Source organism: Peromyscus maniculatus, chromosome 16 (genome assembly GCF_049852395.1).
Source record: "Peromyscus maniculatus bairdii isolate BWxNUB_F1_BW_parent chromosome 16, HU_Pman_BW_mat_3.1, whole genome shotgun sequence".
Taxonomy (NCBI): domain Eukaryota; kingdom Metazoa; phylum Chordata; class Mammalia; order Rodentia; family Cricetidae; genus Peromyscus; species Peromyscus maniculatus.
The window spans coordinates 51,120,823-51,173,638 of NC_134867.1; the positions used below are offsets into that span (position 1 = coordinate 51,120,823).

The 52,816-nt window shown below is 42.9% G+C and overlaps 2 protein-coding genes across 4 annotated transcripts; one reads left to right on the forward strand and one right to left on the reverse strand.

Annotated features, from left to right (window-relative positions):
* Window positions 1-1,771: 1,771 nt before the first annotated feature.
* Nup43 (nucleoporin 43) lies at window positions 1,772-15,896 on the reverse strand. Its single transcript, XM_006984452.4, has 8 exons — window positions 12,427-15,896; window positions 11,970-12,092; window positions 10,739-10,816; window positions 8,967-9,147; window positions 7,622-7,757; window positions 6,291-6,442; window positions 4,685-4,807; window positions 1,772-2,499 (listed from the first exon to the last, which is right to left on the reverse strand). The coding sequence occupies exons 1-8, from the start codon at window positions 12,544-12,546 to the stop codon at window positions 2,270-2,272; spliced, it is 1,143 nt and encodes a 380-aa protein (XP_006984514.1). The 5' UTR covers window positions 12,547-15,896; the 3' UTR covers window positions 1,772-2,269.
* A 232-nt stretch (window positions 15,897-16,128) lies between these two features.
* Window positions 16,129-47,328, forward strand: Pcmt1 (protein-L-isoaspartate (D-aspartate) O-methyltransferase). 3 transcript variants are annotated; one of them, XM_006984453.4, is made up of 8 exons: window positions 16,129-16,448; window positions 28,760-28,864; window positions 30,269-30,300; window positions 35,529-35,633; window positions 38,674-38,794; window positions 39,426-39,511; window positions 41,329-41,545; window positions 46,239-47,328. In XM_006984453.4, the coding sequence occupies exons 1-7, from the start codon at window positions 16,214-16,216 to the stop codon at window positions 41,506-41,508; spliced, it is 864 nt and encodes a 287-aa protein (XP_006984515.1). In that variant the 5' UTR covers window positions 16,129-16,213; the 3' UTR covers window positions 41,509-41,545; window positions 46,239-47,328. The 3 variants fall into 3 exon arrangements, with proteins under 3 accessions (XP_006984515.1, XP_015858440.1, XP_042118248.1); XM_016002954.3 differs by having other exon boundaries at window positions 41,329-41,498; XM_042262314.2 differs by lacking the exon at window positions 41,329-41,545 and having other exon boundaries at window positions 16,199-16,448.
* Window positions 47,329-52,816: the final 5,488 nt, after the last annotated feature.

The window sequence follows — 52,816 nt, forward strand, 5'->3', positions numbered from 1 at the left end:
GACACGGCTCCGGCGCGACGCGGCGAGCGTGGGTTCCACCAGCAAAGGGCGGTGAGCGGCGCTCCGAGACCACGGACGTCTGGAGGCAACAAGTGCAGGGCTTGAATCAAACCGGAGTCTTCGCGACCTTGGAGCGTTATGTGGTTTTGGAATCAGCCCGATGGAGTTTTCTTGAAACTGGACGGATGGATTAGCAGAGCTCGGTCACTCGGATCCGCGGGAGAGGTCGTTGTAGCCATAAATGGAGTAACGGGGCCGTGTCAGAAGTTCCCTTATGAAATTGAATCTGCCGTCTGGGATGCATTGACTTTGGTCTTAGAATGCACTCTTCTCTTTTGCGGGGATATGGTCCAGATAGGGGCTCTCTGGGCAATCTGGGATGGGCTGGACCTCGCGATTCTCCTGCCTCACTTCCTTCCCGAGCATTGAGATTCCAAATGGTGCCAGCCAACACTGACCCTTCTACCCCCTGTAAATACAAACACCTTCCCTAGTTTTGCCGCTAGGAAATACATGCAATTAGTATTTTTCAGATCTTTTGTGTGTTAAACTAAGAAGTAAAAACATTGCCGTCCCTGCGTTGCCAGGAATCGAACCATGCTATCGATACAAGTGCCCTACCACTGAGCTGTGTCTTCAGAACATTAGTTTTCATTTTGAGACTGGGCCGCACTGAGTTATCCGGGATAGCTTTGAACTCATGTTGTAGCCCAGACAAACCTTTGAACTGTGATTCCCTCAGCTACCCCCAGGGTAGCTGAGATAACAGGCCTGCTCTACAAAGCTCAGCTCTGCCTTTTTTCTGAGGTTAATTACTAGGTACTGTTCAACTGTGAAACACCTCAGATGATTAAATTTTGGAGGCCAGGGAAATGTTTAGTGTGGTTGCTGCCATTGCTTTAGATCTGTTGGCATAGTAAAATCCTTAGTGTGGCTTCAACTCCTGCAAATCGAGGTCCCATCTTGTGCTTTGGTAGGTAGTTAAAACTTTAAGAGGCATGTAAATTCAGTGGACCATGTCTGTTGATTTGAACGATTAAAAAAAAAAAACAAAAAACGGGCTGGGCGGTGGTGGCGCACGCCTTTAATCCCAGCACTCAGGAGGCAGAGGCAGGCGGATCTCTGTGAGTTCGAGGCCAGCCTGGGCTACCAAGTGAGTCCCAGGAAAGGTGCAAAGCTACACAGAGAAACCCTGTCTCGAAAAATCCAAAAAAAAAAAAAAAAAAAGAGGCTAAGTCACTGCTTTAAAGCGGGGTAGAGAGGCCCATGAAAAACCCTTGGGAAAGAAGTAGGGAAATGAGTAGATGCCTGACCAAAGGCTGCAAAACACAGACCACAGACCTCCAAGCTGGAGTTGGAGCACACCATTACCAATTTTTTTTTTTTTTTTTTTTTTTTTTGCAATTTGATTATATGAAATTACTTTGTAAGTATTTTCAACCTTCAATTAATCAGAATAATTACCTTTGGTACACTTTCTATATTAGCACATTTTTTTTTAAAGATGTTAGAAAACTACTACTAAGCTTAAGAGAAATTGTAATTCTAGAATGTCTATTGTTCACAATGTATGATGTGAAAACATTTTATTTTGGGCAGTAAATTTGGCTCATGTAAGCATGCATTGATAAGCTGGGGAAATCTTGGTATGTGATGTAGCTAGTTTTCAAGGGGAGAGGTTAACAGTTGGCATCCTTTGAAATAGCTGAACCCCAAGCTGCCCTGTGTGCATAGCAATCCACCTTATCTGTTGCCTAGATAGTTGTTGTTGTTTCTTTCTAAGATATAAATTTTTTTGAGTGTTTTCCTTGATTGTATATGTGGACCCTATGTACCTGACTCCTTCAGAAGTCAAAAGAGGATGACATCCCCTGGAACTGCAGTTACAGATGGCTGAGTCACCATGTGGGTGCTGGGAATTGAACCTAGGTCCTCTGCAAGAGTATCAAGTACCATCTCCACTGAGCCATCTCTAGCCCTTGGCTACATAGTTAATTCACATACTTCTGCTTGGATTCTACATTGTTGTTTTTGTAGAACTGTTAAGTTAAATGAAGGCATGTGTTGAACCACAATGGTACCCTCTGATGTTCTACTTTCTGAAGGTCAATCACTGATCAGATTCTAACAGGGTTGGGGGAGGAGCCAGCCAATAAGCCAAAACTGGGCACTGCCCCATTAACAACAATTTACTATTTCCTTGCAAATACCACATTTGCTTAGGATAGAATTTGCACACGATGGAACTGATAACTGGGTTTTTTCACTTTCATGAAAATAGTTGTCTGGTAACATAAATGGCTTCTGCATCAGTCCCACAAACAAGACAGGGACCTAAAACATCCAAACTGTTTACAGACAGAGTCCTGCTAGGAAGCAAGCTTGTGATTTCAATTCGGTCTTTGGCAGGATCTGTGCTGAGCCAGGAACTTATTAGAGACTGGTGAACATTGGCTTGGTTACTTATGCTATGAGATAGGAAAGTACTGCTTCTTCCTCCTGTGAGAAGAAAAGAGAAGGAGAAAAACCATTAAGACTGCCTTATGAGACACCATGTCCAAGGCAACTTGTAATACAGAAATGTTTATCGGGGCTCAGGATTCCACTGGGTTAGAATCAATGACTATCATGGAGGCATGGCAGCAGGCAGGCAGAAATAGCCCTGAAGCAGTAGCTGACTTTACATCCTGATCCACAGACAGAGACACTTGGGAATGGCCTTTGCTTTTGATATCTCTGAGCCCATTCCCAGTGACATATTCTGTCCAACCAGGCCACACCTCCTAATCTTTCCCAAACAGTTCTACCAACTGGGGACCAATCATTCAAATATATGAGCCTACAGTGGCCATTCTCATTCAACCCACAAAGACTAACTTCATATCACTAAACATAAAGCTTCTATTGATACTACAAAAAGGTAGTAATTCCAATGTATTTAACTCCCTTAAATCAGGGTTATGTGGGGACTGAATAAGCACAAGATGATAAAAAAAAATTCTTTTAATTCATCTTTTTTTATTTTGTTTTTTGTTCTTTGAGACGGGGTCTCTCTATGTAGTCCTGGCTGTCCTGAACTACTTATGTAGAATAGGCTGGCCTCAGACGTTCAGAGATCTGCCTCCGGGTGCTGGGAGTGCACCACCACACCCAGTTTCTGCCAAGTCATTTTAAAATTTTTTATTACATTTATTATGTGTGCGTGCATGATGCACAACCAAAGGAGAAAGCAAAAGGAAATTTTGTTTTAATTATGTGTATGTGTATATAGATCACAGAGATCAGAAGGTATCTTGTAGGAATCCGTTCTCTCCTCCATCACGTGGGTCCTGGGAATCAAACTCGGGTGGCAGCCTTGGTGGCAGCACCTTTACCCACTAAGCCATCGCACTAGCCACATGTCATCTTTTTGACTAAATGCTTACTCAGTGTTAGTAAATACTAACATTGGAAGGAAAAATACGGATACCAAAGTTGTAGTCTTAAGGAAAAACAGAAATTTAGTTGTTCCCCATTTTTCTGTTTATTGTCTTAATGAAAAATCGCAGAGAGGTGCCATAAACAACCCAAAAATAAGGAAAAAAGAACCCAAACTGTACACAAAAATCTAAGTTCCTCACTTGGGAGGCGAAGGATCTCTGTGAGTTCAATGCCAGCCTGGACTACATAGAGAGAACCGGTCTCAAAACCAACCAAAACAAATAAAAGAAAGGTAAAGTTCCTAGTTCAAATGAATGAATTTATAGGGGCCCAAGAGATGGCTCAGCTGTTAAGAACACATACTGTTCTTGATCTGGGTTCAGTTCCCAGCACCTAAGACAGATGGCTCACAACCGCCTATAACTCCAGCTTCAGGGGATCTGAATCCCTCTTCTGGTCTCTGCTGCCAACTACACATATATACACATACATGAATGTAAACACACACAATACACAAGACGAATCTATCTTTTTGCTTTAGCCTTTGGTTATTTTATGTGTCTGGGTGTTTTGCCTGCATATATGTTGGTACACCATGTATGTGCCTGGTACATGGAGACCAGAAGAAGCCATTGGATCCCCTGGAATTACAGGGTCCTCTGGAAGAGCAGCCAGCGCTCTTAACTGCTGAACCCTCTCTTCAGTCCACCCTCTTTGTTTTTTGTTGTTCGTTTTGTTTTGAAACAAGGTCCCATGTAGCCCAGGCTGGCCTCAAACTCAAGTCTGTAGGTTAGGATGGACCTAAACTGATCACCCTGCCTCCACCTTTCAACTGCTGGGAGGTTCCACGAAGGCCTGTCTTGCCCTTTTCCTTGATCCTCCTGGTCTGCCTACCCCTCTACACAGAAATTTTGTGTATTTTTCACAGTTGTTTTCATTCCACTGTGGTCAGTGCTTTTAACCAGCAAGAATATGCAAGTGAGAGAGATGGCCTCTGTGGGCACTGCCACACTGGTTCCCTGAAACTGGAATTACAGATATACATGCAGGCAAAAGACTCATACACGTCAAAAACAGTGACTAAAACAAAAAATAAACAACAAGAGAATGTGAGCCAGTTTGGTGGCACATACCTTTAATCCCAGGACTCAGGAGGCAGAGGCAGGCAGATCTTTGTGAGTTTGAGGCCAGCCTGGTCTACACAGCAAGATCCTGACTCAAGTTGAGATTTAAAAAATACTGAAGCAGCACCCAGGAACTTTACCTTGGTGAAAGAGAGAAGACTTTTCGGGTCCATTTGTGGAGGCATCCCAATGCCAGAGGGATCCATCTTCAGAACAAGTAAACAGATGATCCGGGTTGGATGGGTGGAAATGGACCTCCCACACTAAGGGACAGAGGGAATCAATTTTAATAGTCCATAAACGACTTAACAGTTACTCATTTTCTGGCTCACTTCTATATAAGTACTGGCTTTTTTCCATCTGCACGTCATAGTCACCAAAAGATTCATTCTATCACTTTTTTACCTTTGAAGCCGTTGATTTTCAACTGACTTAAAAGTTTATAGAGCTGGTTCCCCAGCTCATTTGCACAGGAATAAGCTGCTCGATTTTTATCTATTAGTGTGATCCCAGCAGCTGGGAGACAGAGGTTTGCCTTGAACTCCTTAATCCTGCTGCCTCTGCCTCCCAGCTTCTGGGATCACACATGCCTGGCTGACCTTTCTTAAACAGGGTCAAGCTGCAGTACTGGTTTGTTTCCTTTCTTGTATCTCTATTTAAGAAAGGCCAGAAGAGGGCGTCAGAACCTCTGGGACTAGAGTAATTATTAGAAGTTGTAGAAGGCGGCAGTGGCGTATGTCTTTAGTCCCAGCACTCGGAAGGCAGAGCCAGAGGGATCTCTGTGAGTTTGAGACCAGCCTGGTCTACAGAGCAAGATCCAGGACAGGCACCAAAACTACACAGAGAAACCCTGTCTCAAAAAAACAAAAAAGAAGTTATAAGTCAGCATGTGGGTGTTGGGAATAGAACATGGGCTCTCTGGAAGAGCCATCTTTCCAACCCCTTGATTTTTTTTTTTTTGAATAATGAAATGATAAACAAAGAGTCCCCTTCTCAAAAAGCAAGTATGAAACAAAAGAATCAGTTGGAGCTTGGGGTATAGCTCAGGGGCAGAGCAGAGCACTTTATGAGGTCCTGACCCAGTCCCCAGTAATGAGGAGTGGGAATCTATTTTATCAGAGTGGTGGCTCATGCCTGTAATCTCAGCACTTAGGAAGTCGAGGCAGGAGGACTTGGTAAGGTGGAGTCCAGTCTGGGCTACACAGTAAGCACCAGGCTAACCTAACCTGGGTTACCCATCTCAAAACTCCACAAAACTAATTAATTAATGAGCAAATTAGCAAATGTGAAGTGATAATTTTATACAGAACAATCAGTAATTTGATAATATGCAATAGGACAGTTTGGCCCATTGATTCTATTTCTAAAAAAAACACTAAGAAAATCAGCTCAGTAAGATGGGTAGTAATAGTGCATGTGCCTTTAATCCCAGTGCTCGGGAGGCAGAGGCAGGTGGATCTCTGTGAGTTCAAGGCCAGTCTGGTTTACAGAGTGAGTTCTAGGACAGCCAGGGTTACACAGAGAAACCCTGTCTCAAAAAAACCAAAGGAGGGAAAAAAAGAGCATGCAGTAATACTGCAGTTCTCAATATGATAAAACATTAAAGAGCATAAACACAGAAAAGGAATACCCAGCTTTTACATGTAGATAGTAAAAGCTTTGATGTGAAATGATCCCTATGTATCATGATATGCTTATGTGAGTGACTCATCCAACAGAAACCTTCTGCATCTCCACAATACTTACTTTCAGCCTCGTGAGCCTTAAGTAAAGAGACGGGCATGGTGCCTTGTCTAACATCCCAAATACTCAACATCCCGTCCTGGCCACCAGTGGCTACAACATGCTGCTGGTTGGGATGTCTGTCAACACAGTGGAGCGGCACTCGGTCACCAGTCCTTTTAAAGAAGATAGGACAATATCAAAGATGTGCGAAAGGACAATTTATCTTTGCATAACAAGAAACTTACTTCATGTGGCTGGAGAGACTAAATCTTAGTGATGCCAAAAATTTTTAACTCAATTAAATATACTTATAAATAATAAAGTTTTAGAATTAAAGGCTACAATTACTCATTGTTCAATTTGGAAACACGGGAAGCAAAATAACAGGATGGTAAGATGTGTAAGAAAGATTTCCACTGAAGAGTATGTGTCAAGCTGAAGAGCTGGCTCAGCAGGTATTCACAGGTGCTATCCAGGGACCTGAGTTCAATTCACTGCACCTGTATCACTGGCTCACAGTTACCTGTAACCCCAGCTCCAGCCATAAACCTGTTCTTCGGGTACCTGCAATCATGTGTACATGGCCACACAGACACATATGGTTTAGCTAAAATAAATTTAAAAATACAAATATGTATAAATTACACCAACTGTTTCATGCCTATGCTCTGAATTCATTTACATTTTTTAAAAAGTCTGACACTGCACTCTAGTTTCTTGAGAGAGCAGCAAAGGTTACACATCTAGAAAGGGTAATTTCAGCTCTGAAAAAATTATCTTGAATTATATTTTCTTCTGAAATCACATCTACAGTGTATTTTACTCATTACCAATACAATCATTTGATAAACAGCAACAAGTTCTCTGTTCAACAGTATACACTTGAAACACATAGGGCTCTGATCAATACAACAAACACTTGCTGAATTTAGGATGGCAGAATCAACTGCATCACGTTATCCTTGCTTTATCAATTGAATCATGCACCAGTGTCTCTGAAATGCATTGAAATGCAAAGCAGGCGGGGGTGGGGGAGTGGGGTGGGGGTGGGGAAATGACAACGACGACACACAAAAAATGGCTCAGCAGTTAGGAGCACAAGCTGTTCTTCAGAGGACCTGGGTTCAATTCCAGCACCACAGTGCAGCACACAACCGTCTATCACTCCAGTCCCAAGGATTCCAGTGCCCTCTTCTGGCCTCTGAGGCACGACATGCATGTGGTGTGCTCATACACAGGCAGACAAAACACACATACACGTAAAAATAAATTTAAAAAAGGCAAAGTTGACTGCAGCAACCAACCCAACCTAACTTTGTGTCACACGACTGAAGTGACAGGCCAAAACTTACAGTGATAGTATCTGACAGGGCTCACTTCCCTGCTGTCTGAAATCCCATATTTTTAGCTGTCCGATTGAGTTGACTGTAACAATCTCAGGAGTCCGAAGGAAGGTCACAGCATGGAGTGTGCTGCTGTCCGCGTTATCTGCACGTTTTAGAAATGGGAGCAGGTGTTAACAGGCCCCTTTTAGAACACTGGTTGAAACATTACAGTTTCTAATGACTCAGCATACTCTTCTAATGGAGAAATGCGGAGTAAAATACATGCCTAGATGTTCTCTTCCTCTCTCTGGGTAGACCGCATCACTCACAGGGCCGCTGTTTTCTAAATACAGGGCTGATTTCCCATTTTGTTTTTCTATTTCTTTTTAGGATTGCTATACTGAATTCTATCTTTTTTTAAAATTTTTATTTATTTTTTGGTTTTTCAAGACAGGGTTTCATTGTGTAACCTGGCTGTCCTGGAACTCAATCTGTAGACCAGGCTGGCCTTGAACTCACAGCCTCTGCCTCCTGGGTGCTGGGATTAAAAGCGTGAGCCACCACTGCTTGGCTTTTTACAATGTTTTTTTTTCTTGGATTTCCTGGAGTGTTTAGACCTGAGGCACACGATACATCCTTCCAAACTTAACTTGTACCACTTCTGTACACTGCCAGCAGGAAGCAGCCCTTAGCAATTAAGCAACTGTTATAACTCAGAAATTAAACAATTGGAACAAAGAACACAAGAAACTGATACCTGGGTGCAGTCCTTGGAGATTCTCATCTAAGAGGTCTAGAGTGGGGGACCAAGACTCTCCTCAGGCAAGTCTGAGGGAAGCAGTTAAGAACCATCTCACTAGCACAGGTCTGAACAGCACCGGAGTCTACCATTCCCTGCTGCTAAGGATACCTAACTTCTGTTGCTACGCATTCAACACTCTTTGCAATCTGATCCCAATTTACCTTTCTAGCTTCACCTTTCACCTCCCCAATAACAAATATCTAATGTCAGCTCACCATATACTTTGTCATTTGCTATCTGGTTTACTCTGACTATTACCCTGACTATTACCATGCTATTCCCCCTTTTCTGGCGTATCATATTTTAGTATTGTTTACGGTACAGAATCAAGAATATATTAATTGCCACTTGCTCCACAATTATGTGATAATTCCTTCTGGCTAAAAACAAAACACCACCACCTAATAATATCTCTCTGCTCTTTTATCAATTATTTACACTGGCCTTGTCCACACACTGTCTTATAAAGGGACCCTGCCATGTGTATTTTCACACTCTTCAAACACTTAAAACCATGTCTACTTAGTTCAATTACTGTGCAGTGGATAGAAGAACTAGGATTGTTCTCACCTATCGTTCTTACGGCCTCCTTGTGATCGACTCTGAAGAGATTTATTCGCCCATCCTCTCCGACAGTGACAATCTCTGGGTTGTCACACACGATCCCTGTACACGGTGCACTGCCGTAGGAAGGACTGCCAGGACCTGTGTGGTGGTGAGCTGCCGGCCACTGCTGACTGACTGACAGGGTCTAGGCAGCAGAGATGAGCACACTATTAACCAGAGCAAAGGTCTAAGGAATGAGCCCCTTTCCCCAGGAGTTTCTGGGTTTTTTGAGACAGGACTTCCAAGTGTTTGGGGCTGTAAGTGAGCCACCATGCCTGCCTAATAACTATTTTTTGATTGTGTCTCATGTCCTTGTAGAAGAAAAAACAATTCTCCCTATTTCTTTGTATTTGAGCATACTGATGTTTAGAAACTACTTCCATCAAATTTCTGTACATTCTAATTAGACTCACCACTTTATCTCAAACTAATGATTTTTGTTACCAGAAAGCTGAATGTTCAAATATTTTTTAAAAATTTATGGGAATAAAATAATATATGAGACTAACCGCTACATCTTTTTCTACATGTTTCCATTAAGAAATGGTGGCGCACACCTTTAATCCCAACACTCGGGAGGCAGAGGCAGATGAATCTCTGTGAGTTCAAGGCCAGCCTGGTCTACAGAGTGAGTTCCATGACAGGCTTCAAATGCTACACAAAGTAACCCTATCTCGAAAAACCAAGAAGAAAAAAAAAAGGAAATGAATTAAAGCTGGGCATGATGGCACACACCTTTGATCCCAACACGCAGGAAGCAGAGGCAGGTGGATCTCTTACTTTAATGCCAGCCTGGTCTACATAGTGAGTTCTAGACCAGCCAGATGTACATAGTGAGGTCCTGTCTCAAAAAACAAAATAGGTGTGTGTGTGTGTGTGTGTGTGTGTGTGTGTGTGTGTGTGTGTGCGCACGCGCGCGCGCCTGAGTTAATGTGCACCACATATATTCAGATGCCTGCTCAGACCAGAAGGGTACATTTCATCCTCTAGAGTTGGAGTTTTAAGCTATTGTAAGGCACCTGGTGTGGGTGCTGGGAATGGAACCAGAGTTCTCTCCAAGAGGAGTACTGAGTCTTAACTGCTGAACTGCCTCCCCAGCAGCCACAAGAGAGAGGCCTTTAGGTAGTGGGTCCTCTCAAGACCTGGTTCTACCCATAAAAACAGCCGTCCCCACCCCCGTTTGTGGTATTTAAGCTAGAAGCCGAGCATGCACACACGCTTGCTTGCTCACTTTCCCCTCCAACCCTGTAAAAGACCATCAGAGGCGCTGACGAAACACTAAGGAAAACTGCCACCAGCAGATGTTAGAGTCATGAACACAGTTTATTTAAATGATGTCCAGTCTCCATAGAAGCAAATGTAAGCATGATGAAGTAATATGGGGCTGAGGGTAAAGCTCAGTGCAAGAATGCATGCTTTGACCCTTACCAACCCCTAAAAAGTGGACAGTATCCTCTCCTATTGTGACTCTTTTTGAGGTAAGGTTGTGCTGTGTTGTCCAGGCTTCTCTCGAGCTACTATGATCAAAGAATTCTTTTCTCTCAACCTTTGGAAACGTGGGAGCTCCAGGACTGTGCCCATGACCGACTCCCTTCATGTTTAAACACTGTAAAACACTTTGAACTCATTACACACAATCTTCTGTAAGCCTCCTCAGGAATAATTAAAATACAAGTAAGTAAATAAAACACAAAAAGTAAACAAAAAAGTTTACTTTCCCAACGAAAGTTCTTTACCTGGTTATTTGGATGGTGAAGGAACACTGTTACACATCCTGTTGACGAAGCAGCTACAATTCTTTCCTGGTCAAAAAACTAAACAGAAAATGTCTGCATATTACTATAGATTTGGAAATATTGAGAAAAAAGTCCCTTAATTCAACTAAACAAATAGCAAATCCTGTAAGAATTTTAAGAAGCAAACAGCCTATAAACACTAAGCAAATGAGATGTGTTAACATCTGAAAGTAAAAAAAAAAAAAAAAATTTATATAAATTAGGAGTATTTTCATGAAGGATGAATAGTTAAGTTTACTCCATATTTTTAATTTTGGGCTGCAATGATAAAAGTTTAGAAATGTCTTATTCCAAAGCATAGGCAGCTTTTTACTGAGTAAAATGCATGGCATCTGAATTCATATAGAATTTCGTTTTGATGAGGGGGGAGGAGCTCTCTGTTGCCCACACTCATCTTGAGCTCCTATTACTTCAGCTTCCTAAGGAGCTGGGACTACAAGCATCTGTCACCAGTCCAGCTTTGAAAATCTATTACTGGTCCTGAGATCTTTTTAAATAACCTAAGTTCTCTGAGTCTTAATAAACCTTGAACATGGAAACACTGATTTTTTACTAAGTTGCTAAAGGAACCACAGAAGAACAATCCTGCACCGTATTTTTTATATATGTTCAAAAGATACCATTCTCATCTATCTGATTAGTGAGGTAGTGAACAGTACTTGAGGGCTGGGATGCATACACTCACAGGTAGAGAGAGCACTTCCCTAGGACATGTGAGGTCCTGAGATCATCCTCATCACACACAACTCATGATAAAACGTGACTCACAGACATGCAGTGCAAATTAACATACCTGTATAAAACTCACCAAACAGCGTTTGGCACGTAGATGGGCAAATGCTATTGTCATTTTCTCTGAGATAAGGTCTCACTACGTAGCCCAGGCTGGCCTTGTGAGTCCCTCCTGCCTCTGCCTCCCATGGACTGGAATTAGAGGCTTGCACCCCCAAGCCAGGCTTGAGCAATTAATTTTAAAACTGAGTGACCTGAATTCACTTTCTTAGCCACATTTCTCTCACTAAGAGCCTGAACAATGATGTGGCAAATTACAATTCAGAGATTAGTGTCCTGTAAACCGGGGGTGAGAGCAGACAAACTAGAAGGCGCTACATTATCTCTAAATGTATTCTCAAATTTCCAAAGTTAGCTTTGGGGGATAACTCAGATTTACCTGCAAATCCATGACATCACCATGATGTCTGATATCGCACAGCAATTGATGGTCTCCTTCAAACCCTCCATCAGAATCCAAATTTCCGAAATCTCCAATAGACCACAGTGAGACGCAATTTTCCTGCAAAGCAGAAAGTTTTACCTTGAGGGTGACGAAAATGTCAACTCTAGGCAAGCAAAATTCAGATTGCCTTTCGCGCTACCCTGCTTCTTCAAAAGCATCTCAAGACAAACGATATGGTTAAGAGCTGAAAAGATCAGAGGTGTGCCCTGGTTCGGACGGTATGACTACACACTTGGTGAGGGTTTAAAACCAAATCCGAGGCTCAGGTACAGCACCGGGGCTCTCAGGTAAGCGGGCAGCCAAGCAGGAGATTGGCAAGCCAGAGGCTGCATTCGCGCGCCAGCGCGGGGGGCGTGGAGCAGAGCAGCCGGGGCCGCCCGGGACCGGGTACCTCATTGTCCCAAGAGCCCGTAGCGAAGGTCTCTGCGGTCTGCAGGCTCCCGGAAGGCACTGGCCGCCAGCGGGTTTTGCTAATTTTCTGAGACACGAACTTAGCATAAATTTCCTCCATGCTGAAATCAACTAGAAGGTTCAGCAGAAAGCACACTGCGCGCTCCTCCGGCCCGCCCCTTCCTGCGCAGTTCTGATTGGATGAGAACTCACGAGGGAGACGGTGGCTGCCGGGAGCCAATTCTCGTCAGCAGTAGGACGCGCCAGCCCCTGGACTAAAGGTGTCTGATGCTCAGTCTTTGCATCTGAACAAAGACCGGGCACCTAAAACCTTCAGCGATGACACACTTCTAAGGCGAAATCAGTCTAGGAACACTGACGATATACTATTTGTGCAATAATGCTAGAAGTTTGTTTTATTTATTTTCTTCTTTATAAAAAACTTTACTATAAAAATGTTGCAAATAAAAAAATCATCACACACCAAAATTAACTTGACCCAAAGACTACAATCCAATGAACTTCTATACATTTAGCGCAGCCATTCAGAAGCTGGGGAGCTTCATACTGGATTTTATACTTCCACTACCTAATTATATTTATTTTATTTTATTATCGAATATATTTTTATGCCCTTATCCACCACCAACCCCCTCAAAAAATCCATGACAGATTCAGAGATTGGAAAACGATTAGATTTATTATTTTTTGATAAATCTTTTTAAATATTTTTTAATTTTTTTTTTTTTCCGAGACAGGGTTTCTCTGTGTAGCTTTGCGCCTTTCCTGGAACTCACTCTGTAGCCCCAGCTGGCCTCGAACTCACAGAGATCCACCTGGCTCTTCCTCCTGAATCCCGGCTTAATTTTTTAAAGTGACTTTCAAATTTTATGTGTGTGAATGTTTTGTTTCCATGTATGTTTGTGCCTATTGTGTATATTCACGCTTGGTGGTGAGGCCAGAAGAGAGGGTCAGAGTCCCCGGAACTGAAGTTACAGAAGGTTGTGAACTGCCATGTGGGAGCTAGGAAATGAACTCAGGTCCTCTGGAAGAACGACGTGTATTTTTAACTGCTGGCCTATCTTTCCAGCCCCTAAAAATAACTTCATTTTTACTTTACTTTAAGTTATTCATATGTACGTGTCTGCATGTGTATATGTGCATGTAAGGGCAGGTGAGGGCAGGTGCCTGAAGAGGCTCTGGATATCCTAAAGCTGGAGTTATTGGCAGGTATGAGCCATACCTATGTGGGAACTGAGAAGCCAATTCTAGCCCTCTGGGAGAACAGCAAATACTTTTAACTGCTGAGTCATCTCTCTAGTCTTGTCAGAGAAAAATCTAAAAGTAAAAATTTAAAAAAAAAAAATTGCAGGAGGAAACGTACCAGCCACAAGCACTTAGGTGAACTTCATTGCACAGAGAAAATGTTTTTAAAACCTTAGGGCTGGAGAGCTTGCTCAACAACTTTAGCAGCACTTGCTGTTCTTCCAGATGGCCTGGGTTCAGTTCCCAGCACCTACATCGCTGCTCACAACTATCCGTTGGTACACACGTGGTGTACATCCCCACATGTGGACAAAACCATGCCCGGCAGATCTCTGTCCCTTTGAGGCCAGTCTGGTCTCCATAATGAGTTCCAAACTGCCAGAGCGATATACTGAGACCCTATCAAAAACAAAAACAAACCACTCATCATACACATAAAATAAACCTTAAAAAAAATGTTTAACCCCCTAAGCTAGAACTGAGTGTGCAGCTCCTCAGGGTTAGGATTCCAGTCAGCCACCTTGTTAAGTGCTGGGAATTGAAGCCAGGTCCTCTGGAAGAGCAACCTGTGCTCTTAACTGCTGAGCCATCTCTCCGGGCCCTCTGGTTTTAGTTTTGATACCTTTTTCTTGCTCTGCAAACCTGGTCAGTTTACTTCTACATGAAATTAGTGTGTTTGCTGGGAACTGTGTCACCAGGCCCTGAATCCTAGTTCCATGCTGCCTCTGAGCTGCTGGTAACACCTAATATCCCTCCACTCCTCGCTACTTCTCATTGTCTGTCCGCCCTTCAAGGACCAATACCTCTGTGTACTTTTTTCTGATACCCTCAGCCCATGTTGTTCTAACTAGACCCAGCACTACCAGCTAGAGACTCTAGATAGTTTTAATTCTAGATTTCATGACTAGAATGTAAATCCTATATAATTTGAGAGGAAGGACTTTTTGGTATATCTATTCTCCTTTACACTATAGGAATTCAAAACTGCATTGGCCGTTTCTTTAAAAGGGGTCATGATACATTATGAGAGTTATCAGATTGTAAAGAGCTCGAGTTTTTTTGTTTTTCAGCATGAAGACTGTTACCCAACCTGGCTATTTCTGCCCCCATACAATATCCCAGTCACTGTAAATGGTAGGTTTTGCAAAAGACAGTTTATGAGGTGACCAATCATACACAAATGGTAAAATCAAGTCTTCCAACGGCCTCACCTAAACTGAGGTTGGGTGATAGTTAACAGTCTGAGGAGTGGGAAAAGGTAACGATTAAAGTCAGCTATAACCATCCTGACCCCTACAGAAAAGCACAGTCAGATGAAGGTATCTAACAGGTAGGAGATTCTAGACTGAACTTTTTACTCAGACTCGAAGAGAAGATGGTATTGGATAGGAAACTAACTAAAACTCGTTGCTTGATCCTTAAAGTTGAAGAACACTGACATTTATAGTTACAGGATCCATGAAAACAGATAATGAACATTTCAGATTGGAAGGATGTTGAGTGTTGCATTTGACGAAGTTTGGTAAGAACTGTAATTTGGACATTGCTCCTGAAGTCATAGCGCACCACAGATGTCTTGTTTCCTTCCTGAAAGTTTACTGAAGCAATGGCTGCGACTCAATTTTAGTTAGCACACTCTGGATGCGGCAGGCAGTGTTTCCCGTCAACTTCTCAGAATCTAGCAGAGATGGAAAGAATAAAACTAGTGTCCAGTCTCCGGGTGTAATTTGTGAGGCTTCGTCAGTTGAAACTCACACTTGGGTGGGAAGAATAACACTTTCACCATAGGATACTTTGGTATTTTGTAACCAGCTACAGCCCTCGGCTAGTCTTGCTCTCAACCAGAAAAACATCCCTACCCCCAAGTCCGTGTCACGGTATTCTTCCACCTTGATTTTGCGCTTTCAGAGCTGAAAACAAACCAGAGCCCCAAAGTCTCTGCTTCGCCAGCACCGTCTTTTGTGACAGAGGCTGGTGGACTTAGAGCTGGAAGAGGGGCCTTTGCCCTTGGGCTCGGTTCAGATGATCATTCTGGCCCCATCACACACGCCGTGACTCTACCAGCCTAAATGTTAGTGCACCGGGTTGGGTGAGGCAGGACACGGAGGGTAGCCCAACCATCTAGCAATCTGCACAGCCATAGGAGCAGACCCGCCGCTCGCAACAGCTGACGGAGCGGCGACTGCGGAGCCCCGGAGCGGCGACACACGTCGGACCCGCCATCCCGCCGCCGCCGCCGCCGCCGCGCTGGGTCCGCCGGAGCTGCAGCCAGGAACGCGTTGCACCGCGCAGGGCGCCACCCCGCCGGCCGCAGGACGGAGGCAGGCGCCAGCCTCAGCAAAGGGGAAACCCAGCAGCGTTGACTCGCCCGGACCTCGATCGACCTCGCCACGGTCACCCGGCACCGGCTGCCACCCACCGGCTAACCCCCGGTCTCTCCAGGCCTTTCCCCCCGCCTCCGGCCCCGCCCGGCCGCACCCCGGGGCTGCGCGGCGTCACAGAGCGCATGCGTGCCGCGGGGGATGCCGGGAGCGCGCAGTGGCGGCAGCGGTAGCGGCGGCGACGGCAGTAACAGCGGCCGCTCGAGCGGGGACAGCGGCGGGGCGGTGACCGTGTGGGAGGTGGTCTCACTCTTGGGGAAATTGCTGGGGACCGTCGCCGCGCTGAAGGTGGTTCTGTACCTGCTCCGGGTGTGCTTCGCGATGGCCTGGAAATCCGGCGGCGCCAGCCACTCGGAGCTAATCCACAACCTCCGCAGTAAGTGCCACCCCCGCCCGGCGTGGGCCACGGAGAAGGGCCAGGCCTGGACGCTCGCTGTCCGTCCCTCACCCCCCCAACCCCCCCACCCCCGCCTGACCGTCGGGAACGTTCGGTCTGCACCCCTGCGCCTGCTGGAGGGCGTCTGTGCGCGGTTGCACCGGGAGTCCCGGGCGGCGTGCGTTTGCGGTCTCCTCTCCCCCCCCTCCACCCCCCCGCCCCGGGACCTGTCACTCGGCGCGATGGACGGGAAGGGGAGCGAAGCCTCCAGGGGGCTGCTGGCTGCGGGTGGGACGGGGCAGTCGCCTCTTGGCGGGCTTGGCGGGGACAGGGTGCGGCACAGGTGGCGGGGCTGTTGCTGGAGTCTGCCGTCCAACCGGCGAGGGGCGTGACTTGGGGATGGGGAAGTGCGGGGCTTGTGTTCCTGGTGACTGGGCTGGCACCGAGAGGACGCCACCCTCACAGCCTGCGGGTCTGTTCTCTCACTGCCCTCCTCGGTAGATGATTCCCTGCGAGCTTTCTTCTGCCTCCCCCGCCCTCTGTTTTTTCCTTTGGAGGGAGATGCGGCTGTTTGATACCAGCCCGGGGAGGGAGAGGACGTTCCGAGTACTGCCGTTGCGGGTGGGTGCTGCGAGCAGTCTCCCAGGCTGCTGTCCAGAGTATAGGCTCTTGGCGGGGGGGCCAAGGGATTGATGGTGTGTTAGGGCATGCTGTTCCTAAGAGACTCTGTTTGGAGCCTTTGGAGGTCCTGAATCCAGCAGACCATTGTGTCTATAAAATGTTCTAACTTTTTTTTTCCAGGACCGTCCTTTGGCTTTTAAAAGCGTGTATGGAAAGTTTTTTTTAAAGAGAATAAGCATTCTCTGTACTTATTGTATTCCTTCCTTTGATGATAGTTTTAGGGTGGAATGAATGCTGTGTCACGTACCTTTTTAAATTGAAACGGAGCATTGTCTGGTTCAGAGGCCAAGGCGAACTGCAAGTTCCTAGTCTCACTCTGGTCAGAATTCACAGTTCTTTCTGCCACCAATTAAAAAATAATAATAATCAGAGTTTCTCAGGTGAAGTTCTTAATTTTCTTGTACACTTTTTTAAGAAAAGCTTTTCATGTGTTTTCCTTACCTCTCAACTCTATTTATAATCACCTCAAGGCAGGAACCATAAAAAAAAAATGAATTTTCTCAGAGTCAGTACTCATTCTTTTCCCCAGGAATGCCAATTCGGTGTCCGTTATATGCCAAGATCTTTATAGAGAGCAAAAGGGTGAATGAGAGAAATAAGTAGGACTGTCAGGTATTTAATATATTCATCATTGCACTTTAAAAATAATACTTAAATAGAAATAGATACTTAGTGCTTTGTGGTGCTTGAGTTTAAACCTGGGGTTTTAGACACACTGGACAAGTGCCCTCCCATGAGTGTCTTGCCAGCCTCTAAAATTGAGGGCATTTCGTTGAGGTCTTAGAAATGTGATCATGCTGGCATTGAAGTAAAGGGATCTGCAGATTGGAAGCCGGGGTTACGGTTTTAATTTTTTTTTTTTTTTTTACAAAGATGTGCTCATGGTTTGCTTAGTTTTAATATTGTAATCAATCGAAAGTATTTGCTTTTTCTTTTGTATTTGAAGAAAGAAATTGCTTGTTTTTTAGTTGATACATCATTTGTAGACTTTGAGACTGTAATGATAGATTCCTTGTCATTCATTGGCTAATGTTGTGGTAACTATTCTTTGGTAAATTTGAACAGTTCCTCCAAAGCTTGAGTATGTCTTCCAGTCTTGGGTCATCTGCAGAGCTGGTTCAACTGCTGGGGCTGGAGACTGTGTAGCTAACAAATTCTTTTTTGTTGTTGTTATTTTGTTTTGTTTGAGATAGGGTTTCTCTGTATAGCCCTGGCTGACATGAAACTCTGCGATGAAGACCAGGCTGGTCTCGAGCTCAGAGATCCACCTACCTCTGCCTCTAGAGTGCTGGGATTCAAGGCGATAACAAATTCTTAAGTTGTATGTGTGCAGCTGTAAACCCAGGGACTACATAGAGGCAGAGAATTGAAAATTACAAAGCTAAATTCTGCCACTGTTTTAGCTTTATTAACTTTATTAGTTATATATTTTAAAATAAAGTTTTAGAACAAGTCTATAGTTGAGCTTTTTAGAACTATCTTCATGGCTGACTCAGTGCTCGGTGGTTGATGATGGCAAACTTGTTTCTCTTGCAGTCGCTCTTGCCAGGGCAATTTGGGCTCCCCCAGAGCCCTAGTATGGTGGGTTGCTAGAAGGTAGTGATCTTTTTGTGACTGGACCGCTTTCAGAGTGTCTTCTTGGCTTGCAGAGCCTTCCCATTTGCTTTGATTTTATGAGGGGCATTTGCTGCTTGCTTGGATTTCAGTGTCCTTTCCCGCTCCCCCCCCCACCCCCCCAGGGTTTCTCTGTGTAACAGCTTTGGCTGTCCTGGAACTTGCTTTGTAGGCCAGGCTGGCCTCAAACTCACAGAGATCCACCTGCCTCTGCCTCCTGAGTGCTGGGATCAAAGGTGTGCGGCTCAGTGTCATCTTTTAGCATTTAAAATGCTACACTGGCCACTTAAAACAAGATGAGCAACTCCTTCTCTTCCTCTTCTCAACTTGTTTTTATTTGAAAAAAGAAAAAAAACTTCAATGCAATTCCTTAATGTATGGGTTAGTTCTAATTTCTACTTATGTTTCTTTTGTATCCTTGACTGTTTAATTTTGCAAATAGAATGTTTGTAGGATTACCAGTCACCCATTGTATACTTGAATGCTTCCAAATACAATGTTTGTAGGATTATCAATCATCAATGAATACTGGAATGCTTCCTCTTTATTGTTATTTGAGTATTTATTTTTATGTGCATTGGTGTTTTACCTGCATGTGTGTCTGTGTGAGGATGTTGGAAGCTCTCGAACTGGAGTTACAGTCTTGAGCTGCCATGGGAGTGTTGGGAATTAAACCTGGGTCCTCTAAAATAGCAGCCAGTGCTCTCAATGCCAAGCCATTTCTTCAGCCCCATGCTTCCTCTTTGTTCTTTTATTTATAAAGATTTTCAGGACAGTGTCTCCGAAGCTAGCCATGAATCTTTGGGCTCATCATCCTTCTTTAACCTCTTGAGTAACTGGCCTACAGGCACTTGGCATTGCATGCAGTGGGGTAACTTCTGTGTGCCAATCACTAGGGATAAAGGGAAGAGCAAAACAAATACCCACTCCTTTTTGTAGTTTTCTTCTACAGCAAGCAGCTAAGTAAAGTAAATAGTACCTCACAGGATGACCATTGTCAAAGCCTGGAACAGTGAGTTTGTAGTTGCAGAAGAGAATGCCTCACCAGTATATCCTTTGAGCAAAGGTTTGGTGAAGGGCCAGACCAGCCACGAGGATAGAGCTGAGGTGTGAACAGCTCAGACAGAGGCAGTTGCAAGTGCTAGGTTTGGGTATGAGGTGTGGGAAAATGACTGGGGACAAGTCAAGTATAGGACCCCAGAGTTTTAGGCTTGGCAGCTGGGATGGTTTACTATTTCCTGAGTTGGAAATGAGTGAGTGAGTGAGTGAACAGCAGATTTTATTTGGGGTTGGCTTTGCAGAGAGAGGAGCAGATCAGGAATTTATTTGGGAGAAAGAACAGATTTGATTCATATTTGAATATATAAGATTATAATTTATAGTTGTTGAATCCTAAAAACATTTACTTGTTGTTGTTGTTGTTTCTGTTATTTTAGTGTTTTGAAATGGTGGCTTTTGTAGCCTACATTGTTCTCAAACTTGTTGTGTAGTTGAGAATGCCATTGAACTTCTGATCCTCCTGTCTGTACTTCTGAAGTGCGAGCTTTTTCCTCCCTCGTCTGGGGATTGACTCTAGGGCCTCATGCATACTAAGCAAGTGCTGTGTCACTGGGCTGTATCCCTAGCACCCTTTTTTGAGTCAGGGTCTTGTGAACACACTGTAGGCTATGATGGCCTCAGACTGAAGATGCTTGCAAATATGCTTCCTGAGTACTAGGTTTACTGCTGTGTGCCACCATGCTGGCTCTAACAGGTTTACTTTTGCAAAGAAAATGATTTTCTTTGTCTGTCTGTCTTTCTGTTTTCTTCCTTCCTTCCTTCCTTCCTTCCTTCCTTCCTTCCTCCCTCCCTCCCTCCCTCCCTCCCTTCTCTCTCTCTCTTTCTTTCTTTTCCTTCCTTCCCTTCCCTGTCTTCCCCTTCCCCTCCCTCTTCTCCCCCTTCTCCTTCCTCTTCTCCCCCTCCCTTCCCCCTTCCCCTTGCTTCCTTCTTCTCCCTCCCTCCCTCCCTCCCTCCCTCCCTCCCTCCCTCCCTTTCTTCCTTTCTTTTGGCTTCTTAAGATAGGGTTTCTCTGTGCAATTGCCCTAGCTAGCTGTCCTGGGGTTCAATTTGTAGATCAGGCTGGCCTTGAACTCATAGAGATCACCTACCTCTGCCTTCCAAGTGCTGGAACCAAAGATGTGCGATACCACACCCCACTAAAATGGTTCTCTTATCCCACTCACAGCATCTGTGCTTATTTAGTAGTGTACCTAGTGGAAATGAGCATTTTGTCTTAATAGCCCTTTACTCGTTACATGCACATTAGATAAACATGACCAGCTCATAAGAGCCTAAGAAATTGGAGCGCTCTCTCTCTCTCTCTCTCTCTCTCTCTCTCTCTCTGTCTGTGTGTGTGTGTGTGTGTGTGTGTGTACATGTGGAGGTCAGAGGACAGCTTTACAGAGTCAATTCTCTCCTTCCACTTTACATGGGTTCCAGGCATCAAATTCAGGTCATCAGGCATGTCAGTAAGCACTGAGCCATCTCGGGGTAGTTTTACTGACAGATAGTAACTCATGGTGTGTACATAGGACACTATCTCATTGTTATGATTTAAACTTTTGATATTAGGTGACCTGGGGAATGTTGCTCAATGATAGAGTTCTTATCTGGCATGCATGAGGTCAGGATTCAGTTTCCTGTACCATACCAAGGGGAAAAAATCAATGTGTATCTACTTACATTTAACTTAAGTAAAATCTACATTAAATTTTCAGTTCTGCCATGTTTCAAGGCCTTGGTAACTTCATGAAGTTAGTGGCTACCCTGCTGAAAAATACAGTTATACAGTATACCCTCTGTCACAGGAAGTTCTGTTCGATCTAGATGATTGGCTCTTTTACATGCTACTTACAGTGAAATTAAGCTGTAGGAAGAGCAAGTTACATTGTATTGTACATGTATTTGTACTAGTATTTGTGTCTTCTGACTGAGTGCTTTAGGGTGACAGTAAAAACCAAGGACCATTGAACAAGTGTGATGGAGAGCAAAAGAGTTGGCATATTAGATATACTTTGATGGGACTGAAGTGCCCAATTTAGCATAGCGAAGGTTTTAGGGAATAATAAAACACTTGAAATATGTAGAAGAAGATAAAGCAGGTGGCAGATGTGGACTCATTATAAGGAAGAACTCAACAGAGCCTACCTTAACAATCAAAAGTTTGCTTTGAAGTTAGGTGGGGTGGTGTATGCTTTTAATCCCAGCACTCAGGAGGCAGAGGCAGGCAGAGTTCTGAGTTCTGGTCCAAACTGGTCTACAGAGTAAGTTCCAGGATAGCCAGGGCTATACAGAGAAACCCTGTTTCAAAAAAGAAAAAAAAAATTGTTTTGAAAAATGATGCTTTCTGTCACTAGGTATACTAAAGCAGAGGATGGCTGACTATTTCACTGTAAGGGACGCTACAGAGGGATTTGTTATCAGATTTGAATATACATTAGTTCTAAGAGGAACATTCCAAATCCAAGATTGTGTGATTTTAAAATAGCATTAAAGATTGCATAATGCTTATGGAGTATGTATGTTTCAGGAGCCAGGCAAAGAAGCAAACATTTTAACATTAACTGCCAATGTTACCTACTTTTACATATGGATGAAAAGGCACCTAAGAAACATAGCCTTCTCCTTTGGGAAGTAACATTGAAACAGTTTACTTTTACAGACCAACTAAAACCAACATGTGTAGAGGACAACCATGTACATTTGAATAATACCTGGTACTTAGATGACACACTTTGTCTTTGCTGTTACGTAAGCTACTTCTTTGATTATAGTGTAGTTTTAAATCTACTCTTTTAGACTTTATATCCTCCGCGTGTTTTGAGTCTACCTCATTTAACCATTCTGGATGAGAAGTAAAAGGTGAAAAATTTGTTGGCTTGTTGATACTTGAGAAGAAATGCAAGATAAATCATATTAACTCTTATAAACTAATAAAATGGATAGTACTTCTTTTATTGAGACCCCCCCCACACACACACACCCCTTCATCTTTTGGCACTGGGAATCAAACTCAAGGCTTTCACATACTAGGTAAGTACTCTACCACTGAGCTACATACTCAGCCCTTGAGATGAATCTTTATAATGAGTTTGGGGAAAGTTTTACCAGATTTTAAATCCGTCTAATTTACACCTACACTGGTCCTCCTCATTTCTCCAAGGTTTATTTGTATCCCATAAAAATATTTCCATGCCACCCCACCCCCAGCAGTCCTTCCATAGCCACCCCTTTTGCTGTATTGTCATTGTTATTGGTTCCTTGAGATAACCAGTTATACAGAGGAAAGGTTCCTTGGGGATGGTTATGGAGGTCTCAGTCTGACTGGTTGGCCCTGTTGCTTTGGGTTTGTGTTAAGGTAGCACATCATGGCCAAATAGAACTCTCAGGTGATGGCCAGGTAGTGAGAAATGGAGAGGAGACCAGGGTACCAGTGACCTGAAGACTTCTCACTGGTCACCACTTTTGAAGCTTCTACCACTTCCCACTGTTGCCAAGCTGGGGCCAATTTTGGGGAGAAATTGCAGACTCAAACTATGACATTCTGCTCCTGGCTCCTTAAGGCCCATGTCCACCTCACAAAATAAAATACATGGGCTGGAAAGATGGCTCAGAGGTTAAGAGCACTGACTGCTTTTCCAGAGGTCCTGAGTTCAATTCCCAGCAACCATATGGTGGCTCACAACCATCTGTGAGATCTAGTGCCCTCTTCTGGCCTGCAGAGATACATGCCGTATACATAATAAACAAACAAACAAACAAACAAATCGAAACCAAAAAGAAGATTTAAAAAAAAATTGCCGGGCGGTGGTGGCACATGCCTTTAATCCCAGCACTCGGGAGGAAGAGGCAGGCAGATCTCTGTGAGTTCTAGGAAAGGTGCAAAGCTACACAGAGAAACCCTGTCTTCAAACACCTCGCCCCCCCAAAAAAATAATAAAATAAAATACATTTTAGTCCTCCAAGAGTTCCCAGTTTTCACTGTTCTGGTGATGCTCAGTAGTCCAAAGTCTCTGAGACTGAAGGCAGAATTAGTTGTGATTCCCTGTAAGAAATCAAAAATGCATATCACATTCTTCTAAAGTAGAGTGGTGGGACAAGCAAAGGCATACATTTACATCCCAAGAGGGAGTAATTGGAGCATAGAAAGATGGGATCAGACAAACTCAAGGCAACGCCCCAGCAGGGCCAACATAAAATTCTTTCTGTGTCTGGTATTCAGGATGTTCCCTAACAGACGTGAACACCCAGGGTTTGGGTGGCCCCACCTGCAGGTTTTTGTTTTGACACTCGTTCAGCCTCTTACAGATGTGTACACTGCCTGTCATTTTCTTTGGCTGGTGTTCCATGTTCCTAGCAATTCTGACTTTCTAGAATCTTCCTGCAGCCTACACTTCACTCCCTCAGCTTCATTATTTTTGCGTAGTTCAGGACTCCTTACAGGGGCCCCCCAACTCTGCCATAGATTGTCTGGCTTTTCCTTTGTATTCTTAGGGGATATCTCTACCATGCCATAATTTTAATTAAAAAAGATTGGTTTATTTAATGTCTGTGAGTGTTTTGTGTGCATATATGTATGTATGGGCACCATTGTGTGCCTGTGCTTATGTAATCTAGAAGAGGATTTCAAATCTTCTGTTACAAGGGTTACTGGCATTGTAAGATGCCACTGGGTGCTGGGAGCCATGCCTCCGTCCTCTGCAGGGGCACTAAATGCTAGTAACTACTGAGCCATCCCCCCAGGCCCGTAACTGGGCCTTCTCAATGCCTGAAAAACTGTCATAAGGATGACGCCAAGGTCTACCTCCATGTGCAATGGAACCAACTGATGTCCATCCCTGGGTGGTCTTGCCACAGCTCCAAAAAAATAGGGCAAATCAAACATGGATTGAAGTCTTCAAAACTGTGAACCAGAATATACCTGAACATAAATTACCTCAGGTACTTATCGTGACGAGAGAGAGCTGGCTAATAGAAAGTGGTATTACATTGTAGGGCCACTGACTACAGCTATACCTGAAACAGTGCAATGCAGTCCCAGGAACTTGTTCATGGGAAGAATCTGGAAAAGGTAGAAGAAGCAAGCTAGAAAAAGCTTAAGATGCTGAAAGCACAGTTTAGCAGGTGATTCTGGTAGAGACTGGGAGGACTAGAATACAGATTAGAATGCAGACAGTAAATACTATGCCGATGAGGTTCCCGTGGAAACGATTCTGTTGGCGATTGGACTAAGTGTCACCTCACCCTGTTAACCTGTGGGAAACAGTTGGACTATATTTTATCCATGCCCTGAGACTGGGAGCCTGAGCTTAAATCAACAGACCAGTTTATCTTGTAGAGGAAATTTCAGAGCAAAAACAGCATTCAGGCTATGGCATGAATATTACCAGCTAAATGCTTTTAGCCAAATTTATAGCGAAAAGTAGAAGTAAAATGAACAGAGCAGAATGATTGGAGAAGCTTGTAGTTTGGCCAGAAAAGTACCTACAAAAGTATACCTAAAAAAGAAATACCGATGAGCCATTAAAAAAAGATGAACACCATTAAAAATAAGCCAAATGCTTTGCATCAGAACAATATGCATCTCAGGACCTTACTCATTATGATAGAAATTTTATTTCATAAACTGTCCGTGCAGGGCTGGAGCAAAAAAAGAAAATATATTAATGTCCATGGATCTAGGAAGGTAGCTCATTTGGCAAGGTGCCTGTCTTACAAGCACAAGGGACTGAGCCCGATCCCCAGAGCCCAAGTTTAAAAAATAAAAATAAAAAAAGCCAAGCATGGTGATCTATGCTTGTAATCCTACAGGATGGATCCCTGTGACCAGGGGCCAACTGACCTAGCCCACTTGGTGACTTCCAGGCCATTGATGGATGGAGAGTGACCCTGTCTCAGAAAAAAAAGGTGGACATTGTCTAAAGAAGAACACCCAAGGTGGTCCCCTGGTCTCCTTTTTTAAGTTGGCAGAACAGACTTATTCACTTTTCAGAATAAAATATATTATCAACTTTAGTAAAGAAATTGGAACTATGTTGCCCTAAGAACAGGCTGTCCTCAAACTCACAGAGATCTGTCTACCTCTGCCTCCCAAGTGCTGGGATTAAAGGCATATCTCACCATGCCCAGCCTCTTGTGTAATATTTTTGTGGGTTTTTTCCCCCTGAAATTTGATTCACTCTCTGTCCCTTTCTACATCCCAAATTGGAAGGAAAAATGTATCCATTCTTAATATAGCCCTTAGTTTTTCTAACTTTTTAAAATTCGGCTTATAATTTAAATTCTGTTAAAACCCTAATAAGTTCTTATTTGGATCTGCTACATATTTGGACTCATGATAGCCACTTTGATAGTTAATTAATTAGGGCCCCTGTACCCTAAGGTTGCAAGCAGATTGAGTGTGGGTGGCTCCAAAGCTGCTCACTGTTTCAGGTAGGCTAATGGCGATTGGACGGATGTGTAGCCTTTAATTAGGCCATACATGCAAAGCAAAACAGCACATTACCTTTTTGGCACATCTAAAGACAAATCAGTTATATTTGAAAGAAATATTTCTTCACAGTGGCGGTTATATATGACATAGATTGCCAAAAATAAGAAAATCATTTAATGCAGCTTGGTTTGGCATCTGATGTGGGTGCTGATAATCGAACGAGGGTTCTTTGGAAGAGCAGCTGGTGCTCTTAACTGCTCTCCATCTCTTCAGCCCCTTTTGCATTGTCAGAAACATTTTTATTTGCCCCCCTCCTTTTTTTATTTTTAATCTTCACAGTTATAGGGTTGTGACCTATAGTTGAAGAAGCTAGGCTCATGCTGGAGAGATAGATGGTCAGCCATTAAAAGCTAGGCTCCCAACCAAAAATATAAGAAGCTAGGCTCTAGAAGGACCCACAGGAAGGGTTGTGTGCACCCCTAAATTCTTGAAACAGTGGTAACTCCTTATTGCCGTTTTTCATCTGAGCTTTTTGAAAATTGCTTCATTCTTGCTTTGCTTTGAATGGTCTCTAAAAAAACCCCTCATGTTACCTCCTGCTTTTAACCTGCCTTGAGGTTCTAATTCTTTTCTTTTTTCTTTAAAATGGATCAGTTTTCCAGAATTTGTTTTAAAGTTGATTATTCCTGGATTGCTTACTTTCTGGGGAGCTTCAAATCATCTGTGTAGTCATCCATCGAAGTGCTTTGATCTTCCTTTTCTTTTTAGAGTAGCCTTGACTGAGGCCAGCTTAGTTTTCCTTTGTCTCTCCTGTGGGGAGGGCTTCAGGCCATCCCCAGGAGCTCTGTGATTGACAGGGTTGTGATAGGTGATGATGTCAGTGGTGGAGGTGGAAAATGGGAGGGAGAAAGAGGTGCTTCTTCCCTTTCCATTTCCTGCGCTTTGTCACGTCTTGCCCCAAGGCATCCCCTCTTCCCTGTTGAACAGAGCCTGCTTGCTGCCTGCCCGTTCAAGTGGTTTTTTCCTTACACAGCTTTACTGTGGTAAATCCCATGCAGTATAATTTATCCATTTAAATCGTGTCATTCAAGGGTTTTGCTGTGTTTACAGAGATGTCCAACCGCAGCTGTGGTCACATTAACATTTTCATTATCTAGAAAGGCACCTGTCTCACATTCCTAGTTTTCCAACATCCTCAACTTTTAGCAACTACTAATCTATTTTTAATGTATGGATTTACCGATTTTGGATATTTAATTTAAAATTCATACAACATATAGCAATTTATAACTGACCTCTTCCATAATTTTTTTCGGGTTCATCTGCATTTTATGAATTAGTAATTCATCCTATTTTGTGATTAAGTGATGTTCCATTGATGTTCCATTGCACAGATACACCACATTTTACACAATTCATCCTTTGATGGACATTTGGATTGTTTCTGTCTACTTTTTGACTGACTATTCTAAATAGTGCTGTAATTCTGGTGATAATGAACTCAACCCAGCATGCACAAGAAAACATACATGAATCTCCTTGAGGAACAAAGTAAGCAAAATACAAGTCAGACATGGCTACATCAAAACTCTTTGTAAAATCCATAAAGATAGGTTCTATAGATTGACTGAGAAAAACAAGCTTACAGGAAAGGTCTGGAGGAGGGTCAGGTGCTAGAAAAGTCTTTGGCCGCAAAGATAACGCCGAGGTCACCAGACTAGAGAAGGCACATGGGCGCCAGGCTTCTGGGTGGATAACAGGTATAACATTCCTTCCCTTGAAGGATCCCAGGTCCCCTTGGTGCTTATCTGTGAGCATAATGCCTCTGCGCCTCCCACAGTACTTAGCACTGTACTTCCTTTTGGGGGAATGACTTTGTATTCTCTTTCTGGGAGAGTGATGTTGTCGGTCATTTTGGTTTTGTTTCTGCCCTTTCTTGATCTCAGGTTTAGGGTTTTATTGTATTGTCTTTTTTGAACAGCTGTATGACTCTCATTAATTTTCCAAAATTGAAAGTTCCACAATTGATGAATAAATGACATTAGTTTGGATAAATAATTAAGCTACTCATGTTGCTTTAATTGAAGTCTCATTTTTTTAAAGTAGCTACTTATAGTCTGGGTAGTGGTGGTGCTTGCCTTTAATCCCAGCATAATTTCTAACTCAGGACTCTCTTGAACCTCAGCTTTGGATGTCTTGACTGCTGAATGCTCCTGCTTGTGTGACCACAGCTCTCGATTACTCCTGATTCCTTTCCAGGCTTTCTCATATCATCAAGTGACTGTCCCCTCACCTGTTACCCCACTTCCAGTCCGGTCCAGTCATTGAGTCGGTTCAGTATACGTTACTGAATGTAACTGAAACCTCCTCTTTTTCTCCACCCTGACTGCTGTCATTGGAGCCAAGTGACCGCTGCCTGCATCGAGGCGGCGGCGGCGACTTGTGGTCTTACCTGTTTCAGTCTGTACTCTGCAGTGCATCCAGAGTGATTCTGAAACACATCTGATGCCACATCTGCTTCAAATAGCTGTCTCATTCATTTCAGAGAATGGAATCATCAAGACAGATAAAGTGTTTGAAGTGATGCTGGCTACAGACCGCTCCCACTATGCAAAATCAAACCCTTACATGGATTCTCCACAGTCAATAGGTAAGCTTGATATTTCTCATTTTCTTCAGGGACTCTGTAATTTTATGAGTAGGAAAAGAGCAGTATACCGATATGACTTAGAACCCCAGTAATTGAAATTTTCTCGCTCAATTTTATAATCCCAACCTACCCTTTGTAACAAAATGCATCTTCTTCTATGTCTTTAAAAATATATTTTGTGAATCAGGAAGTTTGGGGATTTTTTTTTTTAAGGAAAAACAAAACTTTATAGAAAATTAAGAGTTTTAGTTTTAGCTGAGTGCTAAGTTTGAGGATCCCTCTTTTGAACTTGCATATTGGCATTGATTTTTCAAATCGGCATTTAAAGGGAATAAGTAAGTCATTGTTGGCTTTTCTGTTTTACTGGTCCCGATGCTTTGGCTTTCCTTGTCTTTAGAAAGTTCCGTATTTAACTCCTTGTCCTGAAGCAGGTTTTGCTGAGCTGCTGAGCCTTGGCAGTGGGCGCCTTTGAGGCTTAGAAGTGCCTCAGGGTTCTGTGGGCCAGCTGCCATGTCTTCTTTTGAAGCACTGTGACAGTCAGCAAGAAGATCCTGGGGAGCTTCTGAACCCCAAGGCACCTGCTACCACCGCTCAGTGAAGACTGCTTCCGAGGCAGAAGCAGGTAAATAAGTCTTGAGACTCTAACACCGGAAGGAAGAAAGACACGGGCTGAAAACTAGCACCAGACAGTGATTGAGCACTGGACGGCAACAGAGGAGCACACTGAAGTGCTCACTCGTCTCTAGCTGGTCATCTGACTTTTTAAAGTGTTGTCCGAAGTGTGAGACTAATTTTGTTAAGATTTTGCATGCTTACTATACTGAAACAAGTTTTTCTTTTTGTAAATCTGAAGAAAATAAGTGAAAAATAATCTATCAATTCTCAGTGTATTGAAATCCTTCCTGGTGCAAGCCTGTAATCCCAGCTACTTGGGAGACTAAGGCAGGATGAGGCTGAGCTCAGGGCCTGCCTGGGCTCATTTGGAGATCCTTTCAAAAAGAGAGGAAGAAAGCAGCAGAGGAACTGGCCCGATGTTTACAAGCTGGCACGTGCTTGTAAACTGAGCCCCTGGGAGGTGAAGGCAGGAGGATCAGGTGTCCGAGGCTAGTTGGACTAGCCTTGGCTATGTGAGACCTTGTCTCAAACAGTAGTGGTGTTAGCCAGCCATGCAGAAGGCATCTTTAGAAGTAGAGGAGTTGGTTTACTAGATGGGCACATTATCCTTTGATGTGATTGTATTTTATAACTTTACCTTATGTCAATTCTCTCACAAATTTTGCTTAAGATCATAAAAACTGAAAAAGATTGTGAAAAACAATGTGTGGCTGTTACAAAAGGAGCCACGTGCATTAAATGGTGTGTTCTCATAGCTGAGTGTGTCAATATTCTCTTCTTGTTTTGTAGGTTTCCAAGCTACAATTAGCGCTCCTCACATGGTGAGTTAACTTTTTTTACTTGATCATATGCAGGTCATGTTTTACTAGAGTGATAAACGTATTATTTTTTTTCTTTTTTGAGACAATGTCTCATTATGTAGATCAGGCTGGCCTCAAACTCACAGAGAGGTAACTACCTCTGCTTCTGTTTCCCAAGTGCTGGGATTAAAGATGTGCACTATCATGCCTGGCCAAACATCTTATTTCATACTTGGTATTTAGAAGAACTCTTCTTGTTAGAAGCTGCCATTATTAAAGGTTTCAGGATCTGTTGTTAGCACCTGTGACAGAAAAATTGAACATGGCAAAGTTTAGTAAAGGAGAGAGTATTTCCATAATTCAGAGGCTTGCCCTGTGTGATTCTTCCTGGGATGATGTGAACACCATGTCTGTTCTCTGCAGTCAGGCACCAGCAGCAGACCACAAAACAGTTCCAACCAGAGAGCTTATTGGGGTTCCTTAGAGACTCAGAGGGGTTTGGCGATTCAAAGGCCACTGCGTCACTGCAAGAGCCACCCAGCATGGGTCATAATGTTCAAAAGCCACATGTAGGAGCCCTGCGTGGTCTTCAGGCAGTTCTGTGGGAATCTTCACCTGGAATTGTTCACAGACCGTACAGCTTTGAGCAGAGGCAAGCGGTCCATTATTTTTCTGAGCTCCCAGAGCTTTCAGAGCCTTCCTCTCCCCTCCAGTGGGCGTGTTCCTGACTCAGAGGAAGTAGCTACAGCAGCATGCTGTGGGAGTCTCCAGCTTTCACACTTGATTTGGAAAGTCTTTAGGGAAAAGTGATGGTCAGCAGATGTTAAGATACGTGACTTTAGAAAGACCTGTTTAAAATCTGGTGTTTTTGATCTATTGGAAATTCTCTTGGGTTTTAAATATCATTTTCTTGAATTGGTACTATATTGGATTTTGGTAAAGAAAATAGTAGCTTTCTGATTTTTTTTTTAAGTATTTGGGTAGGAAAAGCTCATGTGTAAGCTTACTCCTAAATAAATTCTGTTAATACATATGTATTTATAATGTACTGAAAATACTAGAAGAAAAAAATACTTGTAAAAATTGAATATAAAACATAACAAAAATATAGAAGCCAAATGAACAGAAAATCATGATATATCTTTTTAAAAAATGGTTTTATTATTTCGTTCTCTTGGGTGTATAGAAGGGCATGTGGGGGTGGGGGGGAAGGACAAGTTTTATAGATCTTATCTCCTCTACCGTATAGGTGTTGGGAATTGAATTCAGGTTGCCAAGCTTGGGCAGCAAGTACCTTTACCTGCTGAGCCATCTTGCCTGCCCTAAATATGTCTTATAATTTAGAAACAGAACTTTTAGAGTTGGATGTGGTGGTACATACCCTTGGGTGGTTGGGGCAGGAGGATTGTGAGTTTGATGCCAGCCTTAGCTACATAGTGACAAGGTATCTTAGCGGTTCTATTGCTGTGAACACCATGACCATGGCAACTCTTAGAAGGAAAACATTTAATTGGGGTGGCTCCCTTACAGTTTTAGAGGTTCAGTCCATTATCACCATGGTGGGGAGCATGACAGCTAGAAGTATGGCAGCGTGCAGGCAGACAAGGTACTGGAGAAGGTGCTGAGAATTCTTTTTTTTTTCCCCCTGGTTTTTTCGAGGCAGGGTTTCTCTGTGTAGTTTTGGAGCCTGTCCTGGATCTGGCTGTGTAGACCAGGCTGCCCTCAAACTCACAAGAGATCCGCCTGCCTCTGCCTCCCGAGTGCTGGGATTAAAGGCGTGCGCCACCACCGCCCAGCAGTGCTAAGAATTCTTACGTCTTGATAAGTAGGCAATAGGAAATGGTCTATCTCATTCGGCGTGGCTTGAGCATATCTGAGACCTCAAAGCCTGCCTCCACAGTGACATACTTCCTCCAACAGGACCAATACCTTCTAGTAGTGCCACTGCCTTTGGGGGCTGTTTTCTTTCAAACCACCACACAAGGTCATCCTGAGCTGTCTGTAGTATGACTAACTCATGGGGGGGGGGCGGATTGTAGAGAAAAATGTTAGAAGCTAAGCTAAGGAGAGAAAAACTGAGAAATATTTACAATATATATGACAATATAGGAAATTTTTCAATAAATGTGCATAACAAATACATTTTTATGTGTATCCTTGAAATTAATTAGTAAAAGACCAGTAAGTCCCACAGAAAAGTAGATAAAGAACAAGACTGATAGTTTATTGAGAAAGAAATGTAGTATTATTGACTAATAAATAAAGAAAAAGTTACCATCTTCATGGAAATTTAGTATATTTCAAATTAATGTTAGTAAAGGGCCATTTTTCATCTGTCAGGTCACTAGAGATCAAAATCTTATTAATATTTCACATTGGAAAGAGGAAGTTGGTAGTCATGTTCTCGTGTGTGTGTGTGTGTGTGTGTGTGTGTGTGTGTGTGTGTGTGTGTGGTGACAGTAAAATTGCGTTTGGAAGGCTGTATATATATATATTTGTCTTTGTTATTTTTTTAAAAATATTTTTATTTTATGTGTATGTGTAAGTGCCTGTGTGTGTGTATGTATGTGTGCCATGTGTATACCTCGTGCCCATTGAGGTCAGAACTGGACTCTGGGGTGGTTGTAAACCACCATGTGAGGTACTTGGAACTGAACCCAGGTCTCCTGTAAGAGCAGCAAGAATTCACCCTGAGTCATCTCTTTAGCTCCTTAGTTACTGTTCTATTGTCAGGCTGTTTATAAAAGCAAGCATTTAATTTGGGTCTCATGGTTCCAGAGGGTTAGAGTCTATGATTCCTAGTGGGGAGCTTGGCCACAGACATAGGGGTGGTACTGGAGCAGTAACTGAGAGCTTACATCTGAGCCACAAGGATGGGATGAGGAGGAGAGACTTGATGGGTTAACTGGGAATGGCCTGGGCTTCTGAGTCTTCAGAGTCTACCCAGTGACACACCTGCTCCAGCAAGGCCACACCTCCTAATCCTTCCCAGACAGCTCCACCAGCTGGAAGCCATTATCACTCAAACCACCACAGTACTATAAACATAATATGATTTTATCCATTTACTTTTACTCTTAAGAATTTAACATACAGATAATTCTTTTCTTTTTCTTTTTTCTTGAGACAGGGTTTCTCTGTGTTAACAATCCTGGCTGTCCTTGAACTTGCCTTGTAGACCAGACTGGCCTTGAACTCACAGAGATCTTCCCTGCCTCTGCCTCCTAAGTCCTGGGGTTAAAGGCATTTGACATTCCTGAAGGACCAGATAATTCTTTATAAGGGTTTTTTTTTTTTTTTTTTTTTTTTTGGCAAAGCCTATGGACAGTTCGCTGCATGGTTCTGGGCATGACCCGGGAACACATGTGCTACCTGCTGTCCTTGCTTCACTGTGGTAGCCACATTGCTGGGTACCTTTAGTTTCACTCTCTCAGTCATGGACAAAATAGCTACTACAAAAGGAAAACTTCCCTCTGAAGACTCCTCTGAGTGAGCCAGAGGAAGTGTTACTAAAAGTATACAGTGGACCTGATTCGGCCCCTAAACCTTTGATGTTTCAAGTGTGACTATGAATTCTTAAGAACAGGCTGTTGCCCCTCCAGCGTACCCTGTGACTTGCCTGAAAGAGTCACAGTAGTTCATGAAATTTAATGTTACATATTTGCATAACTGTTCTGGAGAGAATGATTTTAACCATTAGAGTCTAGGAGAAATGCAAATCAATAGATGATATCAGGAGTTAATGGGAACAGTCTAGAGACAGGGAATGAAGCAGAATCATAGAAGCCCACAGTTCTCTCATAGCTGTGCCAATACCCTAAGAAGTCGAGAGGAGGGGGTGGGCATTTAGCTCAGTGGTAGCGCGCTTGCCTAGCAAGCACAAGGCCCTGGGTTCGGTCCTCAGCTCCGGTTTAAAAAAAAAAGAAGTTGAGAGGAGACCATAAGAACAAGGGATAAACAGTGCCAACCATTAAGAGTAAGTGTCTAAGATAAGTTGCTTACAGGCTATTTGGAAAACCTTGTATATCCCCAGAGGAGATGGGCTGGCACAGAGTATAGAACAAATTGATCCAGCTTCGGCTGATGAGTTGATTGTGAGAGCCCCGACCTTACCAGATGTAAATATTAACCACTGGAGACGGAACTGTCTCTCACCCCACATGACGCTGTACCACAAATGCTGCCAGCTGGGCACACTGCTCTACCTGTAGGTGTGCCTAGTTAGAAAACTTCCTCTGTGGCTTATAGCACTGCTTATGCTTCCAACATAGAGCTGTGGACCAAATGGGTCATGGTTACCAGTAGAAAAGTCAGGATGGAAGGGGGAAGAAGCAAAGAAAAACTGGTAATCATCGTAACCATTTTTAGAAACATAAAGGAACAAATCTGATTGTAAAACTTCATGCAAACCATTGAAATTGTATAAATAAAAATGGCCAAGGCTATCCGGGGCCACTTGTTTGAAACACGTGGTCACAGTTTCTTCATTGCGTCAACTTCACACATCCGTCCCACATCATTAGACCCTTCTGGAAGTAGGCTTCCAGCAACAGGGTCTTCCTATGTAGCCCTGGCTGGCCTGGCTTGGAACTTCCTATGTAGACCAGGTTGGCTTCTGCCTCCTGAGTGCTGGAATAAGGCATGTAGCACCACACCCAGCACTTTATACAACTTTTAGGAAGAGTGTTATTATCTGACATCTGTGTTTGATAACATTATTACATTTTTTGTTACAGAAGATTGCAGCTAATTTAAATCTCTTCCATATTGATATTTGTTATAATGCATTCATATATGAATGTAGTCTAAGGTATAAAAAAGAACACCTGTTTGTTATACCTCTTTATTGAATTTTCCTTTAAAATGAAATAAGCGAAACAATATTTGCTTGTTCATACACAGTGAATATTTTTCCAGAAAAATTATAATAAACTGGCAATGTTGATTGCCTTCAGGGAATAAAACTGGACGATTGGGAAGGGGTTGAGGGCTTTTCACTGAAAATCTCCTTTTCAGTTTTTTGACTTTGACTTTAATTTATATAGTAGTTATCTAAAATTACAGGAAAACTATAGTGCAGGAGGTCTGTGCACCAGAACTACCTTAGGCCGTCACTGTGGTGTGAGACTGTTCCGCTGTCTGCGGAGGTGATGGTAGCAGACACTTGGGCAGAAAGTCGCCAGCTCTTCATATGAAGTGCTGCACGGACTCAAGAAGAAATGAGTGTTTGGTTCATTTTCTTTTGGCAGCATGCATACGCACTAGAACTTCTCTTTGACCAGTTGCATGAAGGTGCTAAAGCCCTGGATGTCGGGTCTGGAAGCGGGATCCTCACCGCCTGTTTTGCACGGATGGTAAGAACGTTAACCTCCCTTGTGAGCCTGATAGACATGTAGTATGTGGTTTAGCTATGGTTTCTTCTTACTGGTAGTTTTAAGTTTGTTTGTTTTTGTTCTGTTAATATGGTAATTTCAGCCAGGTGGTGGTGGCACACAGCTTTAGTCCCAGAACCCAGGAAGCAGAGGCAGGCGGATCTCAGAGTGTAGGCCAGCCTGGACTACAGAGTGAGTTCCAGGACAACCAGGACTACACAGAGAAACCTGTCTCAAAAAACAAACAAACAAAAAGATGATAATTTTAATATGTATCATTTAGGATTATAGTTGCAAGTGGCAGAACATTTAAACCCAAAACCATAGAACGCAAAGAGAATATATTTAGCTTGTCTAATGGAAAAGCATACAGGCTTCCCTGACTTGTTATGTAGCTGGATTTAGAAAGCCAAGCTTTATTTTATTTTGACTTTTTGAGGGACAGGGTCTTTGCATAGTTCTGGCTGTCCTGGAACGCACTAAGTAGACCAGGCTGTCTACTGCCTCTGCCTCCCTAGTGCTGGGATTAAAGGCATGGCCACCATGCCCGGCTAGGGTAGGCTTTATTACTGATTTGCTGTGGGATGGTCTTGCTGTACGCTGTGAATATGCGTTGCTACCATTGGTTGATAAATAATAAGCTACTTTGGCCCATGGCAAGGCAGCTTAGAGGCAGGTGGGAAATCCAAGCAGAGATACAGGGAGGAGAAAGGCAGGATCGGAGGAGATGCCCAGGGAAGCAAGACATAATGCAACACAGGTAAAGCCACAAGACACGTGGCGATACATCGATGAATAGAAATGGGTTAATTTAAGATGTAAGAGCTAGGCCGGGCGGTGGTGGCGCACGCCTTTAGTCCCAGCACTCCGGAGGCAGAGGCAGGCGGATCTTTGTGAGTTGGAGGCTAGCCTGGTCTACAAAGTGAGATTCAGGAAAGGCGCAAAGCTACACAGAGAAACCCTGTCTCGAAAAACCAAACCAAACCAAACAAACAAAAAAGATGTAAGAGCTAGCTAGTAAGAAGCCTGAGCCATAGACCAAACAATTAGTAATTAATATATAAGCCTCTGATCCCGGGCGGGACGAGAAACTTCCCTACACTGACTGATTAGTTTCTCTCTGGGTGTTGATTGTCTTGACTTCTTTCTGCATGTCAGCTTCATGATTACACAGCCTCTCTGTGATCCCAACATGGCAGCCAGTGACTCAAACTACATTCTGCTGGAAATAGTCTTTAATTAGAAAGTTGTTCTCTAGAGTTGCTGGTTACTGGTTTTAAATGAATATTCACTTTAAAAATATCATCGGGGCCTGACAAGATGGCTCACTGGGTAAAGGCACTTGCTGCCAGTCCCGTGGTAGGAGAGAACAGTCTCCCACAAGTTCTCCTGTGACCTCTCTACATGTGCCATGGCACAAGCCCCCTACACACAAAATAAGCAAGGAAATGAAAAAAAAAAAAGGTTTCTGAGTTATCTTTGAAAAATGATTTACCCGTGCGTATTCAGTGTTCTGTGCTCTTATCATGTGTTCTTTCCTTTCTCATCCTCTGTGTGGCATAGGCCCCCATTTCTTCTTATTTTGTAGTTGAGGGACCTGATTGCAGGGTTTGCATGCCTAATGTCAGGCAGCTGTGAGTGGGGAAGTTCAGGTAGGACCCAGGAGTTTGTTCAGGCCTGTATTCTGTTAACGCTTTTGTACTCAGTAATGATACTTCAGTCCTTTTTATGTATTTATACATTTCCTTTTTTTGAGACAGGGTCTCACTGTGTAGCCCTGGCCGCCCTGGAAATTGCTCTGTAGACCGGGCTGGCTTCTAATTCAGAGACTGACCTGCTTCTGCCTCCTGAGTGCTGGGATAAAAGGCACATACCACCACACTTGGCTTCTGTATTTATATATTTTCATAGTTTTCACTAATAGCGGTAGAGTTGGATATAAAAATCCCACCTCACCATTTTTTTTTTTAATAAGACCTCATAATACAACCCAGGATTGCTTCAAATTCACTGTGTAGTCAGACTGGTCATCTCCTGCCTCAGCCCCCCAAATTATGGGATGATAGGTGACTATCATAGTGCCTGGCTTCTAAAAATTTTTTATATACTATCTGATTTTTTTAATTTATCTTTTGAAGACAAAGTCTAGCTGTGTCTCCTTCACTGGCCTCAGACACATAGAGATCTGTAAAACTTAAATCTTAAACTCATGTACCACCATGCCTGGGTCAATATTGGAGTAGTTTTTAAATTATCCTTTTACTAGAGTTCATACAAAGTAAATATTGTTAGTTAAATCCTACCTCAAAGTTCTGGGGAAAAAATACTGGGTTTTGTTTGTTTGTTTGTTTGTTTGTTTGTTTGTTTTTTCAAGACAGGGTTTCACTGCGTAGTCCTGATTGTCTTGGAACTCACTATGTTGACCAGGCTGGCCTCGAATTCACAGAAATCCACTTGCCTTTGCTTTCCAATTGCTGGGATTAAAGATGTGTGCCACCACCACCTGGCAAAAATCTATTAAGTTTTTTGAGACAGATCTCACCATATAATTGTGGCTGGAACTCACTGTGTAGAATAGGCTGGCCTTGAACTCACTGATCCACCTGCCTCTGCTGCTCAAGTGTAAGGTTGCCATCTACCACACCTGAATAAGTTCTGGATTTAAAAATTAGAAATCTAGGCTGAGTTAATCTTAGCATATCTCTGAGTTTGAGGCCAGCCTGGTACAGAGTGAGTTCCAGGACAGCACAGAAATTAGAAGTCTAAAAAGAATACAATTTTCTTAGTATTACAAAGTTTTGTAATTTATTGTAACTTTATAATTGCTTAAATAAAATTATTCAAAAAGTTGAAAAAGCTGAATATAGTAATTATGAAAAACTGAGAGTTTAGATTAATGACTTCAACTGTTTATTTTTATTTCTCATTGCAGAATATGGTTTTAATTAAGGAAACATTTTAAAGGCACTTCAGAAAAGCAAATTTAGCCCTGCAAGCTCTTGAACTACTTTTTGTTTTCCAGGTTGGACAAAATGGGAAAGTCATAGGAATTGATCACATTAAAGAACTAGTAGATGACTCAATAAATAATGTGAAAAAGGACGACCCGATGCTTCTGACCTCGGGGCGAGTACGGCTGGTTGGTGAGTAGGAGAAAACTGAGCGTTTCTTTTTAAGTGGGTTTTCATTTGTAGAAGTATGCAAGCTGAGCAATGCTTACAGCTAGAGTTGTACCCTTCACCTTCGTTGAAATGCAGAGTATAAAAACAGCTTCTTTTTGTCCATTTTAACCAACACACAGCATTGCATTGCTTATGATCGCAACTCCTGCTCATGGTTGGGGTGAATTTGTTTTCATATTTGCCCATTTGGATTTCCCTCTTGTGAGGTAACTGTTCAGACATCCCGTTGTGTGTATTTATCTTTGATGTAGGTGTTCTAGAGGTTAGTCTTTTGTTACTTTCCTACATTTTCCCCCCTTGGTGGTATGCATTTTCATTTTATTGTTACCTTACTTGTTTTGGTGCTCCTCTTGATCAAACCTTCCCACGTGTTAGGCAGGTGCTGTACCACTGAGCTATACCCCAGCCCCTGTGCTGAATAGAAATTCTTAATTTTAGTGTGGTTAGGCTAGCCATTCTTCCCCCAGTCCTTCTATGTCTTAAGGGTATGTGAAGTCATGCAGATCTCTTCTCCCACTCCATTGTCATTTTCCTGGGAGAATTCTTCACAAGTTTGGACGAACAGGTTTTCAAAGTGTAACTTCTTTTTCAGTGGGTGACGGAAGAATGGGATACGCTGAAGAAGCCCCATACGACGCTATCCATGTAGGAGCTGCAGCCCCAGTTGTGCCTCAGGCAGTGAGTTGGGATTTTATTTTTTTTGTATTTGTGTGTTTTAGTCCTAAAACTTAAAATATTTATGTATCAATGTAGCGATGAGTTTCAGATGAAGTTCAGAATATACCTAGATTTTCATACATTCTTGTTAATACTAAATGTTGATAGTCTATTAGATAGAAAAGAAAATGTCTATGTGAGAATTTTGCAAGTAGTCGAGGAGGCATATGATGATGGAACTTGAACTGGGTATAAGAATCATTGGAGCCTCCAACTCAGAACTCAGGCTGTCTTCATACAGTCTTAGTTTAATGTGGATTTGTACAAATTATGATTGTTTGGCTTGGGGACAGGAGGAGTCTGCATATTAAGAGCTCAGTCCGGGCTGGAGAGATGGCTCAGAGGTTAAGAGCACTGACTTTTCTTCCAGAGGTCCTGAGTTCAATTCCCAGCAACCAAATGGTGGCTCACAACCATCTGTAATGAGATCTGGTGCCCTCTTCTGGCCTACAGGGACACATGCAAGCAGAACACTGTATACATAATAAATAAATAAATCTTTTTTTAAAAATAAAAGCTCAGTCCTTATTTAGATTTGAAGTATAAAAGTGATGCTAAGAAGATGTAGAAGACAGGCTTTGGGAGCAAGCCTGGGGGTGGAGGAAGATGTCTCCTATTTTTCATTAGAACTGTTAGAACTCAGGAAAATAAGTTAAGGGCAACTCAATAATCAAGTGTTCCTTAAAAAAAATTAAAATGGAAAAAAATAAGATCTGGTGACCAAATTTTAACTGAAAGCAGCCTTTTCTAGGGCAGTACTATCCTATCTAAAGTCAGGTTTCTTTCTTGCTGGTTTTGAATAACATAAAGTCAGGTTTCTTTCTTGCTGGTATTGAATAACATAAAGTCAGGTTTCTTTCTTGCTGATTTTGAATAACATAAGGTTATATTATTCAAAGGGTAGCATATGATTTAACCATTTTCAGACCGGAAAGGGTAGTCTGGTTCTGTGTTCATTGGATTATCCTCATCATAATAGCGAAGGAGCCCAGCCCTACCTTCTCACTCTCCTGGTGCCAGGAATCCTAAATGCAGTCACGGCATTTGGATTCCCTTACCATTGTCTCAGTGATGCCCTAGATTCCACGGTAATAGGATAGCAGTTCCTTGTTAATTTTCTGTACTTTTCCCTTCTCTGTCTGCCCTTCCACAAAGATCTGGAACACACTACACTGCCATTTAGGATTCTCTGTTGAAGTTAGTTCTGCCCAAACATATTGAGCTCTTAATTGTACCAGGTGTCTCGGTCAGATGCTCTGAGGACAGAGATAAGTACAGCATAGTCTATCATCAGATTACTTGTAGCTTAGTAGGGGAGGCTGAGAGATAAATGGGTAAGTGGGAGTTGGTTACTACGTTCAACCAAGAGGGACTGAAAAATATTTTTTTTTTGGATGGGGGGAGGTCCATAAAATTGAAAGAGCAGCATTTAAGTTTGCTGAACTGAGTACTGTGCTGAATCCATGCAATGGAGGGATGCACAGGGCCTCTGTTAGTAATACTAGTAACCTAGAGATGGCTCAGATGTGGGTGAGTGTGCAGAGTGTTTTATATGCAAGTACTGTGCCACTTTTGTAAGGGACTTGAGCCACTATGGGTTTTGTTATGCCGGAGGGATCCTGGAAGCAACCCCTAAGGACACTAAGAAGTGACCACACACAGTGTGTTTCTGCTTCTGCCCGTGGACATGGAGCATTGTTTAGAATACTGTTGAATGACTGTGGCTGTTTCCCTTCTGTAATTTGGTGTGTATGTGGGGGTTTTCTTTTTTCTTCTAGCTAATAGACCAGTTAAAGCCTGGTGGAAGATTGATATTGCCAGTCGGTCCTGCAGGAGGAAACCAAATGTTGGAGCAGTATGATAAACTACAAGACGGCAGTGTCAAAATGAAGCCTCTGATGGGGGTGATATATGTGCCTTTAACAGATAAAGAAAAGCAGTGGTCCAGGTGGAAGTGATTTTCTCTTCTGCTCTTTCTTCTTCCACACATTCAAGGTGAAAGGGTGTGGACTTTAAGACATTAGACTGCAAGGGCTGACTTTGGTGGCTTCCTTCATGCTACTCCATTAAAGCATCAGAAACTCATCACATGAAATGTGTGACAAGTGTTGCATGGTCTGTTTTTCTTTCAGTTTGACTCGTACCTTTAGAAAAGGGAGGGTGAAAAGCTGAGTCATGGTGGCGCACGCCTTTAATCCCAGCACTCAGGAGGCAGAGGCAGGCGATCTCTGTGAGTTTGAGGCCAGCCTGGTCTTCAGAGTGGTTCCAGGACAGCCAAGGGTACCAGAGAAACCCTGTCTCAAAAAACAAACAAACAAACAAAAAAGACGGGGAGACACTATTTTCCTGCATATTTATAAGTCATGTTTATAGTTGCTATATAATAGGTATAGAAATAAATGCTTTGATCTGGAAACGAGGCCATCATTTCTTGCCTTGTTCACTCTTAATACTACTGTGACAAGGAGAAAGAAAAATTTGGAGAGGGGGAAGATGTCTGTCCCTGTTTTAAAGATGTCATAGTCCTGGAGAGGACGGTCTGGCTTTTGGGTTGACTTCTTTGGGTCAGATCCTAGATGTGCGCCATGGTTTTAGAGCTGCTGTAAGAAGTAAATGTGTCAGCATGCTGTAGAGTAGGCCAGACCATTTGAGTTCTTCTGGCTAAGTCTGGGGAGGAGAGGGATTCCAGAGGCTGTCCAGTGAGTTCCCATGTCTCACAGGACCTGCAGCACAGCACTGTTCTCACACTGCATTGCACGGCTCGTTAGAAAGCAACTGCCTGCTTCTGCTCAGCACCGCAGTATCAGCTGAATGTTTCCTTTGAAGCTAACATTTCTTCTCCTCCCGGTGGAGAGAAGGAAGGACAGCATGTCGGAGCACTGTGGCTAGATGCTTGAAGCTGGTGCCCAAATAAAGATGGTCTGACAGTATCTTTGCCTTAGACTCTTTTCTAGTTGACAAGCTTCTTATTTCAAGAGGGTTTTGTTTTGTTTTGTTTTTTTTTTAATAAGTGGCAATTGTAAGTACAACAGAACTCTTAATTTTGCTTTCTGTAAAGAGGACCTTTTAATGATTTTTAAAAATTTCTCTCTGTGTGTGTGTGTGTGTGTGTGTGTGTGTGTGTGTGTGTGTGTGTCACAGCATGGGTGTAGAGCTCCAAGAACAACTTGGAAAAGTCAATTCTCTCCTACTATGTGGGACCCAGGCATTGAGCTCAGATTCTTTTTTTTTTTTTTTTTTTTTTAAGATTTATTGATTTATTATATATACAGTGTTCTGCCTGCATGTATGATGTCTGCACACCAGAAGAGGGTACCAGATCTCACTACAGATGGTTGTAAGCCACCATGTAGTTGCTGGGAATTGAACTCAGGACCTCTGAAAGAGCAGCCAGTGCTCTTAACCTCTGAGTCCAGATTCTTAGGCTGTGTATACACTAAGTGTCTTTAACTAGTGAGCCAAATCACTGACCCTTGAGTGAGAATTTAACTGCAAAAGTTATAATCTAATTCAATTTGCTTAAAAACAGTATTGGGTTTGTGGCTATCCATGAATATGTTAGACTAATTGGGCCAAACCCTTAAAAACAAAAACAAAAACAAAAACAAAACAAACTTTCCACCTCCCATACCTATTTAACAATATCCCGCCTTTCTTCTCCATACTGGGATTTGTCTGGCTTGAGGTGGTGCATTGCTTTGTGGATGCTGTCATTAGTCTCTGTGAGTTCTTATGTGTAACTCAGCTGCCCTGTTGTATCTGGAGAACAGTTTCTTTGTAGTCATCCACTGCCTCTGACTCTTACAGTCTTTCCAAACCATTTATGCAATGATCCCTGAGTTTTGGGGTGGGGGTGTCATATCCCATTTAGGCCTGAGTATTCCACAGTCACTCATTCTCTGCATGTTGATTAGTTGTGAGTCCTTGTGTTAATTGTCATCTACTGCAAAAGGAGCTTCTTTGAATGGGGTTTGAAAGCTACACTAACCTGTGGGTGTAAGGAGACATCATTAGGCATCTATTTAATACTGTGTTGTATTAAATAGATGTAACAGTAGTAGATTCTCCCCTAGGCCCTATAATGTGTCTGACCACAGGTTCCTGGCCCTGATGAAGGTACCAAGTCTGGGTTCCCTCTTGAGCAGGGGTCTTCAGTTGAATCAGAAAAGGCTTGGTCACTCCTGTGACGTTCCTGCCACTGTTGGAACGTGGGCACGCCAGGCGGTCATTACTGCCAAGACAGACAATTCCTTCTCTCCTTCCAGTTCTGTAGACAACGTTTTCCAGTGCTGTGAAAGGCAGCGAGTAGGGATGGATCTTCCAATTAATACCAGCTTGAGTTCCCATGGTCTACAGCTCAAGTATGCAGTGCCTTCAGGAACAGAGTCTTCCTGACAGCTTCTGGAAAGTAACTAAGAGCAATGGCCCCAGCCCTCAGCAAGGAACCCTTTTCCCACTTCTTCATAGAGTCCCTTCCTTCCAATTATGCATGCTTTAGAATCCCTGTCCCCGAAACAAAACCAAAAACTCTGCATCTTCCTGGTTCAAATTATTGTGTATTTACAACATTAGAAAGTCTATTAAACTGTTTAAACATATGTGGGTTTGAGTTATTTCCTGGTAGTACATCTTCATTTGTTCTTTTTTTTTTAATTTTTATTGCTTTTGTGTTTGATTGTTTTGCTTACATGTATGTATGTATGTACAACACGTGTGTCCGATGCCAAGAGGCCAGAAGAGGTCATCAGAGCCTCTGGAACTGGAGTTACAAATGCTTGTGAGTGGCCACGTGTGGGCGCTGAGAGCTGCACCTGGGTCCTCTGCAAATGTGGGCTGGAGAGATGGCTCAGTGGTTCAGAGCACTGACTCTTCTTCCAGAGGTCCTGAGTCCAATTCCCAGCAACCACATGGTGGCTCACAACCACTTGCAATTAGATCTGGTGCCCTCTTCTGGCCTGCAAGGACACATGCAGGCAGAACATTGTATACATAATGAATAAATAAACCTTAAAAAAAAAAAAAGAAGAGCAAATGCTCTTAATCACTGAGCCATCTCTCTGATCCTCATTCATTCTTAAATTACAATATCTATGATTCAGTATTACTAACATGGAGCTTTAAAACTTTTTTTTTTTTTTTTTTTTTTTTTTGAGACAGGTTTCTCTATGTAGTTTTGGTGTCTGTCCTGGATCTCACTCTGTAGACCAGGCTGGCCTCAAACTCACAGAGATCCACCTGCCTCTGCCTCTCAATTGCTGGGATTAAAGGCGTGCGTCACCACCGCCCCGGCCTGGCCAAAACTCTTAAAGGAGCCGAATCCCTTTTTTATTGTTGTTCAGCTTTCTCAGGCTCTACATGGAAACATGGCCCACATTAGAATGCCAAAGTGTTGTTGGGTATTCTTCTACTCTTTTGGGGAGCTCGCCACCCAGCTCCCAAATAAATTCACACACGGAGTCTTATTCTTAATTATGAATGCCAGGCCTTAGCTTGGTTTGGTTTTTAGTTAGCTTTTCATAAATTATCCTGTCTGCCTTTTGCCTCTGGGTTTTTCCCATTCTCTCACTTCTGTAAATCTTACTCTTATTCTGTGACCTGCTGTGTAGCTGGGTGGCTGGTCCCTGGAGTCTTTCTCCTTCTCTGGCTCCTAGATCTTCACTTCTACATCTCTTCTCTTTTTCCTCCCAGATTTCTCCTATATATTCTCTCTGCCTGCCTTTCTCTCTCTCTCCTGCCTTGCTATTGGCTGTTCAGTTCTTTATTAGACCAGTTAGGGGTTTTAGACAGGCACAGTAACACAGCTTCACAGAATTAAACAAATGCACCATAAACAAAAGTAACACACCTTCAAATACTATTCTACAACACTTCTGCCCATCACCAGTTACCATCTCCCTGTTTGCTGCTCACACTTCCTACACATGAGTATGTCGTGCTTTCCTCTGAATCACTTGTGAATTAATTGCAAGATCGTACTGAGTGTTTAGTGATGTTTTTGTCACTTAAGTTACCTTCAGATGAGTCTCTCAGGCTATCTGATGCTCTTCATTTTTCCACACTTGCTGATTTCATTGGGGCAGACTGAAATGGGTCGTTTCCTTTAGACTGCATTTTTATTCCTCCCTCCTCTCACTGGCAGTTGCGGGTCCAGTGCTGCACGTGGCTGAGGGAATGGTTTCTTTGGAGCTGATAAGGCTGCCTTAATGAAATCAGCTGACAGGTAGAAGATGCCTATAGACAGCTTTTCCCCAGAGGGTTCAGGCTGCAGTTGACCGGGACTGCCAGGGCAACAGACTCTTCACCCAGTTTTGTGAATAGAACTATTAAAAAAAGAATGTGAATTCTAAATGTGTAAACTATCATCTTAGAAGAAATAAGTAGATCAGCAAGGTGATCCTCAGCAGAAGTCATAATTTTTCTGCATTTTTTGCCTCAAAGGAAGAAGGTTTACCTTTAGGTTTAAAATCGCTTTGGGCTTTGTGGTTTCCTGCTGTGCTGTGGAGTAGCATGGAAGATGCTTGGGGTGGCTGATGTCCAGTTTTGCTTTGGCTTAGAGTTATATGTGCTTTCGTTTCTCCTATTGTATTGCTTGGAATCTGCATATTTTACTGACTTCAGTGTTGTGTCTCAATTGAGTGCCAATTCACAGCATGTAACTCCTAATTGCATTTTTCTCTTTTCTTTCCAGGGATGAACTGTAAAAGCAACATGAGCTTGACCAGTCTATAACATTGCAGTGGATTGCTCATCTCGGTCCTTAAAGCATTTGAAAACCAACAGCATCACAGCTTGTTTTGGACTTCGTTACACTCTTATTTTCAGCATGAAAATGTGTGGTTTTGTAGGATTTCCTAATTCAGAGAGGCTCAGAGCCAAGGTTGCAGAGAGGACAGCAAAGTATACCTTTGTGTGTTGTTTTAACACGCCCACATTTTACTTTAAAAATATTAAAAGAAAGGGTTCTCCACGTGGAGAGCTTAGTTTGTAAATTAGTTTTGAGGAGTGGCTTTGCTTTTCTTGAACACTTAATTCTGTTCCAATATTAATTTATCAGATTCCTTTTGTGCATCAGATAACACCACCATTCACAAGTTTAGGTTTCTTGGTAGCCAATGTCTGTTAGATGCTACTAAGAAAATAGAGATGAGCTTTCTTTTTAAAGCTTTTGATGTGGTGTCATAGGATAGCATGTTGTAGATACAATCAGCTGCTGTTACCTTAAAACTAGGTGTTTGTAAATACTGAAACTTAAGACGACGGCAGGTGGTGTCCTGTAAACACTCAGCTGTTCAGATTGGACATCTCGGATGTAATTTTCCCCTCTCTAAAAATGATAGGAGGTTGTAGCTCAATATCGTTTTCTGTTTCTAGTTTGCTGCTGATTCTGTATCTGCGCCTAACACTGTGTGAACTGTGCTAGTCTGCACAGTTTCCGCAGCGCTGCTTTGCCAAATAAACTTAAAAGCAAAAGAAGCGTTGGTGGCGTTTGAATCTACAAGAACAGAGCTCTGCCAGGTCCAGATGCTGCCCACAGCCATGAGGGAAACTGTCTCTTCTGCTGCTGCGTGTTGTGAATCCTAGGAGGTAAATATGCAGAGCATTAGTCCACAGTACATGGCTGCATTTCTTCAGGACAGAGACTGTGCATTCATTGTTTCTCACTGCCTTCCCAGCCCAGGGCTTGCTGTATAGTAGCTCTGTATTAAATGCCCAGTGAGTGAGTGGCTGAATTTAGTATTGGGGAAGAATGTGATTGAGAATAAACATACCAAAACCTATGTTTCATCTGTAAATAGACTCATTAATAACTGTAAAGTGTGTGTCTGTGAAGGCAAAGGCACTTTGAGGATCTTATTTAAATATGGTTTTATATTTTCTAAGAAGACTTTAGTTTTTATGAAGATTCTAGAACTTGAGGGAAGATTGCAGCTTCTGATGGGTGGGACTAGCATCATCCCCAGCCAGCAGAGCCTTCCTCCCAAGTGAAAGGCACATGATTCTTAGTGTGTGAGAAACCCTTCCCTACTCTTCAAGTCTTATATCACTAACTTAGAAGTTGTGCAGACATCATCTCACAAGTGTCTTCTTGGCTGAGGTCTCAGTCACAGGAAACTAGCAGTCTGTGGCCCCACAGACTTGAAAATCTTAACCAGCTTCGGATTGCTGCTGGTTGTTGCTTTGGAATCCTGGCAGTGAACTCTGGTGTCCAGGATGCATGGTCATTTGAAGTATGTGTAAAGGTCAAATGTTCTTTCAGGCTTGAAAGCAAATGAATTCTTAAACGTACCCACTAGTCGGGATCCTTGAGAGGGTCACTACACCTTATTACATGCAGATCTCTACACTAGGTTTTGGAATAGAAAAAGGCATTTCCACCCCAGTAGTTTTCAGACTAGTTGATGAGATAGTTAATAAATAAGCATCATAAATTGCTACCCAATTTGTATAGAAAATGTGCCCAAATGTTGTTCTTGTGCTTTACACTTTTAGGAGACGAAATTTTAGGATACCGGATAAACAGCCAATTTTAATAGAGCATCATTAAGTGGGTAGAGATGGAAATAATGATTTTAATGAAGTCTGAGCCTTTAAAAAGAGTTGAATTTATGTATTTGTATAGGAGAGATAAGAAATGTCTGATATTTAGTATATACAATTTCTGAAGCATTTTATTTTTCCTTAATAGAAATTATGCCTGTATATAACATAAAGGGCAGTGAAGACACTTCAAGAAGTTCTAGGCTAGTGTGATCTTGTGAAATAAATTTTTCCTATAGATTTGATCTTACGAAAAGCCAAACCAGCCTGTCAGACTTTGGTGGCAATAAGCTTATGTCAGGGTTCAGTTTCTATTAAGGGTTGCTGCTCTTTCCCAGCCAGGAACTGGACAGAACTACATCTGGGGAAAATTATTCATAACCACTGTCCGTGTGAACACTTAAACCTCATTCCCCTACTAACTGCCATTGGTTTTTGCTTTTTGGTGTGTGTGGGGGGCCTTGCTGCCAAGCCTGAGGACCTGAGTTTCAACCCCAAGACCCACATGGTAGCAGGAGAAAACTGACCCCTGCAGATTGCTCTCTGACCTTCACACACATTGTGGCGGAGGTGGGAGGATCACAAGTCTTCCTCAGCTACACAGCAAGTTGGAGGCCAGCATGGACTCTATGAGACCTGCCTTTGAAAAAGAGAAAAGAAAGTTCCCACAGTGCGTCTCTTTACTAATACACCTTAGAATTCAGTGGAGTCTAAAAGAGTAAGTTTTTAGTAATAACTTTGTAAACTCTTCAAGGGATTCTTAGTTTGTGTGTGTTTACCACCTAGGAAGTGTAATTCCTTGGAGTTTGTAAGGCCTTTTTTTCTGTAGAAGAAGTAGGCTTTCCTAGTTTCTAGTTTAGTGTGCCACTAAAGGAACTCATGCCAGTGTGGTAACCTAGCACTAATAAGATAGCAAGCATGGGCCATTTTATAAATTGTTCTAGAATTCAACCGGCTAATAACTTATTTTAGGTAAGTGCTAAAATTCTTGCAGCATCTAAGTCATTTCTTATAGCTTACTGTATTCCTGATGACCTAATAGCTTACTATGTTCCTGATGACTTAATAGCTTATTGTGTTCCTGATGACCTAATAGCTTAGTGTGTTCTCTAGTGAAGAGCTCTGACTGGAGTTTGGTTGCATCTATGGATTTCTCCTGCCCTTTTTCAGAAAGATGGCAGTATTTTGTCCTTAGTGTACTTAAAGGCTGTCAGTAAAAGGATCCGCTTAAAAGGGGACTGGCCCAAGGAAGCCTGTGACTGTGCATTGTAATATAATAAAATGGAAATGAAGCCTAATAATCTGTTCATCTTGAATTATTTTAATCTCCTTTTTACAGGAGTTGGTGGCTCCCCATCCCCACCAGCCCTGGGTCTTCATCTTTCTAACTGGTATTGTGCTTGCATCAGTATTGCGGGGAAGGAAACAGAATGATTGATAGATTGATAGTACTCACAGGGTGGTGCTGAACGGGGTTGCTGAACCTTGGGAGCCTCTGGTATCTGTCTCCTTTCCACTGTTCCAGTACCAACAGGATGCGCATGACACACGTGACAGTTGTCAAAAGGCTGGGTGACAGCAGTGTGAAGGACAGTTGTGAGTGGCTTGAGGCACCCCACACATTTGGCTCTGTCTTCCAAAACAAGCTTCCAGAAGCTGGGCTTTCTCTCTTTCCTCTTTTTTTTTTTTTTTTTTTTTTTTTCTTTTCCCCCCTGTCACTATTGATTTAGGCATTTTCCCCATTCCCATTCTTTTACAAGGATTTTTTCCTAAAAGCTGTGTAGGGATGGAGGGAGCTTGGTTGGTAAGGGCAGCATGAAGCCACAGCTTTGCTCCATGGCACAGCGCATTATGATCTTGGCTCTAGCGAACAGTTGGGGTTGGGCAACAGAGTTGAGGAAAGCAGCCAGGAACTAAAGGGAGGTTTTATGGGAAGTCTGACTATGCAGCCTGGCAAAATAAAAGCTGGAGACATCATGGCCTCAGACTGGGTCATTCATCATGCTGATTTATTCTCCGCACAGACCTCTGTGTGGCAGCACGTTAGAACAGTCTAGTTTTATCAGTAGAACTAGTTAAGAACACCACCCTTTATTTAGAATTTGAGGTTTTTCAGTCACATAAAACGATGACAGTGTAAATAAACACTTTAAGAATCTTTTTATTCGTTTTTTGTTTTTGGAGACAAGGTTTCTCTGTAAAAGCTCTGGCTGTCCTAGAACTCTTTGTAGACCAGGCTGGCCCAGAACTCACAGGGATACCCCCTGCCTCTGCCTAAGTGCTGGGATTACAGGTGTGTGCCACCACCACCCAGCTCTTTAAGAAACTTTCATACCCAAGTTTTTCCTAGGCTGTTTCATGTATTTGTGTGGTGATATTGTGTTCCCTTATATATTGTGCACCCTAATAAACTTATCTGGGGTCAGAGAACAGAACAGCCACTAGATATAGAGGCCAGAAAATGGTGGCACACACACATGCCTTTAATCCTATCACTTGGGAGGCAGAGATCCATCTGGATCTCTGTGAGTTCAGTGTCACACTAGAAACAGCCAGACATGGTGACACATGCCTTTAATCCCAGGAAATGATGGCAGGAAGCAGAAGGGTATAAAAGGCGAGAAAACCAGGAACTAGAGCCTGGTTAAGCTTTTAGGCTTTTGAGCAGCACAGTTCAGCTGAGATTCATTTGGATGATGACTCAGAGGCATCCAGTCCGAGGAAACAGGATCAGCTGAGGAATTGGCAAGGTGAGGTAGCTGTAGCTTCTTCTGCTTCTCTGGTCTTCCAGCATTCACCCCAATACCTGGCTCCAGGTTTGTTTTATTAATAAGACTATTTAAGATTCGTCTACATCTGGCGCCCAACGTTCATGGTACAGATTCACAAAAAAGCCTCTTGCCTGTGGCCTTGTGGGCCCCAGCTCAGGCCTGAGCTACACTCGGCCTCTTGTGCTGGCACATTGGTTGGATTTACTGAAGGAGGCAGAGGCAGTAGGATCCCGAGTTCGAGGCCAGCCTAGGAGGCTTGCTAAGGAGAAGCTTCAGACGGGGCTTTTTTTTTTTTTTTTTTTTTGCCACAAACAGTGGTGGGACCACGGAGGCAGCGGCTGCTGCTCCAAGTTGCTGGCTGCTTCTCATCCTTTTGGTGACTGTGGTGATGCTGCTACCTGGGATGAAGGGTTTACTGCTGCTGGTTCAGAGAAGATTTGCCAGGACCACTGTGTTCCAAAAAAAACATCGGCAAAGGTCAGTTTGGAAAAGTTTGTCAAGACAAATGGTGGGGAGAAATTGCTGTGAAGATATTCTCTTCTAGGGAAGAACATTCGTGGTTCCAAGAGACATTTATCAGACTGTGATTGCTCCAAACCACAGAGGAGGCACAAAAAAAAAAAAAAAATCTGCAAGGAACCATGACCATGCCTAACAGCAACTTTGAAATTTTCAAAAGATGCCGGGTAATGGTGGTGCACACCTTTAATCCCAGCACTCGGGGAGGCAGAGGCAGGCGGATCTCAGTGAGTTCGAGGCCAGCCTGTGCTACAGAGTGAGTTCCAGGAAAGGTGCAAAGCTACACAGAGAAACCCTGTCTCAAAAAAACAAAAAAAAAAAAAAAAGAAATTTTCAAAAAGATGACAGGATCCCACAATGACGATTCCACATGGACTATGGTAAAGCCATTAAGCTGATTAACACCAGGGAAAGATACATATTTGTTTTCATATTAAAATTTGATTTTTTTGTTATTTTATTTGTTCATACACAGGGTCTCACTGTGTCATTTTGGGTAGCCTGGATCTTCCTGCCTCTGCTTCCCGAGTGTTGGATTAATGGAGTACACCATAACACCTGGCTTAAAATTTGTTGAGAAATTTCATAAATTTAGGAATAACTGTAAAAGTGTCTTTAAGCTGAGTGGTGTAATATGGAATATGATTTGAGAATTAAACAAGGCCGCAACCATGTATGGACCTTGATGTCCCTATGTCACAGGAGGCCATTCTGACTTCAGTCCATTTCTGAGACACTAGCTTTGGGTCTAACTTTATTTCTCTCATCAGCGGTTTCCTACTTAGCCTAGGACTCTAACAACGTTTAGCCACTAAAGCTGCTGTAACTCTGCCCCCTTTAGCTAACAGTACTAACTCACACAGGGTAAGAACTAGGAGAATAAAGCCACGAGGCAAGAAGTTTGAAGCACTGGCTTAAAAGGCCAGCTTCATGGGGTCATTTGTGGTATATAGCTAGAGCGGTTCCTTGTTAGGAATTCTCATTGAGGTTAAGAAACAAAACAAAAAAACTGTACAAAACTTGGGGTCCAAAAAGCATGATTTGAGTAGTTGTGCTAGGAAGTGGTGTAACCTAAACAGAAATGAAACGTCGTCATCAAGTGTTCGAGGGTAGTCAGTTACAGCCACCCCAGGTCACAGAAGCTCAGGGTCAATGCTTATGTTAAGAGCATCCCTGGGATGATTCTGAAGGAGTACATGAAGGACTCAGTCTGTGGCGTTCAGATGAGAAATCCAGTCAAAGCCACCAACAGGGTCTCTGCCCAGGATAGCCAACTTGAGGGGCCAAGAGAATTAGGAACCTCAGTTTGCAATGAGGGGAAATACAGAAAAGAGCAAAATCAGCAAGTGAAAGGTGTTGGTGTGACAGAGAGTAATGGCACCAAACAAGTTCTCAGCCATTACAAGGAAAAGCTGTGAAAGAGCATGTTTAAGAGGTA

Coding starts and splice junctions, on each gene's coding strand:
- Nup43 (XM_006984452.4), bottom strand. CDS start 12,546: ATGGAGGAAATTTATGCTAAGTTCGTGTCTCAGAAAATTAGCAAAACC. Junction 12,093..12,426: donor CGGGCTCTTGGGACAATGAG/GTACCCGGTCCC, acceptor TCTGCTTTGCAG/GAAAATTGCGTCTCACTGTG. Junction 4,808..6,290: donor TAAGGCTCACGAGGCTGAAA/GTAAGTATTGTG, acceptor TCTGTCCCTTAG/TGTGGGAGGTCCATTTCCAC.
- Pcmt1 (XM_016002954.3), top strand. CDS start 16,214: ATGCCGGGAGCGCGCAGTGGCGGCAGCGGTAGCGGCGGCGACGGCAGT. Junction 30,301..35,528: donor CAATTAGCGCTCCTCACATG/GTGAGTTAACTT, acceptor TTCTTTTGGCAG/CATGCATACGCACTAGAACT. Junction 38,795..39,425: donor GGGGCGAGTACGGCTGGTTG/GTGAGTAGGAGA, acceptor CTTCTTTTTCAG/TGGGTGACGGAAGAATGGGA.